This window comes from Zosterops lateralis, assembly GCF_965231275.1.
Source record: "Zosterops lateralis genome assembly, chromosome: 26".
Taxonomy (NCBI): Eukaryota; Metazoa; Chordata; class Aves; order Passeriformes; family Zosteropidae; genus Zosterops; species Zosterops lateralis.
The window spans coordinates 719,614-776,674 of record NC_139786.1 but is presented as its reverse complement, the minus strand read 5'-3'; the positions used below and the strand labels follow the sequence as shown (position 1 = coordinate 776,674).

Here is a 57,061-nt window from a genome sequence, read left to right as displayed (position 1 = left end):
CTTGGCCTCCACGCTCCCAGGAGTGACCTTTGTAGGTGTGGAAAATCCCAGTGGTACAAGGAAATCCAGTGAGGAGCCTCGTCTCCTGCTGCCCACATTGCAGCACCCTTGGGTGCAGGCTGGTGCCAGCACAGAGCCCCACCCTGGGGACTGTGATTGCCCCCTGAGCTGGATCTGTGTGCCCACATGGAAGTGGCAGAGCCCCTGTGCCTGCCTCCATCCCACCTCCTGCAGTGACTCAAGGATGGATCAGTTCCAGAGCCCCCCAAGTGCCTGTCCCACCCCTGCCCCAGCTCAGGGCAGTGACTGTGGCCAGCAGAGACAGAGGTGGCTCAGCCAGGATGTGGGGACACATCATCTGACACATCCCAGTGTTTCAGAGGCTTCAGGGAGAGCGAGCCCAGAGCTCTGTGTGTCAGCTTCCTCTGCCTTGGAATGAGATCTTTGTAGCTCCTGGCTGGTGCTGGAATTGGCGCTGCAATTCCTTGATCTCGCCCGCAGCATCAGCCCTTCTCCTCGTGACCCACAGCTCCACATCAAATGACCCAGCTCATGTGGGGCTGGAAAAAGGGAATTCGAGTGCATTCACCCCAGTGCTGCCTGTGGCAGGGATATGATCATCCCAGGGTGGGGAGAACATGGGGCGTGGTTTGGTCCTTGCAGACCCCCAAACGCCTGGGGGGAGCAGGGCTCAGGGCAGCTCAGGCTGGGGAAGAGGCAAAACCAGGGCAATTTGGGACATTTTTGGACTTTGCTCATGTAATAACCTCAGCTGGGCAATGCAGTGGATGCAGGCGGGAGGTAGTTGGAGATGGAGCTTTGTTCCATGGCTGCTTTCCTTGCCTGGGCAAATCCTGTGGGCATGAGGAGTGATGAGCTTCTCCACTCACTGTGACTGTGACATCCCTGTCACTGGTGGTGGCAAGGATGGCCCTGCTTGTGGGTGTTTTGGGTGGGATGAGACCTCATCCTTATCACATGGAGAAAAGCACCAAGGCAAGGGGGGACACAGGGCTCTGAGGGGTGACATGGAAAGTCACCATGGAGTGAGCAAGATGAGAGTGGGAGCATGGAGAGATGTGGCAGTGGCACAATGTGGGCGGACACTGGGGATAAGGAAGGCTCTCCAGTGTGGGAATGGGAATTAGACACCAGTAGATGGGGTCACAGAGCTGAAGGTGGTCTTGGGCGACAGGAGATGGTTTTAGGTGGCCAGGAGATGGCCTCAGATGTCCGGGAGGTGGTTTTGGTTGATCAGGAGGTGGTTTTGGGGACCAGGAAAAAATTTTGAGTGGCCAGGAGGGCCCCATCCTACCTGTGGTGCAGCCCTAACTGGTGAGGGTCTGTGCCCAAATGTCCTCGCTGCAGGGACCTGCTGCAGGGACCTGCTGTAGGGACCTGGGGACAGGGGGCTGGGGCTGCACAGGCTCCCTAGGGGAGGACATCACATATGCCATGGTCCTGTGAATCTCTGTCAGAGGACATGATGTGTGTGTGTGTCCTCACCCTGGGCTGTGGGGCACAGTGGCCTTCTCCCAGCATGGGGACATGGAGCACCCGTGGCCAGCAGGAACAAAGACCAGGGTCTGGTGCAGCCCAGGGTCTGTGGGTGTCCTCTCTGTGCTGGGCTCTAATGAATCCTCCTCTTCCTCCACAGCCTTGCCAGCAGCTCACCAGGATGAAGGGGACAGCCAATGTCCACTCCACTGGCCGCAGCCACTACCAGTCTGCCATCCCCGTGCCCCGTGCCATGGCCCACAGCAAACTGCACAGCACGGCCCCCCTGAGCACCCCGGGGTCCCCTGTCCTCCACAGGGCTCCATCCCCTCGGCCAGGGAAGGTGCCAGCCCCTGGCCCCAAGACTCTCAAGCCCAAAGCCACTGGCAAAGCTGCTGAGCCAGCCGAGGGCAGGGAGGGAAGCCTCAGTGTCCCTGCTCAGGGTGGGCAGAGAGAGCCCTCCAGAGCCCTGGTGTCCCCTGGGAAATGGCCAGAGGCAGTGGGCAGTGGGAGGAGAGGGGCAGGCAGGGTGGGGGAGCCCCCTGAGTTGTGCAAAGCCTCCCTAGCACAGGGCAGGGGCGGGGGGCAGCTGGGAGGCTCCACTGGGAAGGGCAGAACAGCCACATCAGGGACAGGGGATGAGTCTCATGGTGGCTCACAGGGGAGGGGCCCTGTATTTGGGTCAGGGGCCATCACTTTCTCCTCAGGGCCCCCACACAGCCACCCTGTCACTGCCACTGTGGCACCTTTCCAGTACAGGTGAGTCCTGGGGATGGGGGGACATGGGGCTGTGGGGGGCATGGGGGGCTGTGGGGGGCATGGGGACAGGGGCAGGTGGGCAGGCCCACCAGGGAATGGGAAATGGTGGGGGTCAGAAGGAAGGTTCCCACAGGATTTGGGGTGCTGGGGTTCCTAAGGCACCCATGGGAGCTGATGGGGAGGAGGGGATGGACTCACTGGGGAATAGGGTGCCCTGGGACCCCTTGCCATGAGAGCAGTGTCCCCAGACCAGGGCAGAGCCCATGGCTCCATGTTCTCACACCCCGGGGGTCCCCAGGATCAGGGCAGAGCAATGCCCCTGCTCACCCACCCTCACCCCCTTCTGCCCACAGGCTGCAGGAGGACCAGGAGCACGAGAGGGCCATGTCCCCAGGTGATGAGTGCTCTGGTCCTGAGAAGAGATCTGACCCTGACCCCAAGCCCAGAGGCCTGAGTGAGTCCAGAGGGGTTCAGGAATGGGGGTGTCCTGCGGGGGGGCTGCTGTGATGGTGCCAGGGGAGCCAGGGCTGGAGGTCACTGGGGGGAACCCTGACACTGGAGGTGCCCCAATTCCCCTGGGAAAGGCTCCTCTGCATTCTGGCATGAGGTGACCTCGGTGGCCAAACCCTCACCCTGTGAGAAACACAAACCCCTCCGGGACGGCGCCAGGACATCCCCCTGGCTGCCTCCTTTCCCTGCTCTCCCATTTCCCAGCGAGCTCCAGGAATGGCCCATTTCCAAGGAGCGGGCGTGGAGGGACCGCTGGCTCCACCGCCAGATCTCCCCCTTTCCCCAGGGCTGGATGAACACAAACTCTGCTGCAATGCCGAGGCCAGCCCGCTCCCCTGTGGCGCTGCTCTGGGGCAGATTTTGGGGAGGCGGGCGCAGGGAGGATGCTGGGCCGGCGGTTGCCAGGGCAGCGGCAGCGGAGGATGGCGGGATGCTCTGGAGATGTGCAGGGAAGGGGAAAAAACAGAGCCGGGAGCTTCACCGGGTGATTTGAAGGGACAGAATTCGGTCAGATCCGCGGTCAGATCTGCTTTGACCCGGGGTCCCGGCACCTCAGTCAGAGGATAATCAGCCCCGGTGTGGAAAGGGCTGAAGGCAGCGGCAGGAGGGAGGATGTTCCAGGAGGGAGCGAGAGGGGCTGGCACACACCCAGTGCAGCTGCCCTGCTCCTCGGGAGGGGTTGGGATGAAGCCGAGCGAGGGAAGGGGCCGGATCCCTTCCCTCACCCCACTCCTGCTGCAGTTTCCCGGCCCGCGGCGCCTCCCAGAGCGAACAAGGGACATGGGGAGACCCCGAGAATCACCTCACCAGTCCCAAAGCGACACAACACCAGCAGATTTGTCCCTTACACCAGGCAACAGCCCTGTCCCGAACCCCGAGTGACTTTGGGGTGCAGCCTGTGCCCCCATTCTGCCCCAAAAACACCTTTTTTTTTTTTTTTTTTGGAGGGGGGGGTGGGTTTGGCAGCCTTGTCTGTCCCGTGCAGGTGGAGTTATTTTGGGGCTGTTGAGCTCTAGCACGGGCTGCAGGCCGGGTCCCCGGCCCGGGGGTGGGCTGGGGGGCTCGCACCGCCCCCGGCCCTCCCGGCCTTATCTGGGCAGCAGCGATGGCTCTAATGCAATATTTCCCGGCGGTTGCCATGGCAGCCCGCGTGAGGTCACCAAATAGACTTAATTCACCCCTCCCGAGGGACGGGTAATTAATGAAAAATGATGATAACCAGATCCCACTCCCCTTCTTCCCGTCCCGCCCCCCGGCCCTCGATTCCCTACGATCAGTGCAGAGGCCCCGCTGGGTGTGAGGACCACAGTGACCCTCGGGGGCTCCTGGGGCCACCCCGGGCTCTGCCCGCACAATTTGGGGGAGAAATGGAGATGCTTTGTCCCCCCTGGGAGTGGGTGCGCGGTGGCTGGTGGGTCTGGGGTCATGGCAGGGGGGACAGGGAGGGCTTTAACGCAGGGGGCTGGGGCGGGGGGCTTCATCCGCCTCCCAGGCAGCACCCGGCACTGCGAGGGGCGGCGGAACGGGGCCGCGGGGTGGTCATGGCCGGCTCCGTGCTCGCCCCAGGGGTCCCGTGTCACCGCCCAGGAGTCCTGTGTCACAGCGGGGTCCTGTGTCACACCCCAGGGGTCCTGTGTCACACCCCAGGGGTCCCGTGTCACACCCCAGGGGTCCTGTGTCACACCCCAGGGGTCCTGTGTCACACCCCAGGGGTCCCGTGTCACACCCCAGGGGTCCTGTGTCACACCCCAGGGGTCCTGTGTCAGGGCGGGGTCCCGTATCACGACGGGGTCCTCCCCGCAGCGCTGTCCCCGCTGTCCCGTCCAGTCCCCCCGGCCCCGGCCCCGCCCCGCGGCGCCCCCGTCCCCTCCCTCCCCTCCCCTCGCCCCGTCCCCGGCCCCGCCCCTGCCCGCGCCGGCGGAGGGAGGGCGGGCGGGCCCTTTTTGTTGGCCGCTGACATTCCGCTGGTTCGCGGTGTCCTGCCGCCGGCGGAGCGGCGAGGTGGGGCCGTGCCGCTCACCCCCCGCCCCAATCCCCTTCTCCTCCCCATCCCCATCCCCATCTCCCCCCACCCACCCGCGCCATCCCCGCCTCGCTCCTCCCCTGCCGGTGGGACGGGCGCTGACGGTGCCTCTCCCTTCTGTCTCTCCCCTCGCTGTGTGTGTGTGTGTGTGTGTGTGTGTGTCCTCTCGGTGCCGCAGCAACACCACCAGCAGCGCCCGGCGGGTTAAATGGTTACAGCGGCGCGGGGATGCTGGGGAGCAACCTCAAGAGCCTTCCCGACGTGGAGCTGGGCGAGGAGGAGCGCGGCTTTCGGCGGGGCCCCGACGGCGGCACCGTGATGCCCAAGCGGGCCAAGGCGGCGGCGGCGGGGCCGCGGGGCGCGGAGCTGCGCGTCTTCAAGGCCAGCAGCGCTGAGGGCCGCCTGCCCGCCGGCGGCTCCAACCTGCGCAAGCAGAAATCCCTCACCAACCTGGCCTTCCTGACGGACGCCGAGAAGAAGCGGCAGCTCTACGAGCCTCGCTGGAGCGATGATATGGCCAAGGCGGCCTCGCCCGGAGCGGGAGCAGCAGGAACAGCGGCGGGGCGCGGCGGGCCCCGGGGGCGTGAGGCGCCCGCCATGTCGCGGAGCCTGTCCCGCTCCGAGCACTCGCTGCTGGCGCCGCGCCCCGCCGGGCCCAGCAAACCCCCGCCCGCCGGCAAGCCCAGCCGCATCCCCCGCGGGCCCTACGCCGAGGTGAAGCCCCTCAGCAAGGCCGCCCCCGAGGCTGGAGGAGGAGGAGGTGGTGGAGGTGGTGGAAAGTGCGACGATGAGCTGCTGGGTGGGAAGGGCCCCGCGGTGGCGGCGGGCAGCGAGGAGAAGCCGTACCTGAAGGTGGACCCCGAGCTGGTGGTGACGGTGCTGGGAGACCTGGAGCAGCTGCTCTTCAGTCAGATGTTGGGTGAGTGCTCGGCTGGAGGGCTGGGCACGGAGCTGGGGAGGGCAGGTGGAGGTGTCCGGGCTCCTGCAGCTCCCCAGGACACGCTGGTGGCCGCATCGGTGGCTTGGGGGGAAAGGAGGAACCAGCCCCGGGGTCTGCAGGGGAAAGGAGAAACCAGCCCCGGTGTCTGCAGGGGAAAGGAGGCATCTGGTGGCCGCCTCGGTGTCTTGGAGAGAAGGGAGGCACCAGCCCCGGTGTCCCCAGTCGCTCAGAACCACAGAATGGTTTGGGTTGGAAGAGCTCATCCTGTTCTGCTCCCTGCCATGGGCAAGGACACCTTCCACCAGCCCTGGCTCTACCCAGCCCCATCCAGCCTGGCCTTGGGCACTCCCAGGGATGGAGCAGCCACAGCTTCTCTGAGCAGCCCGTGCCAGATCCCTCCCACCCTCACAGGAGGAATTTCTTCCTAATATCTCATTTACCCCTGCCCTCTGGCAGTGGAAAAGCCATTCTCCCTTGTCCTCAAGTCCCTCTCCAGCTCTCCTGGAGCCCCTTTGGGCACTGAAAGGGGCTTTAAGGTCTCCCCAGAGCTTTCTCCAGGCTGAACACCCCCAGCTTGGCTGCAGAGCAGAGGGGCTGCAGCCTCCAGTGCACCTCCAAGGCACACTCGGGGGAAGGTGCTGTCAGCTTGCCTGGGAGGAGAGGCAGATCCTCCTCACCAGGAGCAGTGGCAGGTGGTGGTGCTGGTGGAGCTTGTCCTCCCCCACGTGTCTTGCCGGCCATCCCTTGTCTCAACACCCACCAAACCCCACGGAGGCTGCACAGCTGGATGTCACAGCTGCTCCCCACCATCAGCATGCCTTGCCCTGGGGGTGACCTTGGGAAGCTGCTGGTGGAGCCAGGGGTCCACACTCTGCTCCATTTTAGGCAGATCCAGAGCTCCACTGCGCTCTGGGGCTCTGGCAGAGGAGGATTCTCCAAGGATGCTGCTGCTGCAGGGTTTTTGCATGAGTCCGTTTCAGGCTGTGGCTGCCTGCACTTTGCCATCCCTGTGGGTTTGAGCCGAGCTTGTTGCGTGCATTGTGTGCATAATGGGTTTCCATGAGAACAGGGAGCACTGGGCCAGTGCTGGCTGTGCCCTGAACCTCAGAACCCTCTTCCCCATCGTGGGTCTCTGTCCAGGTGAGCCCAGCCCTTGCCATCCTCTCATGGTGATCTCTAGGAATTGTGGCTGCCTTGGCAGCTCTCTGCTCCCTGCTGTCACCGTGTCTTCCCTGCAGCCCAGCCAGCAGTGCCTGGGCTCTCAGCTGGGCAATGACTGGGCACTTGTGGCTCTGAAAAGCTGTCTGGTCTGGTGAATTGGCATGTGAAGATGGCAAAGGAGCCCTGCACAGCCATCATGGTGCTCCAGCTGGCCAGCTGTGGAGTCCTGGTGCTTGGTGGTGGCGGGGGAGCAGCAGTACAGGCAGGGCTGGTGTGTCCAGTCCCTTCAAGTTCCCTGCCTGGCACCTCTTTTTAGGGGGCCAGGAGCGTCTCTGGTGCTTGAGCTGGCTTGAGATGCCTTGTCCTTGGTGTGTGATGAAGAGAAAGGGTAGAGATTTGCCCTGGCTGGGGCCTGGGGGAGGTGGTTTGGAGATGTGGAGCAAGCTGGGGTGTGTGCTGGAGGCAGCTACCTGGAAAGCAGCATTTGCTGAGTCCACTCCCATGTGTACCCCTGGCTGCTCCAGGAGCCTTTTGGGCTGTCACAGCCCCAGTTCCAGCAGGGCTCTGGCACAGCATGGAGCCCCCCAGGCCATTGCCCTTGGCCCCCAGCCATGGGGGCAGCAGCAGTGCCCTCCTTGGCAGGGTCTGCCCTGGTGCTGGGGCATCCCAGGACTCACAAGTGGAAGGGCACAGAGTGAGCTCGAGGCCTGGGCAGGCAGACTGTGGGGATGAGCAGGTGGGATGCAGGAGGTCAGCCCAACTGTGGGGGCTCAGGCTGCCCCAGTGGTCTCACAGCTGGCTTTACAGACATCCATCCTCAGGCCCAATGCCATGGAAGCACCAGATGCCGTGGGAGCATGGCAGGATTGCAGGAGGATTTGTCACTTACGGGACTAACAGATACCACTCACTGATATTGGGATGCCTGGGGGAATCTCAGCTCTGCTCTTAGGTGGGAGTTTCCTCAGCATTCCCAAGAAAAATCCTTGCAGGATTGGCCCACGTGGAAGTGACTCCCAGTCTGTGGTACTCTGGAGTCCCAGGGATCCAAGACAGGATCTTGTGCACACTCTGAGGAAGATGATGGCTGTGGAGGTGCCCCCAGCAATGGATTTGGTTTCTGGGGTATTGCCAAGCCTCCACCTGCATCAGTTGGGGCTGACTTTGACCTTGGGAGGTGTTGAACATCCCTTTGGACTGTACTCTGGCATCTGAAGGAAGGTCTCTGCTGTTCTCATCAATCCATTTTGCTCATCAGCCTGAGCAGTTTGGCAATGCCTGCCGAAGGCCACCCTATCCAGAGGGGCATGGAAAGACCCCCAAGCTTGGTTTGTGCTGGAAAGAGAGAGGCAGAAATTGCAGGGATTTCCAGCCTCTGCAGATATGGTTGTCCTTGAACTGCTGACTGATGTTGAGAAGCCTGTGCAGCTTCTGAGCTCCTGGCCCTGCCAGCCACAGTGGCTTCCAGAGACCTTGCGTATCTCCACACCTGAACTCTCATCTCCACCTCATGCTTCTCCTCCCAGAATCATTCCCAAGCCTCTCTTGGCCAAAAATACGGTTTATTCAGTAATGGCCAAACGTTACCTCTCATTCAGTCACTGCTGCTGCCTCATCTGTTTGATGGCACCGAAGCCTTTGTAGCTGAACCATGTTGAAAGAGCAGCCTGTGCAAGCCGGGAGAGGTCACGGGCACGCAGCAACCACATGTGCTTTGTAGAGGCTATTTCCATCATCCAAATTATACATTTTGCATCAACCAAAGGCTGAGGCTTCTCATCAAAGCTGCCTGGCAGCTGGGCTTGCTAATTATGCCAGTGCCCAACCACAGGATGATGAAGGGGATGGAGGGCGTGTGGCCAGCGTGGTGGAAGAGCTGGTTGTGCAGAGCTCCCCGTGCCCGTGTCTGTGTGTGATGGATGGACAGGGCTGTGCAGGTGCAAGGGCTTTTCTTGTATGGGCCTGGCGTGATGGTTGCACTTACCTAGAGCTCCCCAGAGCACCTCCAAGATCCTGCAGCTGCTTTCTGAGGCCATTTCCTCGTCCATCTCTTGCTGGATGTGGTGCCTCTTAAATTGCTGCTAATTCGCATCAACAAATAGGTGGTCAGTGTTGTGCGGGCCAGAACCCAGGCGAGCACACGTGAGATCCCAGTGAGGATGGTGTTCCCTGAAATGCTCTCTGCAGGAGCCTGCAGCCCTGCCAGACTCTTCAGTTGCAGCTATAACCCATTTCAGTCCTGCAGCCCTCGGGTGGGCTATACCACCCTTCACTGGTGGGCCAGCAGGGATGTCCTTGCTGGTGGCACGTACCCACGGGGAGTTGGTAGCCTTGTGCTGCTGACACACCTGCAGGGCAGAACTGGCTGTGCTCAGGCTGCCACTGGGTGGGCAGTGGGTGCCAGCAGCCCCTCACTGGTGGGGAGGAGAGCCAAGGGCTGCAATGGGCTCTGTGACAGGCAGGAGCTGCGTGTTGCATCTGACTAATTTAAAAAGTAAACCACAGTGCAGGAAAGATTGGTGTCTGACATGTTCCATTCAAGAACATTCCTGACCCCAGTGGAGATGGGAACCAAGTTAGTCCCTTCTGACTGCCATCCTTGCTGGGAACACACGTGGTGTGGGATTAAAGAAGCACTTCTGCCCCATGGCATTCCTCCCTCAGCCCCATGTTGTTCCTGCCAGTTTAATTAAGCACTAATGTGGCCATGGCAGCACTGGGCAGCAGTAGCCAGGCTCCCTGGCAGGAGACCATGAGGAGGTCAGAGACCAAATAGCTCTTCACAGTGATGAGAGCGGGTTATTGCCTTGTAAAGGGCTGTGGCTGTCCTGATACCAATAATGCTGTTCCTCTCTTAAGGTCCCTGTGTGACAGCGTCTGTGTGACGAGGTCGTTGGGATGAGGATTTATTTCCTTTTGCCCACAGAGCTGCACTCCTGCCTTTGGGGTAATAGTGAGGAGAAAGGGGAGTGGTACACAGTTGTGTTGCTGCTTCCAGCCTGCTCTCACAAGTAGTAGATGTCTGCTTTCTCCAGGTGAGATGGCTACAGTGACTGGGGAGAAGATTTGGAAATGGGATCCAAGGGCCCCAGAGCTTCTGCTGAAGCTGTTTGGGATGTGCCCTGTTCCCAGTGATTATGGCAGTGTGGAAAAAGGGCTGAGAAAGAAATAAATCCAGATGTCTTTCACAGTATCCCATGGAAAGGTAGCAGAGCAAACACTTGAAAGCAAACATGTTTGGGGATGCCCTGGTGAAACAAAATTCTCCCCAAAGAGCCTGAAAGTCCCTATTCAAATGGGGCTTTCCCAGTGACTGCCTGTATCTTGCCCCCCAAATCCAACATGTTTAAAAAGAAAAAAAGTAAATGAATAGAAAATCATGGAAATTCTGGAAGTGCCATTTGGGATCTGCTGGTGGGATGTGACCACAGTGGGACCTGGATGATTCCCCCTTCTCATGCTGCCAGAAAACTTCTCATGGTGCCAGAAAACAATGTCCCTGGTCCCTTAGACCTGCAGACCCCCCAGCCCAATCTCACTTGAGCATTTGAGGACACTTGGCTGGTGCTTGTGCCCGTTGCATGGGGGAAGATTTGTTCCAGCTCAGCACAGAGTCAGAGCCTGCACCCTCTGAGGTGTGGAAGCTGTGAGTGATGTCAGCCTCCAGTGCCAGCCCATTTGCCATGGCCAGTGTGTCCCTCCTGGCCTCCCTGGCTCAGCTGCAGGTGTGACTGGGTGGTTTGCTGTAGGACTGCAGTCTTGGGGTCAGGATTGCCTGACTGTGTGATTTCAGATGGACCCACTGGCACATCCTCTGTATCAGTCACTTGTCTGGTCCAGAGTGTCTTTTGTGGCTTTTGGTGCCCTGCATGTGCAGTCAGTGTCCAGGGGTAATGTGTGGTGTTTCTAGTACTGGTGACTGCAGTGTCCTCGGCTCTGTGTGCATGGTGTTCCTGGTGGCAGTGATGTCCTAGGCTTGTGTGTGTGTGCAGTGTTCCTGGTGACAGTGACACAGGTGTCCTGGGCTTGTGTGTGTGTGCAGTGTTCCTGGTGACAGTGACACTGGTGTCCTGGGCTTGTGTGTGTGTGCAGTGTTCCTGGTGACAGTGACAGTGGTGTCCTGGGCTTGTGTGTGTGTGCAGTGTTCCTGGTGACAGTGACAGTGGTGTCCTGGGCTTGTGTGTGTGTGCAGTGTTCCTGGTGACAGTGACAGTGGTGTCCTGGGCTCCATGTGTGTGCAGTGTTCCTGGTACTGGTGGCAATGGTTAAACTGCTGAGCCTGGATCCACTCCTTGGGTGGAGTGGGGATGGCTCTGTGGTATCTCAGTCCTCTCTCCAGGCTTCACACCTTGGCTGTGTCTCGTGCAGAGCTGTGGGGACACAGGAGATCAGACACGGTGCTGTTCTGCCATACTCCCCACCCTGCAGAGTCACGTCCTCCTCCAGACACACGAGGCAGCTCTCCCGGGGGAGCCGGGGAAAGGGTTGCCAGTTTCTCTGGAAAGCAGTGAGCTTGGGAGGGTAGAGGACTTGTGTGAGGCTCAGAGCTCAGCTGGAAGGCTCAGTGTTGCCTCGTGGCGGGGTGGAGGGGCAAAAGGGAGAGCAGGGCTTGCCCACGCTGCTGCATTGCAGCTCGGAGCAGGGAGCTGAGCGGGAGGGGAGCTGGGAAGGCAGGGATGCTGCAGCCGTGAAGCTGGGAAGTCAGGGGATGCTGCATTGCAGAGCTGAGATTAGAAGCTGTGCAAATGGAGATGTGCTTGTGTCAGGGTGGGTGTGATACTGAGGAGTGGTGCCCAGTGCCCACCGATTTGCTGCTCCTTCCCCTAATCCAGTTCCTCCACATTTTGTTTCGTGCCAGCATTTCTCTCATTCCTTGCCCTGGTATTCGTCTTCTTCAATTGAGGGCATAATGTATTTTTTATTAATTCAGGAGGAGGACTGAGATTCATCTGCTGCTGAAGGACCTGCTGGAATCCACGTAGGGAAGCTAAGCAGAAGCTCAGCACGTTTGGGCAGGACATTTTCCTTGCTCCTGGGAGCAGCCATGGATTGGGGAGGTGGCTCCAGAGCCTTGTGGCCCTGGCACAGCATGGCCTGTGAGCTGCCTGGAGGGGCCCGTGGGCACACACATACCCCTGTGCTGCCCAGTGAAATGCAGGTGTGTCTTGCAGCTAGACGTGTGCCTCCACCTCTGTGAACATGAGAGCATGCCAGCATTCCTGGAGCACCAGGATTTTCCATCTGGTGGAGGTATCAGTGATTCTTAATCACTCCACGTTGCTCTGGTGTTGTGTCAGCCTTCTTGTCTCTCTTCTTAGCTGTCCTGCTCATCCAGAGGTGGGCACTTTGCAGTCCTCCTCTGTACCTGTGAGGGTCTGGCCTCAAGCATCCCCCTGAAATTACAGAGAGATTTCAGGGGAATCCAGAAATCCAAAAATTAGTGTCTGAGGATGTAAAGACAGGGCTGCTCTGCCTTCCCCTCAGGCTGGATCTTGCCCAGTGGGCAGGGAGGGGATGGTGAGCTGGCTAGGAGGGACCCAGGAGGTGCCTTTCAACGGGGAACTGGAATTGAGGGTTTGAGCTGTGCTCATGAAGCCGCGGTTCCCTGGGCAGGTTGGGAGCCTGACTCGCAGCCACAGGTGACGCAGTACAGGGCTGGGCTCTGTGCCAGCTCATCAGCTCACCAGCCACTCGACTGCCTTTGGCTGTGGGATCAAAAACCTCTCCTTGCTTGGTGAGCTTTAAGGATGGCTCATGGCTGAGGTCCTTGTTGAAGCTGCTGGAGGTTGTGGTTGTCTTTGTGTAACCCAGAAAAACGGGCAGGGCTGTGCTGTGGGTGCTGCAGCCTGTGCTCTGTGAGCTGGAGGGGGAATTATAGAACCACAGAATGGTTTGGGATAAACCTTTAGAGATAATCTTGTTCCAGCCCCTGCATGGGCCAGGACACCTTCCACTAGCCCAGGTTGCTCCAAGTCCTGTTGAACGAGACCTTGAACATTTCTAGGGCTGGGGCAGCCACAGCTTCTCTGGGCAATCTGTGCCAGAGCCTCACCACCTTCACAGGGAAGAATTTCTTCTTAATCTTTAGTCTAAACCTGTTCCATTCAATTTAAAGCTGTTCCCCCTAACTGCAGCCTGGCAGATGGGTAATGCCATACCTTTAGCATTGGAGAAAAGTAGAACCACCTTTATTTCTCATTCCAGCCTGCACGCTCGGTGTTTTGGGGAGCTGCCTGTCCCACCTCTGTGCATCTTATGCAGGGCTGTGTCATCAAGAGGGAGACAAGGCAGCGAGACCCTGCAACCAGATCAGCTTGTTCAAGTGCACCCAGTCATGGCCAAACCTGGCCCTTACTGGTTCTGTTGGGAGCCCAGACTGCCTAAAGCTTAAACCTCTGCTTTTTCATGGGCCTCAAGCATCCCTGGCACTGGCTCTGCCCCAGCCTCCTCTCCCAGTTCCACGAGCTGGCTTGAAGCACGTTCAGAGCTGCGGTGCAGGTACAACTCTGTTGCTGGCTATTTATAGAATGTGAGCTTTCAGCATTGCTGTGCACTGAGAATAACTCAGTGAGGAGACACTTCTCAAAATCACACATCCCTCGCCCATGCGCAGCATCGTCGTCTCAGGCTTCCCACATGTCAGCCTGGGTCTGTCTTGGTCCTGTGCCAGCCCAGTTTGACACTGAAATGGGTTTACTCCAGTGGGTTTTTTTTGGCCTGGAGATTCAGCTGGTTAATCATGGCAGGGCTTTGTAGCCTTGTCAGGACACCATCAGCTTTTGCAGGGAGCGTGGTGAGGAGCAGTTTGGGCTCTGTAAAACCCACCTCACAGAGAGCAGCCCTTTCATGGGCCAGCCTGTGAGATGCAGGCACTGGCAGGGAGGGCTGTGCATGGGGAACACAGGAACCTGCTCTTCAGGCTGGAACCTGTGATGATGAAACTCATCAGCTGAACGAACCCCTGGGGCTGGAAGCATTCGGTGCTGCAGGGGTATTTCCAGTTCTCTTTATCTCTGGCCTGCCATTATATTTCCAAGCTGATGCAAACAAATGGAAGAACAGATAGCAGCTAATCCACATTGATTGTTGTGATGCTGGAGCTCCCCGAGGTGAGCTGGGGCTGGCAGGAAACGTGCTGTGGGCCATTCCATGGGGCCAGCACATCCCTCCCCGGCCATTTCCCGGTGTGGTGCCGCAGGGGACACGTTGTCAGCCTCGTGGATGGTTGCTCTCACATCCCAAGGTTTCTCCCAGCTTTGGGGGTCCACAGGCCCAAGGCAGCAGTGCCAGGGTGGGTACAGAGTCATGGGCTAACCTGGCAGTGGTGAAATCAGGTAAGGCAGGGTTGTTTTGGCTCCAAGGTAGGAGTGCCGCTTTGAGGAGGGGAGACAACAAAGTTCCCCTCATCTGAAACACAGGAGGAAGGGCATTTGACAGACTCTGTCTGGAACCTGGGACTGTTCAGCTCTGCCAGGGCAGGACCAATGTGGAGCCAAGTGCTGGGGCCACCATTGGTGCAGGACCCTGGCCACCCAGCTGTGACCTTTCACAGCTGCCTTACATTTACCCTCCAGACCTTCACTGCACAATGGACCCAGGTTCATTTAAAAATGTAACAAAAGCCCATCCAGGGAATTGGAGTCACCCTGGACAGGCCATGCATTGCACCTTGGGGTGGGCAATGAAGAGAGGCCCTGGGGGCAGAAGTGCCTGTTGGCTCTTGGTAGTGGTGGTTTCTCTTCCAAATAATGTGTACACAGACTCAGTGGGGTTAAATCTGCCGTGGCCTGGTGTGACTGCTGGCCAAGGGGAAATACTAACATTTGCCTGACTCCCAGCAAGCCTGAGTCTCCTCTGCCCCGGGCTGTATGTAGCCTGGAGCTCACAGCTCATCAGTGCAAGGTCCTTTGGCAAATTCCATTTTGATGTCTCACTCAGGGTGGTTTGAGGCTGGATTTATCACTGTCTGGGCCTCCTGTCTCCCCGTGTCGAGTGGCTGTTTGCATCAAAAGCTGGCTGCATCCTCACCCTGTGGGGAGGAGCAGTACCCCAGGCCTCTTACTCCTGTGCCAGCAGTGCCGTGGGCATGGCTGGGATGGGGCACGGAGGGGCCCTGCCCTAAGTGTCCCTCACCTTTCTCCCCAGGGCTCTGTGCCCCAGCACTCCAGGCTGAGCACAGCGGCCTTTTGGGGGCTGATTCACCAGCAGACCGAGATCCTCCCTCCTTACAGGCTGCATCATCTGGAGCAGGGCAGACACTTCAGCAGCAGCACCTCCAGCCATCTCATTTCCATTTCCCTGAGCCCTTTTAGCTGTGTTTTTGCTGTGCTGAGCCAAACAGCGTCCCGGGACTGCTGGAGCACTAATATCCATCATCTGGCCGCGGTCTGCAGAGCACTCAGAAATTTGGTGCTATTTTCAGTGAAGTTTTCCAAGTTGAGCTTATTGGCTCATGGGCATCTGCTCCCAGATGGAGAACATGTGGCTGATTCCTGTGCAGGGAGGGGAACGGCCCCAGTCATAAAGCAGCAGGGGGGATGAGTGAGGGAATCTCATCCTGGAGCCTGGGAGATGCTTTCAGGACTGTGCAGAGTGGGGGCCTGGAGGTTGGGCTTTTAAAGCTGCTCCTCTGAAAGCAGAATCTGCACTGAGAGGTCAGGTATTATGGTGGGGGAAGTACAGTAACCTGGAGGCAGGATTCGATCTCAGTTCAGCTGCTGTTTGCACCACTGGCCACTTCCCACCCTGCTCACTTTCAGAAGTGAACAGCAGGTACCTGGCAAACAGTCCCCGTGCTAAAATGGTGAAACTCTGGTGGTTCCTGCAAACCTCCCTGCGTGGAACTGAGAAATGAGCACTGGCTAAATGTGACGGCACATGAACCCTGAGCTCCAAAGCAAAAGTAAATTTACAAAGCAGCTTTTCCTGCCTCACATTCCCTGGTGGACTGTGGTAATGCATTTCCAAGCCCAGCTGCTCTGTGCTGCAGTGGTGATCAGTGGGGCAAAGCCCTGCTCTCTTCCCTCTGCTCCCCAATTTGTCCATTGCTGCCTTCCAGGGGCAGAGGTGAGGGTTTGTTTGGGGGCTGAGATTCTCATTCCCTTTGTGGAAATAAAGCAAATTGTGTTTGGTTGACATTCTCTATAGCTTCAAAGTCAAATAAAATCTGGGTTGCCAGCTTCTTTTTGTCTTTGAGAAGATGTCTGTTTTCCATCCCAAACCTTCCATGCTTTGCAGCTCAATAGCACATCCCAGACAATGGCTTTAGAAATCAGACGCCTGCATTTTGGACCCACAGTGCTGAGGCAACGCCAAGTGGTGCAGGGGGTGCCAGAATTTGTGCACATGGGGGGAGAGAGAAGGAGGAGGACAAAAAGCTTGCCCCGATGGGATGTTTCCACAGAGATCATGGTAATGATCTTCCATTTCTATACAGCTTTTCACCCGCTGGCAGGGTGTGCTCACTCGTAAGCCGATGCTACACACATCCTGTGTGCAGAGTGCAGCAGCTGTCCTCAAAAATCATATAAGAGGGAAGCTCTGGAACAGGAGAGCAGGATCTACTTAGGGTGGGAGTGACCCCCGAGACTGCAGGGATGCTCAGGGATGCAGGAAGGGATATTAGGAAAAAATATATTACTGTAAGTGTGGTCAGGCCCTGGCACAGATTGCCCAGAGAAGCTGTAGCTGTGCCATCCCTGGGAGTGTTTAGGGCCAGGGTGGATGGGGAGTGGAGCAACCTGATCTGGTAGAAGGTGTTAGGTCGAGATGGTCTTTAACCCAAATTGTTCAGTGGTGATTCTGTATCCCTGCACCATTGGGTATATGTGGGTTTGACCCACACCCCTGAAGGTCCAGCTCACAGAGACCTGGCTGTAATAATGAGCTGATTGCAAGTGCCTTGAAAAATCAAAAGAGTTTTAATAAAGATGGAAAATAATACAAAAGGCAAAACAAGCAAAGTCGAGCACAGCACAGAGACAAACTCCTTGCTTGCTACAGCACCTCGAAAAATGTGGAGTTTCTTTGTTCTCTCTCTTTAGTACATAATAGCTTAGGTGGGCTTTTTGGCCCTTGGCCCAATGAGTGAATGAGTAACATTCTCGGGGTCCAGTCTACACTTCTGGGCTGGCTACAAAGAGAAATCCACAGAACTTTCTTAACCTGTCAAAAGGTAAAGTGAGACCCTTTCCCTGTTTGGAAGCACCTGCTAGAGGTACAGGGATTGCATTACCACAGGGATGGGAGTGACTTTGCTGCTGTGTCAGCATCAGTTTGGTCCTTCCCAAATCATCATCACCTTCCAGCTCAGAGCCAAGCCATGGCCACACACGAGCTGGCACTTGTCTTTCTGGAGTGGGAGCCCTGTCATGAGCTGGGAGCAGCACTCAGCGTTTATGGTCAGTGCTCCATCCCACACTGACACACAGAGTTGTTTTCCTGCCTCATCCATCCCTTTTTCCCCTGGTTGCCGTGCTGGAGGAGCTGTTAGGCCATGGAGGATCACAGAGCTCTGAGGAGGGTCACTGAGGCTGCATCCACTGCCAGAGCATGCGGGAGGTTGGTTAATACACAATATTCCCTTGTCCTTCTGAGTGCCTCTCGCTTTCCAAGAGCAGGGAGGTGAGTCTGGAAGTTCTTCTCCCCTGTGCTGAGATGGGTTTGCAAAAGCTACAGTTTCTTCTGCCTTTTTTTTTCCCTCCCTCTTTTCCTGCCCCAGCATTTTTCCCTGGCCTGATGAATTTTTAAACAAAAACATGGTGAGAAGAGAGCAGGAGAGAGGGGAGAAAACCCAGGAGAGGACACGAGGAAAAAAACCTGTTTTCCAAATCAGAGTGATTGCAAGTGGAAGTGAAAGTTTAGGTTGTGTTTTTGATTTGAAAGTTCCAACTAATTTAAGTCACTTTTCTGACAGGGGAAAATACCTTTCCTAATACTCTTTTTAATAAACTCCAGTTTTACAAGCAGAAGTAGTAGTAGTAGTTGGTTGAAAAATACTATGGAATTAGGGAAGTAAAAGGCAGCTGCAGTGCTCTGTAATTCCCCTGGCTGTGCTGGGGGGTCAATGCTCCCTCAAGGTGGGGGACTGAGGAGTGGGTGAGATAGACCCTGCAGATGCCTCTGGATGTGAACATATGTGATTCCTGGCCTGTTGGTGCAGGGCAGTAAGCAGATATGGGACTTTGGGTGCAATGGGTCAGAATTTGGCCCAAATTGGAGCCTTCCAGCTGGAGAACTGGCTGGTTAGTGCTGGAGAAAGTGGAAGGAGGCAAGAGGGAGCACAAGGATGGAGAGGAGAGGTGGAGGTAGGAGGGGTAGTTGGCTCATCGAGCTAAGCATCACCAGGGAGCCCAAATCCCATCACCAGGAGGGCTTGTCCTGCTCCATCAGCCAAGCTCTGACCTGTGAAAGGCATCTGGAGAGTTTGAATTGCTGATGGAGTTGTGAGATATCATGGACACCTTTTTATGCCGTGATAAAAAGGTGTCCCTCCAGAAGTGTTCCTCCACTGTGTCCTGCTGAGGCCAAGGCCAGAGCTGAGCATTAGGACAGGCCACTCTGGCTGCCATCCAGCAGAGTTTCTCACTGGTTCCTCACAACTGTCACCTTGGCAGGTAGATTGAGTGTTGTTGGAAAACCAGCTCGTTGCTGGAAATCCACTGTGCAGAGCAGAGAGGGCTCCTTGCAGATCTCATTGTATTTCAGGCTGGAAAAGAAAAAGAAACATTTTATGGTAATTTTTTTCAATGACTTTCCAATTTTATTTTTTTTTTCTTGGTGAGCTGTCTGCAATTACTTCCAGTGTTCCTGAAGGGATTAATTACTCACTGGAGCTCATTGTGCGTATTTGATATTCTGAACCATTGGATGTGATGTCTGTCTTGGATCGAGTCAGGGCTCACATGGCACTTCTTTTTCCATCCTTTTTCCATCCTTTTCCCCCCATTCTGTTGTATCTGTCGGGCTCCTGGTGTGAGCACTCCCCGCTGCCTCTGCGGTGGGTGCTCGCTCAGCACTCTGCACGGGATCCTGATTTCCCTGCTCCACACTCCTTTTTTTTTCAAGGGAGTGCAGCCAGAATAAGACAAATTGCTTCCTTGTTTGAGTGACTTTTGGCTGATGCTTTCCCCCCAAGCTGTAGTGTTGGCTCGGCTTCTCTTGCAGCAGTGGTGGCTCTGGGCTGTGCATCGTCAGTGCTTTGGACAGGCCCCCGAAGCAAATTTGGGGGAGAAGAGCTCAAAGCACAATGCAGAGCTGCTTCCCACGGCGAAAAGGGCTTGTGCTGTGCAGGCAGCCATTGCACGGAGCTGAGATGTCTTGGGGGAGATAAATCCCAGCTGCAGTGCTGCCAGGGACCCCTCTGTGCCATCCTCGAAGCGTGGCATTCCCAGAGGGTCTGCCTGTGGGACGGTGTGTGCTGGCACTGGGACAGCTCAGGGAATGGCATTGTCTCCAGCTTGGCTGGGGATCCCAACTGCCCAAGCTGGGGCTGGAACTCTGTGTGGTGGAGGCATTCCTAAAGGGATCCTACAGCCTGCCGGGGATTGGGGTTGTTGATGTGTGGCATCAAGGGGGGAGTGGCTGCTCTCCCTCCTGTGCCCAGAGGGCCGTGGCCTCTGTCATCACTTGTCACTCAGCCCTTGGTGTTGGCAGGTGCATAGAGAGGGCAGCCACAGGAGATGGAACATGGTGGAGAGTCCAGAGGCTCCACTGAAATCCCTCTGATTGGCAGTGGTGCCTGTTTTGGAGCATTTTCCACCCTGTCCATCCCAAGTATTGCCAGTAAAATTTGGAGTTGTAGATGGAATAGCAGCTCTTTGCATAGAATAGTGGAGTGTGTCAGCATCCCTTCACTCGCTGTGATGCAGGTGGTGGGTTGGAGGTAAAGAACACTGCTCCATGTGGGCCCCTAACCCCTGTAGTGGCTCCCACAGAGATTTCTGATCCCAAACATGCCCTTCCCTCCTGGCACAAATAGATTTCCTGATGGAGACAGGACCTTCCTTCTCTGCAAATCACCTTTAGTGGGAAAACCACAACTGCTGCTTAAGGAAACCTTTCCCTGGTGGTGGAGAGTCTCTGAGTGTGCTGTGAGAGGGGGAGCAGGTCTGGAAGCAGTTGGAGAATGGTGTGGGCCAGCACCAGGAATGGGGAACCATCAGTGCTAAGAATACACAGTTTATCTTCTTCCCTCCCTCTGTGAAGGGTGCTCGAGGCACTGTGCAGCAATTAACACAAGTTTTTAATAACACTGCTGGCGGATTGGCAGTGCAGCCTTTGGAGCTGGTGTTGAATTTAGCTGAGTATGGAGCTCCCAGCACACACCCAGCAGGTCCCTGGCACAGGGATGAGAGGCACTGCTGTGGAGCAGCAGGATGGAGTCCTGGGTGCTGGGTGTAGAGCCCCAGCATGGGGAGAAACGTGGAGCTGGTGTTGTTCCTGGCTCCAGTGGGTTGGGCACCTTTCCCAGGGAATTTTGGAGGAGCAGGTAACAAAGCCAGCAGAGGTAAGGGCAGTACTGGTGGGGAGGGGAACAAGCTGAGGGCTGTGGCAGGGCACTGACTGCAGTGAGGTGGCCCTGGGTAGCTGGCACAGGGGGCAGGGGACATCACTGCACTGATCAGGATCACCCCATGCTCTCCACTGAGTTAACAGGGTGCCTCATCCCACTTCTGGGCAGGGGAGACCCGGGGAATGCAGGTCATTGTGTTGCTGTCAGAGCCATGGCACCCTCCTCATTCAAACCTCCTGCCACTCACCACACACAGCTCCATCCTTGGGAGGGCGTGGGGGGTTTGCTTTGAGGTGAACATCACCTGGGCTGCTGATGCTGGAGACTGAAGGGACACCAAAATCTTTGAGATGTGTGTTCATTTTCAGCCCTGCCCGGGCTGCTGTTGCAGATGCTGCCACGATTTTCAGGGTGAAGTGTGGTAGGAGCAGCAGCCCTGGGCACCACAGAGTTGTCACCCAGCCACTGCCAGGGTACCACAGGTGCAGGGAGAGCCCGGGCCTTGCGGGATCCTGGTGATCATATGTGCACCAGACTCGTTTCCGGCTCCCCGCAGGCTGCTGCTCCTGCTGCCAGAGTCAATTTGGCACCTGGCCCTCCTGCGAGCCTGGGAAGGGGGAGAAGAAAGGCCAAGCCCTCCTCGCCACAGGCAGGAGATTCAATTCTCCCTGGGCACGCACAAAGACCGTTTATCTCCGGAGCAAAGCCCTGGTAATCGTGGGGCAGAGCGTGAAGGGCTGATTAGGGGCTGCTCGAGGAGGGGCGCTGGGGTCGCGTGCAGGCACTTCCCTTCCCATTTCCAGGGCTCTCCATGGTAATGGCTTCTATTCTCCTCTGTTGTTAGGACGTCACTCACATGCAGCTCCAAAGACATCTGTCAAAACACGTCTCCCTCTGTCCTTGGCGCTCCCGGGGAAGAGGGATCCGTTGGCCCCATAATGAGCCTGACATCAATTAATCATCAGCCTTAAAAATTAGCATCGTGGCGTACATGTTGGAGGAGAACGATTCCCCAGATGGAATCAAAAATAGCCTGTGTTATCTCCCTCCTCCCGCTGGACCGTGGCAACAATAGATCCACTAACGAACCTGGGACTTGTTAAGCTGGGTTTGCCCCCCGAGGTGCTCTGCCTCCTGCCCTCTCTTCTCTCAGCGGGCTCTTGGGGGACCTCTCATGCAAGGGCTGATGAGCTGCCCTGGGATCTGGCCCTGCTGTCAGCTGGACCCTCATGGTGCACATCCCCCAGGCTTTCCTGAAGCTGTTCTAGGATCTCGTTCTTCTGGAGTGAAGGATGCTCATCCCTGGGTGGTGCTGCTGCCTCGAGGACATGTCCCACTCTAGGAGAGCTGTCCCATGTCCCTCTCCAGAGTGACAGCTCTGGGGACTGCTGGTGTCCCCAGCTTAGTGATGGCCAGCTCTGATATTCAAGGAGCTGGAGGTTTCCACTCTCTCTGGGGAGTGACTGAGGCACCTTCTCTGGAGGCTCACCATGAGCTGCTCTTTGTGCCTGTGCCATGCTGGGATTTTCCATGCTCAGAACTGCTCTTCCTTGTGTCCTGGTGAGCTGTAAGCCCAGAGAGCAGCTCTGCTGCCTGTAGCTGCCTTGCCACTCTGGTTTCCCACCCCGGGTACTTGGAAAATGAAGAGCTCTCTCACCAGCCGTGTTTTGGGTCCATTTGGGTGGCTCTGATCTCTCAGTGTGAAGCAGCTCCACAGGCTGCCAGGGAGGCTGGGGAGGACATTTTACATTCCTGCTGGAGACACATGAGGACTCTGGCTGATCTGGTGATGGACAGACAGACCAAGTGTCTACCAGAGCCCAGCTGAGGCCAGGGAGAATTGTGTTTGCAACGCATTGCTTTGCACAAAGCTCTCAGTCACAAGGCAAAGGGGACAAAAGGCTCCCTGTTCGCTCCGTCCCAGTGGGTGCAATTCCAACAGTTAAAAAGCAAATGTGAGTTGTTTGTCTCTGTGAATATAAAGCTTCCCCAAGCATGGCCGTATTCTGGCTGGGAATGGGAAATTTGGCTCTGCTAATGACTGACTGTTCCCCTGCTAAACAAAGCTGACTCCAGCCAAGAGCTGCCCGGGCAGGCCCTTCTCTGCTGGCCCTGGTGCAGGGATGTGGGCTGGGAGGGGACAGGCTCTGGGGACAGATAAATGCCCTTTCAGCCAGGCCTGAGCACCCAGCAAGGAGCAGCAGGGATGGATGGGGGTTTGGACCTTGGTCTCTTGTACACAGGGGTGACTGCCACCCGTGAGCACCCTGCCAGTGCCTGGGACCTTCTTCTGTGCCCAAGGGATTCATTATCATCAACAACAGGGAGCCCCAGGCAGGGGGACATCAGATCTGCTGATTTGGGGCATCTGACTGAGAGCTGCTGGGCTCCAGCAGCATCATCCAAGGGCTGCTGTCACAGGGGCCTGGGGTGAGGGTGGGTCTGGGAGGAATGACTGAATCCTGTGCTGCCCCTGGGCTTGGGGCGTGGACACATCCACCATCTCCATGGATGGTCCCAGCAGTGATGGGGCTGTTGGGATGGTGTTGGTGCTGATGAGGAATGTGCCCTGTGTCTGCCTGCATGTGGCTGCCCTGAGGCCTGTGGTGCTTTACCCCTGTGTCACAGCCAAGCTGAGCACAGCCCACGGGCATCTTCTTCTCCCTAGCTGCTCCTGCATTTGCCCCATCCTCCCTTTGGCTCTCTGGATCACAGGGCCTTTGGAGAAGGGCTGTACACAGTGAAGGAGGGTCATTATGGGGTTAAGACATGGCTGTGACCTGCACAGCCCCTGTGCCCTCCCTTCCCTGCAGGGAACCCAGATTGATAACGCTGTCAGCAGTGGGTGCAGGATTCCCCTTGCACCCACATCCCCCCTCCTCCAGCAGGCAAAGCCTGGAGTGAGAGCTGGCGACATCCCCGTATGCAGGGCACATCTGGAGGGCACCAAAGCAGTTAAGTGAAGGGCTGATTTGTGCTATAGAAACCCGCAGTTCCTTCCTTTGATCCTCTGAATCAGCCCATTGCCTTCCTCATATAAAGACCCATTTATCTCTGCTCTTCCCAGTAAGTTTGAAGGCGGTCGCAGCTCGTGGCTCCTCCACAGCAGCGAGAGGAGCCCGGCTTTCTCTTCCGCTGAGGCAGAATCAGGTGAAATCTCTATGGCAACTGGCAGATGACAGGGAGTCTTGTTGCCTTGGAAATGAGGCAAGGCAAAAAAAAAAAAAAAAAAAAAGAAAAAGAAAAAACCCACCCAAAAAGAGCCATCTGGAATTTTGAATTTCCACAATGTCCAACCTGCGTCTGGTGATGCGTGGGGAGTGTGAACCCGCTGCTGCCGGCTGCTCCAGGGCCTCTGTGCTGGGGCCTGGCTCTGCTGTTCTTCCTCACCCTGGGGAATTAGGGCTTTTTTCCATTTCTTTCCCACTTTTTTGGCTTTTTTTTTTTTTTTTTTTTTGCACAGGATCTGCAGCGTTGCCCTGACCATCTGCTGGGCTGTGGGCAAGGTGTTGTGCCTGAGGTGTTGGGAGGCTGGACACAGCTGTGCCGTGTTGGGGGCCAGCGTGGCACTGGCACACCTTGGTAATGCAGAACCACGAGGAGAATTGCTCCAGGGCAAACTGAGGCACGGAGTGCTGCGTGACCAGTGTGACCCTCCTCTGTCAGCTTAGCACAAACCCCAGGTGCAGTGACCACTGGTGACACTGTCTTCGTGTGCCCAAGGCCCTGGGGCTGTCAGCAGGGAGTTAATGTCACCATTTGTGACTGCCACTGTGTGTGCCAGTGGCCAGAGGCTCGAGGTACTGCTTGGAGCATGGATTTGGCCTGTTGACCCACCATTCCCCTCCTTTCCAAGCTGCACAGGTGTTTCTGTGGATTATTTTGGAGCCCTCTGGGGCTGGGGACAGGGGTGTAGGGGTGTTGGGATGCTCCCAGCTCCTCTGAGGCTTCCAGAAACAGCTTTGGAGGCAGGTGTGGCTCTGGGATGTGCAGTGCCCTTGTGCAGGAGCAGGGTGTGCCCCAACACAGGGAATTTTGGGCTTCCCTGGTTCATCAGCACAGAGGGGCAGAGGGCAGCACAGGGATGGAATGCCTAAACATGGAGCAGCTAGACCCTCTGGATGTGGAAAAGGAACTGTGGTTTGGATGTGCAGGTGGGGTGGTTTGGGGCCAAGCACAGCATCCATTGAAAGAATAACCCACAGATGGGCTGGAGGCCCAGTCTGGATCTCTCCAGCGGGTTCACTTGGAAACTTGTGTATGGGAGAGACCCAATTAAGCAGATTTATGGCTGCTCTAGCCTGAGAAAGTCTGAATCCCTTTTAAAAGCTTGGCTCACTGGAGCCAGACGGGGTCCAGGCTCCAGGTCTCTCAGCCCTGCCCTTGTTACAGGCAGTGATTCGCAAGGCTTAGCAGCCACGGTCTCCCCTGAAGTGCTGATTCGGCTCAAGTCCCAGCCTGTCACTGCTTATTGTCTGCTCTCACCTGCCAGTGGGAGAGGGTGGTCCCTTCCCACAGCGTGGGGCTGCCCCAGCCTGCACTGGGGGCTCTGGTGGGGATGGTGGTGGTGATGAGGATGGTGTGATGAGGATGGTGTGGTGATGGGGAATGTGATGAGGATGGTGTGATGAGGATGATGTGGTGATGGGGAATGTGATGAGGATGGTGTAGTGATGATGGCGGTGATGGCGACTGCAGTGGTGGGGTGCAATGATAGAGCCAATGAGTGCAGGCAGGGAATTTGCTCTCTCCCCCTCTGCAGCCACCCTTGCAGCCTCCCTCAGAGCCATGTCATTTTGGAGAAGGGTCCACCAACATGTGAGACGTGGGGTGGCTGTGCCAGACTGGGGTCCTGTCACTGCCCTGGCTCCCTGGGGACTTGGGCTCTGCAGGACACACACTACCCTCACAGTGCTGCCTTCTGTAACCCCACTGTCTCCCCCAAGACTTGCTGCTGGCCTCTTCCCTCAGCCAAGGGCAAGTGGAGAACGTGCTGGACTGTGTCCAACCTCATCCCCCAGCCTTGCAGGGCTGGGTGCAGGGCAGCAGCATGTGCAGAGCCCAGCCTGGTGGAGTCACAGTGGGGACCTCAGGTATCTGCAGCTTCCCCTGCACATCTGATGGCAGGTGGCTGTGCTTCCATGTCCATGGGGAATAGCACCTCTGGCTCCACCAGCTGAGGGACTGCTGCTGTCATTCACGGAATGGTGGCCAGGCTTTCCCCATCCATCTGCCTGGGTTCAGCAGAGCACCATCAGCTGTCCAGGTACCCCAGTATCCCATTACCAGGGTGCTGGCTGGCCCTGTCCCTGACCCTCAGGGAGCAGGACCCTCTCCTGACACTGCTGCACAGGATGCAGGGCTGGCAGCCAGCTCTCTGCTCTCACCAATGAAAGCAATTCAACCAGGAGTGCTAATGTACTTGCTGCCTTCTGGGTGAGGCAGCAGGTTTGTAGGAAGGAGTGCAATGCTTTCCCAGGGCACTGAGCAAGTGTGGAAGACATGCTCTGCCTAGCTTGGGTGCCCTTGGACATCTCCAGAGAGAGAGGGATGATTTGGGGCTACTGGTACATCCCTGGTGGGGGCACACGGGAATTGCAGGGATGGGGCTGAGCTGGAAAACAAGGCTGGCACTGGAGACTTGGCAGTCACCCCTTATAGTCCTGTCAGCCATCTCCACTGCTCATTCTGCCTGTTAAGGAACTTTTTGGGGGAAAAGACAGTTAAGCTCCAAAGAGAAGGATTGCAGGTTGTCACCATCCCTCTGCCCAGTCATCCAGGGGTGTGAGTGTGGAACCCACGGGGCTCAGTGAGGTTCACACTGGGCTCAGACTGTTGGGTTTCCCCTCATGTGGTCTCTGAGTGCCAGAGTGGAAGATTTTCAAGAAAAATACCAACAAAACGCTGCCTGTGCTGATTCATTCATCAACAGGACTGGGAGAAGGGGCTGGGGCAGATGGAGGCAACAGTGAGTCTGCTCGAGGGTTCCTGGAGCCATGGAGTGCAGCGGGGCTGGAGGAGGCTCACAGCCCCGTGAGAATGGCTTTTATTGCAGAGTTTATTAGTGGATTTTTCAATGCACTGGAAGGAATTGAGCAAGCAGTTAAAAATGTTTTCCAGCCTGGGGAAATTCGTTACAGCTACTGTGTAACAGGGGCCCACCGGAATGACTCAGGAACACCACGCAGCCTTTCCCGCTGAATTCCTGCTTGCTCTTGAAATCTTTACTGGGTCAACAGGAGTCCTTTCCCAGTTGGATCCTCTGAAATGAGACCATTGGGGTCACAGGCAAGAAAACATAAATATGAGTGTCACCTTCATGCTGAGTGAGGGCAGGTGCAGACGGTGCACCCGTGCCAGCCTGGCACCCTTGTGCCACTGTTGGTGTCATGTCCTGCTGTCCCCTTGCTTGCATATGGACCTGTGAGCACATGTGCAAGGTCACAGGCATAGGTGATACACATGCATCTCTCTGCAGGCTTTTGTTGCCATGTGGCCCCCACATGAATGATGCAAACACACACACATAGAATATATGAGTTTCTGTGCCAAGGCACATGGGGTACATGTGTTCCATGGATGCGGCCCTGCCTGGCCCCAGCAGGAGCTGGTGGCCACATGCTTCTTTGAAATGATCTGTCAGAGCCCTTTGGAGTTGATTATTTCCTTATTCCTTGACGTACTTGGCCACGTTGGCAGCACCCAGCTGTGGGGCCGCGGCTGCACCCTGACACGTGGACAAAGGAACTTGCTCTGGGAGGTGGCAGGGAGAGCTGGACACGAGCACAACCTGGAGCTCCTTGGCCTTGTCCAGCCGTGGTGTTGTGCTGCTCATCACAGTCAGACTCACAGCAAACAGTGTTGTGCCCTGAGCCAGCCATTCCAGCACTGCTCTCTCCCTCCTCCTCCTCCTCCTCCTCCTCTTCCTCCTAGGCTGCCTCTGGCCCTGCATCCCACCTTGCTGATGCTCCTTCTTGTGATGATGGTACCTGCTGCTGCCCAGCCTGGTCAGGCAGGAGATGGGGGCGGTGGGCACTGTGTGGGTTGGGGCCAGGTTACTGAGTGTGTGTAGTGTGGTCAGTGCTGGAAGCCCTGCTAGGGAGTGCTGCAGGTTGGGGCTGGGCTGGGGCTTCCTGCCTCAGTTTCCTCCTGTGCCAAGTGGAGCTGTGTCGTATTTGCTGGTGTTGAAGGGCAACCTGGGACTGGGGCAGGGAGACATCAGTCCCTGAGCCTGCAGCTCCAGTGGAGTGGGGAGCACTACAGAGCACATCCCAGCCATAGCTGTGGGGAGAATGAGCCTGGCCTGGGCTGGGTGTCCGACTGACCCTGCCACAGCATGGGCTGAGGCTTCTCTGCTGCTCTGTGCTCCAGCAGCTGGGAACATCTGGCTGCACAAGCTTACTAAATCGATGTGGGGAGGAATCCAGCACTCTTCTGCTGTTCCCACACTTCAGCCTCTCCCCGTGGTTCCGGTTTCGACTCAATTCTGGCATGCAGTGACTCGGTGAGCTCCAAGCTGGCTCCTGGCCCCCTGCTGTCCCTGGGGAGCAGACTGCAGGAGTCCCTGTGTCCCCACCTGGACAGCACTGTGGGGGCAGATGGTGGCAGGATGTGTGCCAGAGGTGGGCGAGCAGCCCTTCCAGTCCCAGTTTGGCCCTTTCCTGGGTGAGAGCTGCTGCTTTTCTTGGAGTCCAGAGTGACCTGCACTGTCACCCAAAAGCTGGGGTGGTATCACCCAGGCATGGATGGTGAATGGGGCAGTAGATGAAGCTGGGGATGTGGTTCAATGTCATTGCCCTGGAACTCCTGTCCCTGAGCCCTGGGATGCTGCTTATCACCACTGGTGCCCCAGCAGCAGAGCAGTGCAGGGAGGTGGTGCCCCTGTGCTGGCCCCTCGGTCAGGGCAGCTGGGGACAAGGCCAGGCTCGCCCCAGTGCTCCTGGGATGGGGCTGGCTGGAGCAGCCCCGCTGGCAGCGGCGCCCAGCCCTGGCTCTGTGCCCGGGGGAATGGCTGCGGGTGGCCCTGGGGGAGGCAGACGGGGTTTTGGGAGGGAGCCATGCCCAGGAGGAGCTCCCTGCCGAGCTGGCAGGGCTGGGAGCCACTGCTGGCGCCAGGGGACAACAGTGACTCCTCATCCCATCCCACTCTGTCCTGCCCCAGTACTCAGGGATGGGGCACTGCTGGAGTGTGCACGTCACCTTCTCTGGCTCTGGGAGCTGGGTCTGGGGGACAGCACCCACCTAATGGGGCCAGGGTGAAGGAGCTGAGGGTGCCAAGTCCTTCCCTGCATGGAGACCCTCCTGGGAGCACTGGTGGATGTTGTATTGCTGTTCCCTGAGGTTCAGGGAAGTCTCCCACTGCCCTATGCACTGCAGTGTGACAGCCGGCGACTTGGCCACAGGTTCCTGCTCTGCCATTTCAAGCCTGAAAATCCATCTTTGCAGGCAACTAGTGGGCAGGACCTGGCAGCTTTGAGGTGCCAACACGATCCTTTCTGCCTGCCCCACCAGACAACCATGGTGGCCCCTTGTCCCTGGCTGCAGAGCAAGGTGGGTGCCGCCCTTCAGCACTGAATGCCTCTCGAGCCTCCCCTGCACCCTGGTTCCATGTGTGCAGCCACCTCAGCCCCCTGAGTACACCTCTCTCCTCTACTGCCTGTGCATCCCCTTCCTGGGGCTCTGGGGACCACCTGGAGCTTCTGTGCCTTTGATTAACTTCTCCAGTGGTGCAATGGATAGAACTGGGGATGTGGGTCAGTGCCATTGGAACATGCACTTGGAGCTTCTGTGCCTTTGATTAACTCCTTCAATCTCCACAATGGAGATTTAATAATGAGTTAATAATGACTTGTGTCCTGCTGGGCTAGGTTCTGGGAGCTGGGCTGGGGTGACTGGACACATGCAGGGATGGCTGTCCTTATGCTCTGATGTGTCTGGCCACACTGGGTGCCCTGAGGGCTCACCAGCCCTTTTACCTCATCTACAACTGACTTTAACCTGCTTGATTGAACCCGTCTCATCGGGGCTGTTCCTGCTTGTCACCCCCTTCCAGGCTCACGCATAAATCAGAGCTGCTTCACTGGTCTGAGGTGCTCCTGCCTGGGTGGGTGGGCAAGGGGAGCCTGGGGACAGGGCAGCATCACCCATGGGTGCTGCCTGCAGCGTGGCCAGAGTGTGATGGGGACAAGGAGCACTCAAGGAGCCCTGCTCCAGCTCTGTGCCTTTGTGGGGAGCTGCTGGGGTGTGTGTCCTCCATCCTCATGTCCCTGCAGCCGGGGTGTGTGCTGTCAGTGTCCCCTGTCCCCGTGTCCCTGCAGTTCACACGGTGCCATTGCAAATCCTGAAGCACTGGTTGCCATGTTACATTAGGAGGAGCCACATCCCATGTCCCTGCTGCCTGCTGTCACTGCAGAGCCGTGGCAGGCTGCAGCTGAAAAGGCTGAAATCAGGGATCAAAGCCGCAGTGGCACGGCTGTTAGTGCCCGGGGTGAACAGGACAGGGATTTGGGATTGGAGCCATGGCCCCAAACCCACAGCACTGCTGGGGCTGTGCCAGGAGTGACCCCCTTCCTCTGTGCAGGTGTCTGGTTCTTACACACCCATGCAGGTGTCTCTGGGGAGTATGCACACGTCTGTGTGTGCAGGGGATGCAGGGGCAGGTTTGGGGACATCCTTCCAGGACTGCTGCTCCTGTCACTGTGTGGGTCCTGTGGCCCCACTTGGTCTCTGCCAGCTCATCCTTTCTGGAGTAGACATTACCATCCCAGCTGCCTGCTTGAGAGAGGCATTTCAGGGTGGTGTAGCTCCAGCCCAGTGCCAGCCTTGCCCTGTCCCTTCCTGATGGGCAGAGCCAGGGCTGTTGGTCATGGCCATGGGTAGGGGTTACACCAATCCATCCATCCATCCATCCATCCATCCATCCATCCATCCATCCATCCATCCATCCATCCCTTTAAACCCCTGACCTTGTCTCTCCATAGACCCCGAGTCCCAGAGGAAGAGAACAGTTCAGAATGTACTGGACCTTCGTCAGAACCTGGAGGAGACCATGTCCAGCCTAAGGGGCTCTCAGGTTACTCACAGGTGAGGACCCCCACACCCCTTCCCCACAGTCCGTGTCCTTGCTGAAGTGGAGGGGAAGCAGCTCTGCTCCTGGTGAGGGCCGTGTAGGTGGGAGAGAATCAGTGGTGCTCTGTGACCAGGGGACCATGGAGGCTTGGACAGAAGCCCCCTAATCCCTGGAGCAGAGCTGGGGGTGCCCTGGGATGCCCAGCCCAGACTGGAGCAAGGGGATGGTGGGGATAGGGACAGGGAGAGGGCACTGTGTGGAGAACCAAAGCACAGTGTCTGTGCTCAGGGGGCTCTGACACACGTCTGGGACTGCCTTTGTCCCCCTGGGTCTCTCACTGGAGATGGTGCGTGGTTTCTGCTTCACTCTGGATTTGCAAGGCTGTGTGGGTGTCAGCCGGGTGGGAAAGTGGGATGTGGGAACATCCTTCTCCTGGAGTGTGTCGCCACCTCGTGGTCTCCCTTGATCCTGCTTTTTTGTCTTGGAAGAGACAAAAAGCAGCAGCTTCCTCCCACCTTTCACCATTACAGACCTTCCCAAGTCACCCCTCAACCAGCCTTGCCCAGGATGAAGCAGCCCTTTGATCTTCCTCTTCATCACCTGAAATTTCTAGACCTTGCTGTGCTTCCTGGATGTTTTCTGAGCCAGGAGCAGCAGAGAGCTGTGGCAGTGGGATTTGCATGGGGCCACATGAGCTGGCCATTTCCTGAAATGATCCACTCAGTGCAAGAGCTGGGTCAGAGCCCAGCACTGCTCGTGCCAAACCAGATCTGCTTTGTGTTCCTTTTGCTTTTTTAAGTGTCAGACTCCACCTCACTCCTCACCGCAGTGCTCAGCTCCTTCACAAATCCTCCTCAGCTCAGGTCTTAGGAAAATAGGACGAGGACATTAAGGGTGATTAAATTAGCATTGCTGGTGGGATTTGACTCTATCATTTCCTTTCCTTGATGAGCTGTGAGTACATCACATGGAGGATGCCTCAGCTGCATTCATGCCATGGAGAAAAATGGCAATGGATAGCCCAGGGATCCCTACCCCTGCACTCTGTCCCTTTCAGCAGGACTGAAATCTGTGAAGATCTCCTCTCTTATCCCATGGCAGCTGAATTTATTTGAAAGCTTTTTTTATTCCAAGTAGCCCAAAGCAGCCTCAGCAGCTCCCTGCATCCCTTCAGGAACTCCTCTGCGACTGTGAGCCAGATTTTCCCTTCCCAAAGCTGTGTCAGCTCTTCCCTGCTACGTTGTAATTACACACGTACCCACTCATTCTGCTCTTGGGAACACTTCCTACAAGTCTGTCCTATACAGATGGCATCTGCAACTCCTCTGGATGTGCCTGCATCGCTGGTGTCCTGTAGCTGCTTTGGGCTCTCTCTCTCTAGGCCTTCCACAAACTATTCCTCAGATTTCTCTTGTTATCCTCACTGAGTTCTTCCATCCAGTGGGTGAGGGCTCAGTCTTTGCTGTTACCTTGTTAAGGCACAAGGTTATTCCTGAAAGATGTCACCATATTCCTGGCAGCAGGGCTGCAAGAACTTCCTCGGGGCTTAGAGAATCATGGAATCACAGAGTCACTGAGGAGACTCAGTGGACACTTGGAGAAAGTCTCTAAGGTCATGAAGTCCAACCATTTCCCCAGCGCTGCCGTGTTCACCAATACATCATGTTCCCAAGAGCCACATCCACGTTTTTTAAACACTTCCAAGGATTGGTGGCTCCACCACTGCCCTGGGCAGCTGTGCCAGCACTTGACAACCCTTTCAGGGAACAAATTTTCTCTGATATCCAGCCTAAACCTCCCCAGGAGAACTTGAGGCCATTTTCTCTTGTCCTATCCCTTGTTTCCTGGGAGCAGAGCCCAACTCCCCCCTCCTGTCAGCGAGCCTCCTTTTCTCCAGGCTGAGTCCCCCAGCTCCCTCAGCCACTCCTGGTGATTCAGACCCTTCCCCAGCTCTGTTGCTTTTCTCTGGACACACTCCAACCCCTCAATGTCTTCCTTGTCATGAGGCACCCAGAACTGAACCCAGGAGTCGAGGTGAAGCTTCTGTTCCTCCTGCTCAGAGACATGGTTGGCATTTGCTCTGAGCTGCCGGCAGCACATCCTCAAACAGCCTTTGTGCTGCTGACAAAAACAAAACCCTTTTAGCTGCCCCTTTTAGTTCCGCTTTAACAAACTTCCTAGTTTTTTTTTTTTTTTTTTTTTTTATGTAGTTCCCTGTTTTAGATTCAATGCTGCAGCCCGGGTTTGGCTTTGGGTGCTCCTGCAGGAACGTTTAATCCAAGCTAGGGAATAATTTACTGATAATAGTGTTCAGAGCCAATTTGAGGACTGTGGGTTCCCAAGGAGCTGCTCCAAGTAGTAATCGTTTCTCGTGGCTAAATTTAGTTTTAGAATCACTGTTTGCCCAAAATACACCCCAAGAGGCACAGGGAGTGATGGAACTTGCCATTCCTGAAGCACTAGAGGGCTCTGGGCTGGCTGCAGAGCACTGTGTTTGTGGGCAGCCCCTGGGGCTAGGCAGCCCTCCCTCGGGGTCATCTTTCTTGTCCAGATGTGGGGGTTCAGTCCACAGGGGTTCAGTGTGAGGTGCTGCTGCAGGGACTGGTCCCAGCTCTGTCCCTTGGCATCCTTTCACTCACAGCCTCCCCTCCCTGCCATGGCCCAGTGGGACCATTGCCACCACACCAATTTGTCCTGTCCTGGCTCTGGTGTGATCTCGAGGTGCAGATGTTGAAGTGCTGGAGAAGAAGTGGCTGAGCAGAAGCAGCCCAGACCCAGGGGAGCATGTCCAGGCTTTCCACTGAATGTGCCCTATTAGGGGAATTCAGCACAGATGGATTTTGGGGCCAGTCTTCAGGATAGTGCTGACCCCTCTCCAGGTGTGTTTGCCACCAGTTCTGGTGGCACCCCTGGCCTGGCTCTGAGGTGGGTGGACAGGGCTGTGGTAGAGTGTCCCCTTTGTAGATTTACTTGAGCACGAAGCCCCCATCACACCCCATGTCCTATTCCACTGTCACTGGGGAGGCATCACTAGACACTGGGGTGTGCATGTCCTGGACTGTGGGACACTGGGCTGGCACCAGGCAGGGAAGGAGGGGACTGTCCCTTGCCAGCTGAGATGGAGAGTGTCCAGGACAGACAGCGTCCCTGCAACCACAGTCCTGGGAACCTCTGGCCTTGCCTGGCTGCCTCAAAATGGGCAGTTTTGATATCTGAGCAGTGGAGGAAGTGAGGGAGAGCACAGATCTCCACTTCCCCCTGTACCCTCCTCTAACTCCCTGCCTGCCTGTCTGCACAGCTCCCTGGAGATGACCTGCTACGACAGCGACGAGGCCAACGCCCGGAGCGTGTCCAGCCTGTCCAACCGCTCGTCCCCTCTGTCCTGGCGCTACGGGCAGTCCAGCCCACGCCTGCAGGCCGGGGACGCACCGTCTGTCGGAGGCCGCTCCGAGGGCACCCCGAGCTGGTACATGCACGGGGAGAGAGCCCACTACTCACACACCATGCCCATGCGCAGCCCCAGCAAGCTGAGCCACATCTCCCGCCTGGAGCTGGTCGAGGCGCTGGACACCGACGACGTGGAGCTGAAGTCGGGGTACATGAGTGACAGTGACCTGATGGGGAAGACGCTGACGGAGGACGATGATATCACCACGGGGTAGGTGTCCCCAGGACAGGGGAGTCGTGCCCAGATTGGGGGTATTTCTTGAGTTTTTGGTGTCTTTCTGCTGAGATTCCAAGGCTGGTGGTTGGAGTGGGTCTCAAGAGAGTGTTTTTCTCTCTCAGACCTCTGAAGGCTTTAGATCTGAGTCTGTGCTTGGCATGGGAATGATGTGAAGTCTCAAGGTCTTGGTTTTCTTGGTTTCTCGCATTGTTTATTAATTCTGATCTTACAATTCTTCGTGTGTCTGGCCAAGGTGTTCACAGCAGCTCAGACATGATGTGACTCCCCCCATGATGGGCTTTTATTCAAATAACTGTGTACTTATTATTGACCATTCCATACCAATGCCTGGTGCCTATACTAGAAGAGTCATTTCTACTTTGACCCAATCCACTGAAACTACTTTGTGCCCAGGTCACTGCAGAAAATGGATGCCAAGGGAGAAGGAGAAGGACTCAGGGTTGCACCCCAATTCTTTCATCTTGTCTCTTTGCACCTACATTCTAAAAATCCCAGAGCCAGAATGAGCTGCTCTTCCAGCATGTGTGTAGTGTCCAGCTTGATCTGGGTGTTCCTGGAGCAGGGAGCTGAGAAAAGTGCATGGCCTGTAGCTGCAGAAGCCCTGAGGCAGAGTCCTGCTGGGGATGCTGGAATGCTGCTGCTTTCAGAAGTGCTCTTCAGTTTACAGCAGTCAGTCTGAGTGGCTTCCTGTGACCCTGGCAGGGTCTCTGTCCCAGAGCAAGCCTTTGGCTGGTGCTGGGGTACACTGAGGTGCCCTGTCCAGGAGCCTGCACACTCTGGGGGCAGGGTCCGGGAAGCAGAGCAGAGACATTCCCTCCTACCGAGGGCCAGATGAGATAAGGAGCTGGCCAGGAGCACTCATCCAGCACAGCCCTTCATCCAGCCTCCACTCAGCCAGCACAACATCCCTTCACCCAGCACATCCCCTCATTCAGCCTCCCATCATCCAGCACAGCCCCTCACCCAGCACAGCCCCTCACCCAGCACAGCCCCCCGTGCAGCCTCCTCTCTGGCTGTGACCTAGAAAGCCAGCACTGCCCCAGGCCCCATCTCGCGGTGCCGTTAATGCACCGGGCAGGAGCGCTGTGCCGCAGATGGGGCCGGGTCCCCCAGCCTGGCCCCGGGGCAGCGTGTCCCCCGCACGGCGCCGGCGCACGGCCCAGCCTGTAGGGCAGTAGGTCAGAGGCAGCTCACAGTGACACATCCCTGCTGGAGACGTGCGGGGCTGTGGGATGCAGCCCGGCATCCCCGTGGTTTGGCAGGGAAGCAGACTGGAAGGAAGGCAGGTTTGAGGTAGGTGAGACACGGCCGGGACAAAGGGGATTGACCGCGAGGCATTGAGGTAGATGGGGCTGGGTGGAGGTTGGGGTGAGCCCAGCCAGGGAGGTTGTGGGGGACTTGAGGGCCAGCTCAGAGAGGGAGTGGGATGGTGAGGTCTGAGCAGGGATTGGCTGGGGATACCCGAGATCACAACAGCATTCCTGTGTTAGCCAAGTGTACTGGCATCCTGGCACCTCACCCAGTTGTGCCTGTGTCCATTGGGATGACACTTGCCACTCCTCTCTACCTGCTGCTGGTTTCAGGGTCTGGAAAGCTCTGGCTTTGGCCCCCTGTTTGGCAGCACATACCTTTTGTTCTCAATGTCACCATATCCTCCTTGGGCACTGCATCAGGACAGGGACCTGGCACAGGGAGCACCCAGCAGGATGTGTCTGGGGTGACTGAAGGGATGCTGCTGCTCTCCTTCCCTGTCCTTGCCTGTCCTTGGGGCTTGGGCAGGGCATGGGCAGAGATAACACCCAGTCTTGGGCTGTTTCTCCAACACTAAAACGTATTCACTCCTTTCTTTGGTCAACCTTGGTGCCCATCTGCTACCATTCAGTGGCCACTTGCTGTTCCCTGCCCTGAGGCCAGTTCCAGGAAGAGTGCCATGTGTGGCACGGTGACACTTTCCCACCCATCCAGGCTGGGGTTGTTCCCTGAACACTGGAGGTCACCCCACCAAGGTCACTCAGCTGGGAGCTTCCCTAGGGACATTTCTGTCAGCACAACCACAGCCTGGGTGCCTTTGTGTGCAGACCTGTGTGTGCACAGGCAGTGGTGAGGAGCTTGGAGCGGGATGTGCAAGCCAGGTTTGGCCTGGCTTTGTTCTGGCCATGTCTGAGCAGTGTCACCACAGTGTGGCCTCATGTGGGTGTGTCTCCCCCTGTGCTGTGAGTGCCCAGAACCTGACCTGATGTGGTGTGTTCTGAGTAGTGGCTCAGCACCATCCCTGGGTGTTCCCTAAGGCCCGTTGGGTCACGGTGGCGGTGAGTGGAATGCTGCAAGGCTTTGCTGCAGCTGGGAGCTGATGGGGTGCAGAGGGAGCTAGTCTGCTGGCTGGCTGCTGAGTCAGCACCTCCTGCTGCAGTGGCTGCAGGAGCAGCGATGGTCTGTGTGTCCTGCAGGGCTGTGGTGTGAGGGTGTAGCTCTGGAGCCAGACCCTGGGGCTCTGCACGTCCCTTGGGGCTTCCAGAGCCCTGGGGGAATCTTTTTTCTACCCTGGGACTGCTGTGATTTCAAGATGTCCTTTTGTATCTTGTTGGAGGCAGAAAGGGAGCATTGCATCCCACTGCGGCAGTGACAGCATCTGCACCTTCACGAGCTGGGTGCTGCCCTGATTCTGCTCGTGGGCATGGCATTGAGCTGAGACAGCAGCTTTTGTAATTGGGAGCACAGGGCACATGTGTCCAGCCCATGGCACACCCCAGGCACTGTCCCAGGTCACTGTGATGGTGCTGCTGGCAGCCAAGTGGTCCCCTCCAGCAGGGCTGGGGCTGCCAGCAGCATCCTCCCAGGAGGGATGCTCTGGAGCTGACACCCGCTGCGCCCTGGCTGGCCTGGCTGTGGCTTCCTCGCAGCTCCTCGGGCTCGGCACAGCCCGTAGGCGGGAGCAGATGTTTGGCTCAGCTCCCCAGGACAGCAGGGGAGCGGCTGCCCTCCTCCTGCTCCGAGCAGGACTGGCCCTGGAGCTGCTCCCTTCCCTCAAACACCCCTTGCTCCACTTTGGCGAGTCCAGGATGACCCCATGCCCTGTCCCAGCAAGCCCATGAAGTCATTCCTCATCAGGGCCATCCCACGGGGCACGGCTGTGGCCCTGCACGTGGCCTGGCGTGTGTGGGACCCCGGCCTGGCTGGCCAGGAGCAGTGTTGTGTAAATATTTGCTGGGCTGCGCCACGTGCCGGGCTTGGCAAGTCCCTCCCTCCAGCTGGGTACAGGGGATGCTCCTGGAAAGGGCCCCAGGACCTCACTGGGCATTGGCACCATTGAAATGCCTTCCTGCAGGCTGCTTTCTAGCAATTCCATCCTTTGGGATTTGGGTTGAGGCACCCAGCACTGATCCCTGGCCCCTGGGGATGTGACAGTGGCTGCATGAGGCATGTTTTGGGAAGGGAATCCAGGGCTGTGAGGCTTGGGGGTACAGGGCACCTCGGGGTCAGTGCACACCCAGGATGCAGGAAGCTGCTGGCTCCTGTGGCTTGTTGATGAGGCTGGATGCAGACACGGGGCAGAGCCAAGTGCAGGGATGGACCACACACACCCATCTGTGCCCTGGAGAAAGCTGCTGGCGAGGATATGACCCCCAAAGCTACCTGCCTCTCTTCATGCCACCTGGGGACATCAAGACCTAGCTTTGCCACGTGCCACCCTGCTGCCTGTGGAGGGGCCTGGCCACTGTGGACTGAGGTGTCCGAGGTCAGCGGCTTGTCCAGGCAACAGGAAAAATAGGAATTTCACAAGCAGTCTGAGTCATGCTGCTCCCCACCCCGGCACTGCCCTGGGACTCTCTGAGCATCACACGTGGCCTCTGCAGCTCCCCGTGTGCCGCGGTGGCCGGGGTGAGGTTCTGTATGTCACCAAAACTGCTGGTGGAGATCCCCAGACCGGGACACATTTCCTCCGGGGTTTCCACCACTTGGGGGAAGCCAGAAGGGTGACGAGAGCTGAGCTCTCAGCCAGGAGTGTGGTTGGCATCCATGGCTGAGGTCCCTGCAGCAGGCAGTGAGTGCTGGCTGATCCCCCACAGCCTCAGTCTTGCTGCTGCAAGGAAAACAGACCCCACTATTACTGCAGTTCATGGCCCAGGGCTGGGGTGGAGGCACAGCCTGGCCACAGGTCCCCCCTTGCAGGGACCAGGCATGCTCAGAGTCCTCTGCACCCCTCAGGGACCTGAGGGACCAGAGACCAGAGGCAATGCTGCTTGGAGAATGGGGTCCTGAATCAGCTGCGGGATGTGATGTTGATCCTCTTCCGCTGGGTGAGCTCAGGCAAGTCAGATCCCCCTTCCCTACTTCGGTTTCCCCACCTGCCTCTCTGCAGACCCCTGTCCCTTTGAGTGCAGCTTTGGAGAAAGGGGCCAGATCACAGTACCCAAAATCCAAGCAGCAGCTAATTAGGGTTAGGGTAGCCTGGCTCTCTGTAGGGGCTGGAGTTCTTGGAGAGGGTACCTGGGGGTCTGGGAGGGGTCCTGGGGGGTACAGAGGTGTTTACAGGGCTGTGGGGACCAGGGAAGTCAGAACAGGCTGTTACTCTCTGGTTCCTGATGTGATGTGAGGGGGATGCAGAGCCCCGCCCTGCCCACATCCATGGGGAGCTCCCAACCCCCTCAATGGGATTTATGAAGCTAATTGTTTTTTCTGCCCCATTAAGTGGAGGAGAGGGGGAGGGTGTGGAGAGCTCTGGCTGTGCCTGTGCTTTCCTCACTGCTCCTACCTCAAGTCAAGGCATGAGGCTGGGGCTGGGAGCACCAGTGCCACAAAGCCCCCTTAATGCCAGTGGTGTGCAGATGTGGGGTGTGGGACCCCCTCAGTGCACACCCTGCATTTCCTCCCCTGCCACAGGAGGAGGGGGCCAGGACTTGCTTCCATCAAGGGTGGGCTTCAGGCTGGCATTGGGGAGTCTGGCTGGATCAGCCTAGCAGGGACATGGGTGTTGGGAGCCCTGGCTGTGCCAGTGGGTCTGGGTGCTACCTGGGCAAGTGTTTGTGCAAGGTGAAGCAAGGAGAGTTCAAACTGTCCAGCTCCAACAGCAACCTCTGCTGAGAAATGTTCTGGGGGTGCTCCTCTGTATGGGGCTCAATGAGTGTGCTGGTGCCCAGGGGTCTGCTGTGACCAGCAGTGATTCTCTGCTGTCACCTCACACCAGCCCCGTGGCTCTGGCAGGGTCAAAGCTGCCTTTTCGAGGGGCTGCAGTGCTGGGCTGTGCCAGGCTGGCTCCCCAACCACCCGGCCTGCCCAGATTTGGGCTCAGCAGAAGCTGCTCTTAGCGTTGCCTGTGGTGGAGCTGAGGCAGCCAGCCGGGGGAAGAGGAGGGAAGGGACAGATCCAGCATTGTGCCAGGCCGGGGGGACCAGAGGGATGCAGTGTTGGTGCACACAGCCATGGGCTGTCCCCACACCACAGGGCTGCCTGCAGCACCAGCCCCTGCCCCTGGGCTCCTGCCAGGGCTTGCTGAGTGTGGGCACAAACTCATCAGTGGGGACAGGGATGGCCGGGTACCATCCTGCCGTGCCGTGCTGTGCCGTGCCATGCTGGGGCAAGCCCTGTGTACTGAGCCATGGGGCAGTGGGGAAGGAGCCAAGAGGCGTTGCCTGTTGCTTCAAGGAAGGAATTAGTTATTTCCCAGCCTGCAGGGATGGGTTCTGTCTTGCCAAGGCTGCAGTTAACTCTCTCTGCCCTTCGTGGCTGGACTGGTGAAGTTGTCCCTGGTGTTGCCATCCTGGTGAGGACCCTCCCCTGCAGTGTGGCTGTTGCTGTGATGTGAGAGAGGGGGAAAGAAGGGACAAAAGTCGGGGTTTTGGTCAGTGAAAGGTAGAGCAGGGCAGGCATGGATGTCCCTTCTGAGGATGGGTGCCGGATTTGCTGGGAGCAGCCCATACTGGGACCCACATGGGGAGGTGATTCCTTTGGGGACAGAGATCAGGGCAGTTTGGGAGGCGCCGGTTTCAGGCCCAGCACTGGGGAATGGCCTCTGGTGTCACACTGTGGGCTGCACTGGGGGTCACTGCTGCCGCCTTTGGGGATGTGAATGGTGGTTTGGGGGATGCTGGGGGAGATCAGGGAAAAGGGGCGGAAGGCAGAAGGCGGAGACACATCCGTGGGGCTGGGGGCTGGAGCCGGGAGGGGCCAGGGGACGGGGCCGGGGTCCGGAGCCGCTGTCGCTTTAAGCTCCGGCAGCGGGGCGGTCCCGGCGCCCCCCGCCCCTCCGGCCCGCCCGGCGGGGCCGCTCCGAGCCGCGGGCACACGATGCTGCGGGCGGGGAGGCCGCGCCGGGCCCCGCGCCTGGCCAGCAGGTACGGCACGGGCAGAACCGGCCCCGGCACCGGCACCGGCACCGGCACCGCGCGGGGCGCGCCCGCCTCGGCCCCGCAGACAAAGCCCCGCGCCCGGGGCCGCCCCGCGGGCCGCGCTTTGTCTCGGCCGCCTCGGTGGGGGGGGAAAGGGGGCTGGGGGTAGCGCGGCCGCGCCCGGTACCCGGGACACGGTACACGGTACCCCGCACACCGGTACACCGGCACCGCGGCATCGGGGCGGCTCCCGCCGGCCTTCCCATCCTCCGCCAGCCCCCGCCCCGCACCTGCAATAGCGACCCTCCGCGGGGCTGCCCGGGCTGCGGGACCCCGAGATCGGGCTATCCCCGGGGCTGCGGGACCCCGAGATCAGGGCTGACCCCGGGCTGCGGGACCCCGAGATCTGGGCTGACCCCGGGGCTGCGGGACCCCGAGATCAGGGCTGACCCCGGGGCTGCGGGACCCCGAGATCAGGGCTGACCCCAGGGCTGCGGGACCCCGGAGATCAGGGCTGACCCCGGGGCTGCGGGACCCCGAGATCAGGGCTGACCCCAGGGCTGCGGGACCCCGAGATCAGGGCTGACCCCGGGGCTGCGGGACCCCGGAGATCAGGGCTGACCCTGCCGGGCTCGGGGCGCGGCCGGGGCAGAGCAGAGCGGAGCGGAGCATCCCCGCGCCCCGCGCTGTGCTCACAGTCCATCCCCCGCTCCCTGCCGGTGCAGCCTCCTCCCCGCGCCGGGGCTGGGGCCGGGCTGCTCATCCCCGGGGCCGTTCCGCTCATCCCCGGGGCCGTTCCGGACCGTCCCGTCCTCTGCGGGTCCGTCCGCCCCCCGGTACCGCGGAGCGCGGCAGGACGGACACGCTGCCCTTGAGCATCCCCGTCCCCCGGAGCTGCTTTACGGGTGGGTTCGGTGTAGGAGCGTCTGCAGGAGCCGGGAATGGCTCTGGGTAAGATGGAGGGGATGGAGCACAAAGCAGGGGGTCAGTTCTGCTCCACTCTGATATGGCTGCCCCCCATTTGTGGGTTCAGGGGGGCACTAGAGGTGCCAGGGCTCAGCAATGCTCCAGTGGTTGAGGCTTTCCTCACTGTGCTGCCTGTGGCACACACGTACCAGTGTGGGGGATCCCTCATTGCACCAGCTGTGTGCCCCATTAAAGAGTCAGACACCCTCAGAGTGTACAGCTGCCTCCCCAGCCTCACCCCATGGTTTTAGTGATTTTGGGATGTGACCTTCCATGTTGTCCTTTCTTGGCACAGGGTTGTCAAGGAGGATTTGAAGTCACCTCCTGCCTTGGCCTAATTTCTGACTCTGTGCCCCTTTCTGAGTGGCCCTCTGGGTGCCTGGAGCAGTGGGGGTGTTCCATGCATGGCTGGGAGGGTGTTTGGGGTTTCCCTCTGCCAGGTGGTACCAGGCTGGGAGAGGAGCTTTGCTGCAGGCTCTGCTGTGGGGATTTCTGTCCCAGTGGGAACTCACCCTCGCATAGGGCTGGTGGTGGGACATGCTTTGGGACTGAGGAGCTCAGCAGCACATCCTGAGTGTGTGATCCTATTGCTGGCTCTGTCCCAGAAGCTGCTGTGGGGGCACAGGGGGCTGTGTCCATCCTGGCTCTGGCCAGTCTCTGATGAGCTCCTCCCCACTGGAAACAGCAGGACACACAGTGCAGGTTTTATGGTGCTGGAGCTGCCTTTGTTGCTCCTTCCTGAGCTTTGGGCATCAGATGGGGATGGTGGTGGCTGTTGCTTTTGCTCTGCCCCTGCTCTTGGGGCTCTGGTGTTTGCTGGGCTTCACTTGCACCTCTGTGGCCCCGATAGAGAGAAACAGAAATCTGTGCCCCACTTATACACCACAGCTTGTCACAGAATCATGGCATGGTGTGGGTTCACAGGGACCTTAAAATTCACCTTGTGCCACTCCCTGCCACGGCCAGGGGCACCTTTCAGAAGCCAGGGTTGCTCCAAGCCCCATCCAACCTTACCTTGACCATTTCAGTGATGGGGCAGCCGCAAAGCTGTGGCTCTGTACCAGTGTTGTCTCCCCCAGCCTCCCCCAGACCCTCAGAGATTGTGAGGCCTCACTGACCTACTCAGCTGCTGACCTGAAAAGTGCTGTGTGCTCATCCTGCTGGAAGGTGCTCCTTGCCTGTCTGTGCCAGATCACCATGGGCACAGCCCTGCACTGTGGGACCCCCCGTGCCCTGGGGGCACCCAGGGGGCTGCTGTCCCAGTGTGGTGCTGACTGAGGGCCCTGTAGATGGGCTGCTGCACACCTGGCTGAGCCCAGGCATGGAGCAGCCACCTTAGCACTGCAGCAGATTGGGACTCGCTGCCTCTGGCTGCTGGGGGCTGGAGAGGGGCAGAGGGTGCAGTGGGTGGGGACCACCCCAGGAGAGTGGATTATTGGTTTATTCCAGCAGTCCTGCCCTTTCTGACAATCCTGACCTGCCTCCAGGGTCAGAGCAGGTTGCTGGGGGCTTGTTGCCAGCCCTGTGGAGTGGGTGCTGGCCTCCCTGAGCTGCAGACATCCCTCCATCCCCACCAAAGCTCCACAGAGCCTTAATGGGGAGAAGCAGGGTCACTGAGGCTTGTGTGCCAGAGGAACATGAGCCCATGCCAGGCTGGGCTGGAGCCAGCCTTTGGGCCATGCATGCCATGTCCCTGCCACGGGCACCACCAGGAGCTGGTTTTATTACCCCAGCAGCCCCTGGAACAGGGAGATCCCGCAGGTGTTGGGACCCATTGGGCTGAGCAGGGCTCTGACACTGTCTCTCCCTCACAGCTGGGATGAGAGCAGCTCCATCAGCAGCGGCCTCAGCGATGCCTCCGACAACCTCAGCTCAGAGGAGTTCAATGCCAGCTCCTCGCTCAACTCCCTGCCCTCCACCCCCACGGCCTCGCGCAGGAACTCGGCCATAGCGGTAGGTGCCAGCGGACCCTTCCTGCCACCTGTCCCAGCTCTCCTGCCACCACCTCAGTGGCAAAGAGGGCGTGGAGGGTGCCAATGTGAGGAAACAAGGATGGCACAGGGTGTCTGCTGCATCCTTCTCCCAGCTGGGGATGGGTTTGGGGTGGGTGGCAGGAGTGGCCCTGACTGTGCTCTGCCCCCAGCTGCGCACGGACTCGGAGAAGCGCTCGCTGGCGGAGAGCGGGCTGAGCTGGTACGGCGAGGGTGACGAGAAGGCGCCCAAGAAGCTGGACTACGATAGCAGCAGCCTCAAGATGGAGCACGGCTCCTCCAAGTGGCGGCGGGAGCCCTCGGAGGGTGGTGAGGAGGGGCCCAAGGGTGGTGAGCTGAAGAAACCTGTCAGCCTGGGCACTCCGGGCTCCCTCAAAAAGGGCAAGACTCCTCCAGTGGCTGTGACCTCCCCAATCACGCATACGGCCCAGAGCGCCCTCAAAGTGGCAGGTAAAAACCAGTTTGGGCAGGGTCCAGCTCCTTTGGTGAGGAGAAGGTTGGGTGGTGTCTTCGTGTGCCTGCCCCAAGCATTGGATGGCCTGTGGCTGTGCTCAGACCTGGGAGCTGGGTGTGGGCTGGAAGGAGAGGCAGGGCTGTGTTGCAGGCTGCAGGCAGGTTGGGATCTGTGCCTGCCCCATAGTCTCATGTCCACACACCAGGCTGGCACCAAGGGTCTGCCATATCCCTTCTCCATCACATCCCTGCATCTCTAGTGCCCACATCCTGTCTGGGCTTGTTCACTTCCAAACATCCCCAAAGCCTCCAGGGACACTAACCTGTCCTTTCTTGCCACCAGGCAAGCCAGAGACCAAAGTCACTGACAAGAGCAAACTGTCAGTGAAGAACACGGGCCTGCAGCGCTCCTCCTCCGACGCCGGCCGTGACCGCACCACGGACGCCAAGAAACCACCATCAGGGCTGGCACGGCCCTCATCCTCCAGCTCTTTTGGCTACAAGAAACCAGCTCCTGCCACTGGCACGGCCACTGTCATGCAGGCTGGGGGCTCGGCCACGCTCGGCAAGATCCAGAAGAGCTCTGGCATCCCTGTTAAGCCAGTCAGTGGAAGGAAAACAAGCCTCGATGTCTCCAATGCACCCGAGCCTGGGTTCCTGGCGCCAGGGGCTCGCTCCAACATCCAGTACCGCAGCCTGCCCCGGCCGGCCAAGTCCAGCTCCATGAGTGTGACTGGGGGCCGCAGCGCAGCTCGCCCGGTCAGCAGCAGCATTGACCCCAGCCTGCTGAGCACCAAGGGTGGCATCTCCGTGTCGAGGCTCAAAGAGCCATCCAAGGTTGGCACTGGCCGTGGCACACCGGCCCCTGTGAACCAGACAGACCGTGAGAAGGAGAAGGCCAAGGCAAAGGCAGTGGCGCTTGACTCTGAATGCAGCACCCTGAAGAGTGCCAGCTCACCTGAGAGCACCCCAAAAGCCCAGGCCAACCTCCCGCCAGCAGCCAAGGTGGCTGAGCTGCCCCCTACACCTCTCAGGTATGGTCCTTCCTCCTCCAAGGGCAGCAGGTGCCTGACGTGGCTGTGCCCAGCACCAGTATCTGAGTCTCATCTGTTTCCTTACCTATTTCCTCCCTCCAGAGCGGCTGCCAAGACTTATGTGAAGCCTCCCTCGCTGGCCAACTTGGACAAGGTCAACTCCAACAGCCTGGACTTGCCCTCCTCCAGCGAGGTGCACACCCCACACACTGCCAAGCTCCAGGACCTGCACCCGGCCGGCGGGCACCTAACACCCTGCTTCACCCCCAGCCCTGCCCCCATCCTCAACATCAACTCGGCCAGCTTCTCCCAGGGTCTGGAGCTCATGGGTGGCTTCAGTGTCCCCAAGGAGGGCAGGATGTATCCCAAGCTCTCCGGCCTTCACCGCAGCATGGAATCCCTGCAGATGCCAATGAGCCTGCCCAGTGCCTTTTCAGGGGGCAGCACCACCACCCCCACCCCTGCTGCTGCACCCCCTGGCAGCACAGAGGAGGAAGAGGAAGAAGAAGAGGCAGCAGAGCGGGGTTGGAGCGGGAGCCCCCGGCTCACACATCTGGACAGGTATGGCTAGAAGGAGGTTGGTGGGCTGCAGCAGCACCTTCATGGGCTCACATCGCTCCCCGCTGTTCTGCCATGTCCTTTGCCTGCTTCAGAGTCTCTTCCTGCTACATTTCTAGGGAAAAGCTCCCTGTTCCTGCAGCTAAATCCCCCATGGTTCCTTCCCTAGTCTGTGCAGGGATGTCACTGATCTTTCCTTCCCTTCCAGTGCCAACCGCGACAGGAACACGTTGCCCAAGAAGGGGTTGAGGTAAAAGAGCCCAAATCACTTTTGGATGGTGCTGGGGCGGGAAGGGGGGGTTGCACTTTCCAGGGCAGTGCCCCTGCTCAAGGGAAGCTGGGCTGCAGTGCTGTGGGCAGGAGCTGGACGGTGCTGGTCGGTCTTACCGTGCTGTCTGCGGCTCCCCAGGTACCAGCTCCACTCCCAGGAGGAGGCCAAGGAGCGGCGCCACTCACACGCAGTCAGCGGGCTCCCCGAGTCGGACGAGCAGCAGGAGCTGCCCTCGCCCCCCGCCCTCCCCATGGCGCTGGTCGGGAAGGGTCCTCTCACCAGCATTGGTCAGTGCCCTCCGCTGCCGGCCCCTTCCCTCCCTCCTGCTCCCCGTGCTCCCTGCATGATGTGCTGGTGCTCCCCTGCGCGCTGCTTTGTCTCCTCGACACCACCAACACCAGGACCTGGTGCTTCAGGTGCTGGATTGCAGCCAGGGATCTCCATCACCTCTGTTTCAGGGCATCTTGTCCACCTTTGGGCCTCAGGCCATAATTGCTCCTCTGGGGGTGCCTGGCAGGGCAAGGGGTAAGCCCTGCCCTGATCTGACCAGGACCTGCATGTTCCTGGAGTGTTTGGAGGGTCCAGGCAGACAGGTTGGGGCAGCAGGCTCCACTCCTGCACCTGCAAGTGTTGGGCCGTGGCACAGTGGTACCCACTTGACCCTGGGGCAATGGATTTGTTTTTCAGCCCTGTGATGACCTTGGTGCTGGTGTCCAGGTCTTCCCAGCATCAACCTGCCTTTTAGCTTACCCTGCCCTCTCCCTGCTTTGGGACCACAATCCCTGCTTCCTCACTGCATCACAGCTCTCGTGGATGGCTCCCAGTCCTGCTTCCCCATCCTGGTGCCAGGTCCCCAGCGTGACTCTGACCCTGCCTCCTCCTCGCTTTTTCCTTGCAGTGAGCCCCACTTCCACCACAGCCCCACGGATCACCCGCTCCAACAGCATCCCCACCCACGACTCCACCTTCGAGCTGTACAGCACCTCCCAGATGGGCAGCACCCTCTCCCTGGCTGACAAGCCCAAGGGCATGATCCGCTCGGGCTCTTTCCGGGACCCTGTGGACGATGGTGAGAGTGTGCTGCACTCCTGCCCAGGCAGAGGAGGCTGCAGAGGGTTGGTGGGGCTCCCTGCACCCTTGTCCCTTCCTACTGGTGCTGCTGCATTGTAGGATGGGTTGTGCCTATTCTTGGCACCAGGGATAACAACGCTGAGGGGTGTGTTGGGCTCTGTGCTGGCATCAGCCCTGGGTCTGCCCTGACTCCCATGGGTATTCAGTGTCTTTGGGTTGCCCCCAGGCTGCTGTGACACTGGGGAGGAGGGGATCCAAGCAGACAGGGAGGGCAGCAGAGCCCCCAGGTTCCCCAGAGAGGAGCATGCAGGTGGAGGGTATTCCCTACTGTGTGTCCAGAGAGGCCACCAGGCACACACTGAGAAACGGGCAGTGCTGAGCAGCTGCCACCCCACCCTGTACCTTCCCCAGGCCACCTCAGAGCCCTCCAACTCTGAGAGCCCAGTGGCCACCAGTGCCCTGACCTGTAGCCCCTGGGTGCTGCTCTCCAGGCCACCCTGACACCTCGGGTTTTCCTGTGTTGCAGTTCATGGATCGGTGCTGTCCCTGGCCTCCAGCGCGTCCTCCACCTACTCCTCTGTAAGAGCTGCTTCCCTGCTGCGCTTCTTTGTGCATGGCTGGGGGGTCTGGGTGGGACTGGGGAGGGCTCTGCGCATGCCTCTGTCTGGCGCCGAGCCTGTCTGTGCCTCGCTGCCCCCCTGACTGCCTGCCTCTGTCTGTCCTCTCTGCTCTCACGCTGCCAGGCTGAGGAGAAGATGCAGTCTGAGGTGAGCCCACACCCTCTGCTCACTCCTGTCCCTGTCCCCAGTGAGGGTGAGTGCCTGGCCCCTCTCATCTCTCCACTCTCTCCCCACAGCAAATCCGCAAGCTGCGCCGCGAGCTGGAGTCCTCACAGGAGAAGGTGGCCACGCTGACATCCCAGCTGTCTGCTAATGTGAGTCCCCATGGGAGCCCCTGTGGGGCACCCCACTCTGTCTGTGCAAGGTGTGAGGCTGCTGCTGGATGTGCCCATGGAAGCCCTGATTTCCCCTTTTGCATCCCACACCTGGCAGTGGGTCCATGGTTTTTCACCCAAATGTGGGGACTCACCTGTTTCTCTCCAATTCTCCCAGGCCAACCTGGTGGCAGCCTTTGAGCAGAGCCTGGTGAGCATGACATCCCGCCTGCGGCACCTGGCTGAGACCGCCGAGGAGAAGGTGGGTCTATCACGGTGCTCAGTGGGGTTTGTGGGGCTGGACTCGGGTGATTGCCCCAGGAGTGCTCTTGGGGTGGGCTCTCCACCACTGGGATGCACTCCATGGCTCCCAACTCTCCTGCCCCAGGACACAGAGCTGCTGGACCTGCGAGAGACCATTGACTTCCTGAAGAAGAAGAACTCAGAGGCCCAGGCTGTGATCCAGGGGGCTCTAAATGGCACTGATGTCACTCCCAAAGGTAAGGCATGATTCTCCCACCCTTCCTGAGCTGGGATGCTCCTGCTGGGACTGGCATAGGGCCCCAGGACACACCCTCTCATGGGGGAAGTTCATCTGGAGGCAGGGTGCCCTGGGCAGCAGTTTTTCCCCACTGGGGATCCTTGAGCATCTGGTGCCAGGGATGGACAGCCAGAGCTGTCACCAGGGGAGGTCACAGAGCTGGCATGTAGGGGAATGGTTGTTTGTCAGTCTTGGGACACCTCCTTGCCAGGCCCTTTGCCAACAACCAGTTTTGCCTGCTGATCTTGACTTTATTCCCACAAGGGCTCTTTCTAGCCCCGAAACCCCAATGTGAGTGGAAGGGACTGTCAGGGAGATGGCCTGGGACAGCAGCAGGGTGATGTGTGCCCTGGGCATCTCTCTGGCAGTGCCCATGTGGTGTCTGAACCCCCCATGTCATTGTTACAAGGTGGCTCCAAGAGCCCAGAAGGGGTTGGGTAGGAGGAGGGATTGGGTGTAGGGAGGGGGAACAATAGGGTGCTCTGGCATTGGGACAGTTGCAGGTGGTTGATCCCTCCTTTCCCAATCTCTCCTGCTTCTCTGGGAAACAGCAGAGCTGCGCATCAAGCGGCAGAACTCCTCTGACAGCATCTCCAGCCTCAACAGCATCACCAGCCACTCCAGCATCGGCAGCAGCAAGGACGCTGATGCCAAGAAGAAGAAGAAAAAGAGCTGGGTGGGTTGGATGGGGCACTGGCAGGAGAAGTGGGGCTTGGGGAGCCACTGGCAGGGTCTGCTCAGGGTCAGCCCCACAAACCAGCTGCTCTTGGTCTGCCTTGGCCTTGTAGTGTTGGTGCTCCGTGTCCCCTGGGGACAGCATTGGTGAAGAGTGTAACTGCCGTGGATTTGTGTCTTGAATTGTCATCTGGGACTTCTCCAGCCCCTTCAGGAATTTCCCAGCCCTGGCCCTGCATGCTGCTTCCTTGTGTATTCCCCCATGTGTCCCCCCTGCACACGCAGGCTCTGATGGTGTGGAGGGCTGGCACCTCAGCTGGGCAGCCCTTCCCTGCAGCAGGCAGCTCTGAGCTGGATGTGTGATTAAGTCTTGCTTTGTTCTGTTTCTCTCCCCCTATGCTGACTTCAACCCTTTTTTTCCAGGTGTACGAGGTAAGTCCCACGCTGTCTGATCCACCACATGCTGTGCCCAGCCAGGGCCCTTGCTCCATTTCATAGGATGGTGCTCATACACTCCCCATCCCATCCATCCCACTGGCACTAACCCCAGCACAGGCCATCCTGGGTCCCCGGGCTGCTATCCTTCCTTAAGGATAAATATGCACCCACAAAGGAGGGGGTTGAACTGCCAGAGGCAGCAGGAAAGGCTCAGATGAGACCTGTCCCATGGATGGGAACAGTCCCCTTCTTGCCTGGGGAAGGCAGGCACTCTCCTGACCTCCTGTAACTGGATCTTTTGGGATGGGGACCTCGGTGCAGCCCTGCAGTGTCACTGAGGGCACTGGGGTGCACTGCCCATCTCTGCCTCTCCAGGGCTGCCTGATGTGGTCTCAGGTGGCTCTCTCCCTGCCAGCACCCACATAGGTCTCACTGCTTCCCTGCTTCCACCATCAGCAGAGCTGAATACCTACTGTGTTTGCACTGAAATGCAATGCTTTTGCTCTTGGGGACACTCTAGAGCAGTCTGCTGGTGCCTATGGGGGTTTGGATAGATCCTGCGTGTTCTCCATCTTTTCATTCTCCCACCTTCCCTTGGAGCAGGCCCTGGCACTCCAGGGCACATGTTGTGAGCCCGGGGTGCCTGTCCTGCTGCTCTCCCACTGGCTGATGGGACCCAGTTTGGGTCCAGTTTGATCCATCCCCAGCCCTGGCCCCAGCCCACTGCTCACCCACCTGCTGCTCCGTGTGTGCTGTGTGCATGCTGCATGTTGGATGACACACCAGCATGCTCTTTGGAGGGCTGGCTGCCCCTCTGTGCTTCCAGCAGCATCTGTGGGGCAGAGGAAGGTGTGGGGCAGGACCCTGGCTCTGAGCGAGGGACATCCCTGTAAATAAAGGCCTCTTGTGAAATGCCTGTGGTGGGGTGAACGTGGGAATGGATTGGCCCTTCCTGATGGACCAGGATGCTGGTGCCAGGCCTGAACAGCCTGGTGTAGGTGTTGGTGGGGGGAGCAGGGCTGGAAGGCATCCTGACCAGGACACGAGTCCCACTCCTAGGGGCTCTGGTGCTGTCTGGGCTGGGTGAGTCTGGGCTGGGTGAGCCCCAAAGGGCTGTGCACCCCATCTGTTCTCTGTGCCAGCAGAGCAGGGTTAGGCTGCAGCCTTCCCCAGCATGGTGGTGGTGCTGCCTCTGTGATGGGTGTGGCTGTACTGGTTCCAGCTGAGACCATCTGTGGGTCCTGGACAGACAGGGCAGGACCAGGCCAGGTCTCTGCTTGCAAGGCTGCACTTGGGATTGTCTCTAACAAGAACATTTCCCTCTCCTGTAGCTGCGCAGTTCCTTCAATAAGGCCTTCAGCATCAAGAAGGGCCCCAAATCAGCCTCGTCCTACTCGGACATTGAGGAGATTGCCACGCCAGACTCGTCAGCCCCCTCCTCTCCCAAGCTACAGCACGGCACCACAGAGACTGCCTCCCCCTCCATCAAGTCCTCCACATCCTCCTCAGTGGGCATCGACACGGCTGAGTACGTGGGGCCAGGGAGGGTCAGTGCCAGGGGCTGCAGGCTCCTGCCAGAGACACCTGTGACACCTGGTCTCTCCCTTGGCCCAGGCTCTTCCAGGCCCACAGTGAGGGCGAGCCCGAGAAGAAGGAGGTGTCAGAGCTGCGCTCAGAGCTGTGGGAGAAGGAGATGAAGCTGACAGACATCCGCCTAGAGGCCCTAAACTCAGCCCACCAGCTGGAGCAGCTGCGGGAGACCATGCACAACATGCAGGTGAGGACCCTGGCCTGTCTGCTCTCAGTACCAGTGTGCCCACAGTCCCTGCACCTCACCACTGTGCTGCACCCCAGGGTGCTGCTGGCGTACAGCTCCTTACCCTGTGCCCTGCCTTGTTCTGCCCCAGCTGGAGGTGGATCTCCTGAAGGCTGAGAACGACCGTCTCAAGGTGGCCCCAGGGCCCTCAGCAGTGCCAGGTTCTGTTCCCAGCCATATCACGAGCACATCGGCCTCCTCTTCACCACGGCGCTCCTTGGGTCTCACCCTTGGCCACGCCTTCAGCCCCAGCCTGGGGGATGCAGGTAGGGGTGATAGAGCTGCTGGCAGATGGGAAGGGCTGGGATAGGGAGGAGTGTGTGTGTGGTGGCAACATGCTGCTGCTCACTTGGAGTGTGAGCAGGGGATCTGTCTGGTGCTGCTGTCAGCCACAGCAGGATGTGCCCCAGCTGGGCACAGCCAGGCCTGGTGGCTCAGCTCTGGCCAGCACAGCCTCACTGCTCCATCCCCAGACGTGTCCCCCATGGATGCCGTCAGCGCTGGTGCCCAGAAGGATGAGCTGACGCTGCGGATTGTGGTGCGCATGCCACCCCAGCACATCATCAAGGGGGTAAGTGTGGGCTGTCTGGGGGCAAAGGATACCTCTTGGGGCTGGGTGTGGTGCTGCAGCACTGCACACTTCTGCCTTGCTTCCTAGGACCTCAAGCAGCAGGAGTTTTTCTTGGGGTGGACCAAGGTGAGCGGGAAGGTAGACTGGAAGATGCTGGATGAGGCTGTCTGCCAGGTCTTCAAGGTAGGAGCATGAAGAGCACTCTTCAGAGAGCCATCCTTTGACACTGCTCCACCAGGCCTGCTATTCCCTGGCCCAGGTTCTCCCCAGCCCTCTAGGGCACTGACAGCCCTGTCCTTCTCCATGTAGGATTACATCACCAAGATGGATCCTGCATCCACGCTGGGGCTCAGCACCGAGTCTGTCTATGGCTACAGCATCAGCCACATCAAGCGGGTGCTGGACACGGAGCCCCCGGAGCTGCCCCTGTGCCGCCGGGGCCTGACCAGCGTCGTTGTGACACTCAAAGGTCAGTGTGGCAGAGAGGCTCCATGGCTGTGCCATGTCCCTGCTGTCTCGGGGTATTGCGGGATGTGAGTGGGGACCCTCAGCCCTCCCCTGCCCGCAGGCTTGAAAGAGAAGTGTGTGGACAGTCTGGTGTTCGAAACACTCATCCCCAAGCCCATGATGCAGCACTACATCAGCCTCCTGCTGAAGCACCGCCGCCTCATCCTCTCGGGGCCCAGTGGCACTGGCAAGACCTACCTGACCAACCGCCTGGCCGAGTACCTGGTGGAGCGCTCGGGTCGGGACGTCACTGAGGGCATCGTCAGCACCTTCAACATGCACCAGCAGTCCTGCAAGGTGAGGGCACACAGCAGTGTCCCCGTGGACACAGTGGTGCTGTGGTCCCACACGTGACACCTGGCCTGTTTGTCCCAGGACCTACAGCTGTACCTGTCCAACCTGGCCAACCAGATCGACCGGGAGACGGGCACGGCGGACGTGCCGCTGGTGATCCTCCTGGATGACCTCAGTGAGGCGGGCTCCATCAGCGAGCTCGTCAACGGTGCACTCACCTGCAAGTACCACAAATGGTGAGAGCCCCTCTGCACCCCTGCAGTGCAGCCCCATGGCATGTACATCCTCTCTGCTGTTCCCACCGAGGTTGTTGGACTGTGGGGATGAGGCTGCACATGTCTGCTCTGCCCAGATCAGCTCTGACTTGGGCAGGGGTGACTCTGAGGCTTTTTCTTATGAATCTTGTCTCTCTGTCACTCACTCAGCCCCTATATCATTGGCACTACCAACCAGCCTGTGAAGATGACCCCAAACCACGGCCTCCATCTCAGCTTCAGGTAGGAATTGTACATCCCTGGGGTTGTACAATTGTACAGCCTTGTGAGGCTGGGGGGAACAGAAGCCATCACTTGCACCTGGGCATTTCTCTGGTCCCATCCTATGACTGAGAACCCTGACTAGAACTGAGCCCCAAGCCTGTCCCTCCCATCCCAGAAGAACCTGATATTCTCCATCCTCAGGCAAATGCAGGGTGGGGATGCAAGGAGGACCCCAAGAGTGTTGGGGAGCAGGGCAGCTTGTGTTCAGACCCAGTCCTGACCACTGGAGTCCTTCCCCAGGATGCTGACCTTCTCCAACAACGTGGAGCCGGCCAATGGCTTCCTGGTGCGCTACCTGCGGCGGAAGCTGCTGGAGTCGGACACAGACATCAACGCCAACAAGGAGGAGCTGCTGCGGGTGCTGGACTGGGTGCCCAAGCTCTGGTACCATTTGCACACCTTTCTGGAAAAACACAGCACATCCGACTTCCTCATCGGTACGGCCTTGCCTCACCCTGCTCTGCCCTGGGCTGAGAGGAGCCCTGGGGACTGGGACCAAACCCTCCCAGAGGAGCTCAGGGAGGCTGATGTGTTCCCTGTGTCTCCCAGTTCTACAACCCACAGCTGGTGGGTGATGCAGAGAAGCCTTGCTCTTCTCTGGGTGGTCTTTGTTCCTTTGGGGAGCTGTCACTAGGGGAGTCAACCAAAGGCAGCGAGTCCTTCCAGCACCCTTTGCTGGGCATGGAGGAGCTGTGTTTTCCCAGGTGGATCCCCTATGCCTCACCAGGCTTTTGGGGGATAGATTGAACTTGGCAGCCCCCTTCTTTGCCTGGGAGGTGCTGTCTGCCTGCTGTGCAGGTGGATGGTGCCTAGTCACTGTTCCCAAGGGCACCTTGCCAGCCAGGTATGCCCACCTCAGTGCTGTGAGCCTTGGGCCCAGTGACAGGAGGAGGGGGACCCAGCTCCCATTTCCACTGCCTGCCTTCCCCCACAGGTCCCTGCTTCTTTCTGTCCTGCCCTATTGGAATTGAGGATTTCCGGACCTGGTTCATCGACCTGTGGAACAACTCCATCATCCCTTACCTGCAGGAGGGGGCCAAGGATGGACTCAAGGTAGCCAGGGCTGCTGGCACATGGGAATGCAAACCAGTTCAGAGACACACTGACGGGTCGGGGTGGGGGGAGAGGAGACAGCACTGGGATTGTGGCTGCAGTGACATCTCTGTCAGTCCTTGTGCCCTGTGTGGGATGTTGTGGGACATCCTGGGGACCTCAGGGTGCCACACTGCTGGCTCTGGCACCTAGTGAGGAAGTGGCTGCCACTCGTTCCCTGCTGCAGGTCCACGGGCAGAAGGCAGCCTGGGAGGACCCCGTGGAGTGGGTGAGGGACACCCTGCCCTGGCCGTCGGCACAGCAGGACCAGTCCAAGCTGTACCACCTGCCCCCGCCCACCGTGGGGCCACACAGTGCCGTGTCCCCCCCCGAGGAGCGCACTGTGAAGGACACCACGCCCAGCTCCCTGGACTCGGACCCGCTGGTACGCTGCCCACAGGGGAGGCTGGGAGGGGCTGGTGGCAGGGCAGGGCAGGGCTTTCCCAGCTAATTCTCAGTGTAAAAAAGCCTGATCTGGGGATGCAGAAACACTTTGGGATGGAGAAACACTTTGTGCTCCTGGGAGGAGGAGCATTGAGTGCAGGGTGGTGGCACTGGCAGGTGGACTGCACACCTGTGAAACACAGTGAAAGGGCACAACGTGGCACTCCACGAGGCATTGTGCCCACCTGCAGAGCCAAGACAGGCTCCTCCATGTCCTGATGCGTCACCTGGAGAGGCTGCTGGCTGACCAGCTGCCACAGGTGACACCAGCTGATGCTGCTTTGGCTCACTGAGTCTTGAGCGTTCCAGCCCGAGGCTGGATCCTGGCACAAGGGAGGGATTTCGCAGCATTTCTGGGATTTGCTTTCCTCTCTAAGGAGCTTCCCAGCAAGGTTTTGGGATGGCAAGGAGGGCCAAGTGGCCTCCCCAGTCACTCCTCCTGTCCCCACAGATGGCCATGCTGCTCAAGCTCCAGGAAGCTGCCAACTACATCGAGTCTCCAGACCGTGAGACCATGGTGGACCCCGACCTGCAGTCAACTCTGTGAGGCCCAGAAGTGCCAGCCCAGGTGGAGGGGAGCTGCTGCTGGGCTGCTCTCCTTTTCCTTTGGCATCCAGGAGCGTGGGGCTGGCGAGCAAGCGGAAAGGAGAAGAGCAGGGCTCTGGTGTGTCCTGGTGGAGCCTGGGGGAACTCGGCTCATCTGTGAAAGAGCACGAGTTGCCATCTCCCCTCCCAACCCTGGGGGTAGGAGAATCCTGGTTTCTCTTCTTGGTTTTTTCTGTCTCTATTACAAACTCTTGGGCTTTGGGACCAAGGCGACTGCTGAGACTGAGCCCCCATTCCCGGGAGCTGCAGGAAGGCCCCTGTGTGGGGCAGGGACCCCGCAGGAGCCACCTGGGCCACAGCTGGGGGCACAGGAGGAGCCAGGGCTGCAGGGTGAGCACACAGGCACCAGGGGCTCCGGCTCCCTCTGTGCCTGCCAAGCAAAGCCACGAGAGCCTCCACTGTGGAGCTCCCACCCCCTGCCAGCCAAGGGGAGCGTGGCTTTGCTGCTCTCTGTGCATTCCCTGTTCCACCTGCACAAAGCTGCTGTGACCAGGACAGCCCAAAAACCCTGCTTTGGTTATTTTATTTTGTTTCCCCTTTCCCCTTTTCTTTTGGCCGAGTCCAGACTTTGCTTTGGTCCCTTTTTTTGTTCTGGTTCTTTGCTCTCCTGGCCTGGAGCCTGTGGCCTGGTGCCTACTGCTTCCCTGGCAGCAGTGCCCTTCCCCTTTGGTTTCTTTTGCAGCTGTTGGGTTCACCACTCAAACCACCTCTGTCACAAAACTGGTGCTCACTGGAAGATCTCCAGTCCCTGAACCCACCTCTTGGGGCCACACAGGTTGGCTGAGATGGGACTTGGAGGCCAGTGTGGAGGCGGGTGGCAGCAGCAGGAGGCTCCCAGAGCAGCCCTTCACAGGGCACCTCCCTCCTCCTCAAAGGCACAGGGCATGGGGACGTGTCTCCCACCAGGCTGGGGTGCCACAGGGAGTCCCCTCTCTGAGGTACTGGGGCATGGGGAGGCTGCTGTTGCTGCCCCATCCCTGGGCAGCTGGATGTGCCCCTGTGCCCTTGGTAGAGGGGGGCCCAACCAGCCTCCCATCCCCTTGGTGCTGCCAGGCCTGGGGCTGTGGGTCCATAGGCCTGGGGTCGCTCCCCATGCTGCCTGCTCCCCCTGGCCCTGTGCCTTCCTGCAGCCTGGCAGGGTCTGTGTTGGTGCTCTGGGGGCATCTGGGGCTGCCATGTGTCCTCCTGGCCTTATCCCACATTGTCAAAAGGCCAGACTCTGTGGAGAGGGTCAGCCCCGGTGCTGCCGTGGTGCCTTAATACCTGGCCGTGCAGGAAGGGGGCACAGGGGGCTTGGGATAGTGCTGTCACAGCCTGCTCCAGCTTCAGTGTCCTCTATCCCCAAAGCCAGCTTGGCTGGGATGGAATAAAGGTGCTGGCACTGTCCAAGCTGGGACTGCTGCCTGCAGCCTCCCTGCTGGCCTGTGGGGTGCCCTGCATGGCTGTGGGGTGCCCTGCATGGCTGTGGGGTGCCCCGCATGGCTGTGGGGTGCTCTTCATGGCTGTGGGGTGCCCTGCAGGTCTGCACACCTGTCCTGTGCCCACCTGTGCTCTGGAGGACCCCTTCTCCCTGCTGCCCTCCAGCTCAGCCCCCACATTCATATGGGGGCCCTGGAGAGACACATGAGGAGAGGTGACCCCAGGGCCAGATCAACCGAGCCCACCCTGTCCCCAAACTCTGCCAGGCTGGGGACTGGGCAGCCTCAGCCCCCTGGTGTGGCCTTCAGGGACATCTCACCCCCCTCTGGAACAACGGGCATCTCCTGCAGTGCCCTCA

The 57,061-nt window shown here is 58.6% G+C and overlaps 1 protein-coding gene across 1 annotated transcript; it reads left to right on the top strand.

Annotated features, from left to right (window-relative positions):
* Nucleotides 1-1,678: 1,678 nt before the first annotated feature.
* NAV1 (neuron navigator 1) lies at nt 1,679-55,518 on the top strand (the record flags this gene model as incomplete). Its single annotated transcript, XM_083878285.1, has 33 exons — nt 1,679-1,940; nt 2,205-2,256; nt 2,610-2,710; nt 4,968-5,708; nt 30,384-30,486; nt 33,771-34,130; nt 43,264-43,402; nt 43,593-43,890; nt 44,237-44,927; nt 45,030-45,488; nt 45,694-45,735; nt 45,895-46,043; nt 46,655-46,825; nt 47,354-47,406; nt 47,571-47,594; nt 47,684-47,761; nt 47,940-48,023; nt 48,150-48,261; nt 48,857-48,978; nt 49,401-49,409; nt 50,747-50,944; nt 50,983-51,192; nt 51,323-51,497; nt 51,705-51,802; nt 51,890-51,985; nt 52,112-52,271; nt 52,371-52,606; nt 52,685-52,839; nt 53,029-53,100; nt 53,383-53,579; nt 54,077-54,195; nt 54,422-54,619; nt 55,130-55,518. The coding sequence occupies 33 exons, from the start codon at nt 1,679-1,681 to the stop codon at nt 55,223-55,225; spliced, it is 6,060 nt and encodes a 2,019-aa protein (XP_083734411.1). The 3' UTR covers nt 55,226-55,518.
* Between the last annotated feature and the right edge of the window lie 1,543 nt (nt 55,519-57,061).